This window comes from Callorhinus ursinus, unplaced genomic scaffold, assembly GCF_003265705.2.
Source record: "Callorhinus ursinus isolate GAN/ISIS: 27379988/994484 unplaced genomic scaffold, GSC_fseal_2.0 scaffold33, whole genome shotgun sequence".
NCBI lineage: Eukaryota > Metazoa > Chordata > Mammalia > Carnivora > Otariidae > Callorhinus > Callorhinus ursinus.
Genome location: NW_027397095.1, coordinates 13,128,825 through 13,200,913, shown reverse-complemented (window position 1 = coordinate 13,200,913; position 72,089 = coordinate 13,128,825). Strand labels below are relative to the sequence as shown.

The 72,089-nt window shown below is 43.1% G+C and overlaps 1 long non-coding RNA gene and 1 pseudogene across 1 annotated transcript; both read right to left on the bottom strand.

Moving 5' to 3' along the window:
- Positions 1–35,499: 35,499 nt before the first annotated feature.
- LOC112809269 (axin interactor, dorsalization-associated protein pseudogene) lies at positions 35,500–36,774 on the bottom strand (annotated as a pseudogene).
- Positions 36,775–39,854: 3,080 nt separating this feature from the next.
- On the bottom strand, positions 39,855–43,265 carry LOC141370364 (uncharacterized). Its single transcript, XR_012374345.1, has 2 exons — positions 43,027–43,265; positions 39,855–40,222 (listed from the first exon to the last, which is right to left on the bottom strand). It is a non-coding gene; the product is annotated as an uncharacterized lncRNA (long non-coding RNA).
- Between the last annotated feature and the right edge of the window lie 28,824 nt (positions 43,266–72,089).

The window sequence follows — 72,089 nt, the reverse complement described above, 5'->3', positions numbered from 1 at the left end:
TCAGTGCATGTGGTGAATGCTGTAATGTGCCACCCAGATCGCCTTTCAGCAAGGAGGACATTATTCCTCCAGCTGCTGGGAGCACATCTAGATGGCCTTCAGGTGTGATCCCTCTTTATGAGATGCCTCAGCTAAAGAAAACTGCTTCACCTAAGATCATGCCTCCTTCCAAGGGAAGCCCACATCCAATGACTAATAAGTTCAGGGGTATAAAGGCCCAGCCCTTTTAACCCAGTTTGGGGCAACTAGATATTCTAGTTGTAGAGCCTACCATGGAGTTGGCTGAGGCCTTTGTTGGAACTGTATCATAGCTTCATTTCTCCCTCTGCCCAGTGCTTTTCCTCCACCTCTTTTCCACAAGTTTTGATCCCAAAGGCACTCCCTAATAAACATCCTGTGCACCAGTCTCCATCTCGAGGTCTGTTTCATGGGGAAGCCAGACCCTGTGACATTTGGTGCCAGGAGTGTGTGCGGTGATGGGACTTTGGACCTGGCCCACTCATTACCTGGCTGCCATTGAGAACCCCATACCGGTGGTAGGTGGAGCATGGATATTCCCTGACACAAGGCAGCAGTGCAGTTAAAACCTTCATTGGTGGGAGGAAATAAATTGGCTACTGGGATACATCAAACATTTGAGAAATAAGGGGAGAATAGTAATCTTTAAGAGAATGGGACTTGGTGGCTATTCCTAAGTTTGATGGGCACTCTGGAAAAAGATGACAAAAAGCTGAAAGTGATTATCTGGCAATTTAAAGTTCAGTGGGTAAGTCACAGAACCTCCCTGGTAGCATCTGCAGAGGCTCACCTCCTGCAGCAGGATGATAAAGAAAGTGGATGACTGGGCCCAGGACTTGAATCATAAGAGTAGTCAGTCTCCAAGGGCGGTTAAAATCCCAACTAAGGCAGGTCTGCTATGCCAAGGTCAGGACTCTGGCTGGGAAGGAATGGGACTCTGACATGAGAGAGGGACTTCTAGGCCTTAAAAACCTTGAATTCCTCTCTGAGAAGTGGCTGGCCCATTCCTCCCTATTAAGAGCTAGCACACCCTGTTTGTTTGCACACAGTACAGAGGCCTCTCCCTTGCAAGGCAACATGTGCCTATCCCCTCTCCTACTGCTCTCAGACAGTAGGCCAATAACTAGGGTTAAATCACAGTGTCACCCAATGGGGGATGTGCTCGGCCTGCAAAGAGAGGAAAGGGACAATACCCTGATAAAACTGCAGCGTCTAGTAAAAATGTCACAGCAGGAGCTGAGATAGTAGGTATGGGCAAGAATTTTGCTGAATCAAGGGAAGTAGAACACAAATTTGGAGAAAAGGTCATTTGTAAATATAGGAGTAGTCTCCCGGGGTACATAGGATTTAACAGGCTGGCAGAGAACCGGAAAGATGGTGCAGACACACTGCTAGGATGGATCCTAGAAGCATGGAAAACAGGTTGGCTAAGTTGGATTGAAATTACCTGAATTTTCATGGCGGACCGTGGATTAGAAGGGTTAGGGTGGAGTCTGCTGAGTGGATCTGTTATGTGAGGCCAGAAGATGTATTGGAGGATCATCTTGCACAGAGGTGCTCCGGGAACACACCGTTCACCAAGGCCGTGAGGTTTGTGCTGGTGGGAGAGGCAGCAGCATGATTAAGAAGTTCATGTGCAGGGGCGCCTGGGTGGCTCAGTCGTTAAGCGTCTGCCTTCGGCTCAGGTCATGATCCCCGGGTCCTGGGATCGAGCCCCGCATCGGGCTCCCTGCTCGGCGGGAAGCCTGCTTCTCCCTCTCCCGCTCCCCCTGCTTGCGTTCCCTCTCTAGCTGTGTCTCTCTCTGTCAAATAAATAAATAAAATCTTTAAAAAAAAAAAAGTTCATGTGCAGGCCACATGCAGGCCAGAGTGGACAGTAGGTGAAGCAATCACGGAGCTGAGCTCATCACTAGCAATGGGGATGACGGGGAAACTGAAGGAACAGAGGCCAGGTGGCTATGGTCAACTGCCAGACGCTAGGTGGATGCAAGAATCATAATCAGGAGCTGGGTCAGAGCGGCAGCCAAGGGGGCCTGATCGAGAGGGAGTTATGAAGGTTAATAGGATATAGCATCCCTAGGGGCAAGATAGATGGGCAGATGACAGGGACGCTGCTCAGGCTGCAAAATCAAAAGCAATCAAAGTTTGATCAGGAGTCTGAAGGTAGTTGCTTCAATTCCAAGTCATGGCCTCTTGCTGAGTTGTCGGACATAAGCCAGTTTTCAGTCTTGGAACCCATGGACTAAACGGGGTCCAAGTCCCCCAGGAGGGAGGACCCTGCAGTAGCACTGTGAGTATGTGTAGTCATGATTTCTTCAGTCCTTGCCCAGAGGGACTCACGGCCATTTACTTGGGTAACTGTGCACTGGAGAAAGGAACTCAAACATTTTGAGAACCATCTGACTGATGGACATGAGGGTACAAAAGGTTATTTCCTCAAGTTGGTGGGGGGAAGGTAATACTCCATAGTGCAGTTTATACTCCAGAGGATCTTCATGGGATCAGACTGAGCCTAGTCTCCAGCTAAGACCAAATTCTTGCCTACCTTTTCCCCCTGGCCCTATCCTGCTTGACTTAACTCCCTTCTCCTGAGAGCACCTCCCCAGTAAATCATGTGCACAGGAATCATTGTCTCAGGCTTCATTCTGGCAAATCCAACCTGAGACAAACTGTGTCCGTTCATACATGAAACATTCATAACAGTGTACAGTATGATTTTGTCCTGGTACCTTTAACCATTCTCCGAGTGATGGACATTTGGGATTTATCTAGTCTTTTTCTATTACAAACAATGCTTCAGTGAATGTCCTTGCATCTGACTCTTTATGTCCCATATGTCCTCTAACCTCTTTATATAACTTGCCATCAGAAAAATTCATCTGGGGTTCCAGGTAGTCCCAAGAGGGCTATGAATATTAGTTTTGTGGGCTGTGGCTATATCCAAGGAAACTAATTACCTGAGGTAAATCATGAAAGAGTCCATGACTTCTGGGGCTACACAGAGGTATTTGTGAAAGGGTCACAAATTAGGGAAATGGAAAGGATGAAGGATGGTTGGAGAAATAAGTTGAGATAGAATAGTCCAGATAAGCTTTGAGGAAGTGGTTAAAGTAGCATTTAGGACTCTTTTCACTAGAGGGAAATTCGAATTTGAGGTGAGGTAGGATTAAATGGTAAACCCGGGGTCGAATATTCTGGTTAATTAGGAGACTGACGAGATAAGGCAAGGGACTAAAGTGAGGATCTTAAAGTACAGTATTGGAAATTACAGTCAAAATGGCTAAAGTCAACAGGTGTACCTAGGAATGAACTAGTAATGAATATTAATGCCTAAGAATCATTTTTCTTGAACTCATTGCTTGTAGTGCTTTTCTGAAAGAACACCGTGATCCTTCCGAAGCTTATTTTCTCTGTTTTGATCATCATTCCCCCCTCACTTCCTGTCTTCGTTGCCAAAATCCAGGAGGCAAAGATAGGCAACAGAGCAGGTCATGGACTGTAAGTGGACAAGCTGTGTGACTCAAGAGGCCAAACAAAGGATGGGGCATGGCAACCTTGCTTTGGCTATGTTCCTATACAAAGGGGGCACCCGGCCTATTTTTTGTTAAGTGTATCCATTAATATGACAAGGTGCATTTTGTGATTGTTCCATTCCATGTGTTCCAATGGCATGCTGCTTTTTAAAAAAATGTTTTATTATGTTCAATTAGCAAACATATAGTACATCATTAGTTTTTGATGTAGTGTTCAATGATTCATTAGTTGCGTGTAACACCCAGTGCTCATCGCGCACACATTATACCACTGTTTTCATTCTGACTTGCATTATTGTTCAACTATTTACTATTCTGAGCTCACAGAGTGGTGGCTTATGGGACACCTCCGGCCCATACATGTGCTTCATTAAGCTAACACATGTTCACATTTAAGAAAAATAGTTGCCAGTATTTCAAAAATAGGAGGGTTCATACAAAAATATGGATTCCTGACTTCTGAAAAAACAGAATCTGGCATACAGGGCCTCCATTTCCTCATGACAATAGAAACTGAGCAGTGGCTACTCTTTTTTTTTTTTTTAAGATTTTATTTATTTGTTAGAGAGCACGCACAAACAGGGGAAGGGCAGGCAGAGCAGGCAGAGGGAGAAGCAGGCTCCCCACTGAGCAGGGAGCCCGATGCGGGACTCGATCCCAGGATACTGGGATCACAACCTGAGCCAAAGGCAGACACTTAACCGACTGAGCCACCCATGTGCCCTATGACTATGAAGGCTTTTATTAAAATTCTTTATTTGAGAAAGAGAGTGAACATGAGCAGGGGGAAGGGGCAGAGGTAGAGGGAGCCAGACGTGGGACTCAATCCCAGGACCCTGAGATCATGACCTGAGCCAAAGGCAGATGCTTAACCAACTGAGCCACCCAGGCATCCTGAGCAGTGGCTATTCTTGTTATTAACTTGACATTGAATCTGAAAGTCTGCTACCGTTTTTCATGGACCAGGCATTGTTGTTCTTACAGTGACATTCAGAAGAAAGTGAAACGTTTTTCTATATCCAGTTTATATAAAATCTGGGAAAATGGGGTGCCTGGGTAGCTCAGTGGGTTAAGTGTCTGCCTTTGGCTCAGGTGGTCATGATCTCGGGGTCCTGGGATCGAGCCCTGAGTTGGGCTCCCTGCTTAGCGGGGGGCCTACTTCTCCCTCTCCTTCTGCTGCTCCCCCTTCTTGTGCTCTCTCTCTCTGTCAAATAAATAAATAAAATCTTAAAAAAAAAAAAAACAACCCTGGGAAAACCATAGCTAGGCTGAGAGGGGAGAAGACTATTGTGATTTAAGAATTAAAGGATGGAGGGGGGCCTGGGTGGCTCAGTCGTTTAAGCGTCCAACTTGGTTTCGGCTCAGATCCTGATCTCAGGGTCATGAGATCGAGCCCTGTGTCTGGCTCCAGGATCCGCGCAGAGTCTGCTGGAGAGTCTTTCCCTCTCCCGCTCTGCTCTCCCTTGCCCCCCCCCCCTGCAATGTGCATGTACTCGTTCTCTCTCTCTCTCTCAAATAAATAAATAAAATCTTTAAAAAAAAAAGGATGGAGGTGGGGTGAAGACTGTTAGGCTAGCTTGGACAAAACTGCTGAGATGGCAGAGGGAGAAGGTAGAGGAGCTAGCTGAGGCACTTCTCTTACCAGGCTTTTCATGGGGGAAACCACACGTAGGACATATTGTACTGTTTCTCTGCCTTCCACTGCAATTTTCATTGTCTACACTGTGCCAGTCGCTGGGGATACGGAGATGAGCATAGGAGACGTAGCCCCCGCTCTCCTAGAGCTCACGGCTGAGTAGGGCAGCCAGACACTAATAAATACTATGAGGGAAGATAAGAGGACGTGAAGGAAACAAACACTGGAGAAATGCTTTTCTAATCTAGGGGATCAGGGCAGGCTTCCCTGGGGAAGTGACACTTAAATTGGGGCCTGACAAATAAATGGGAGTTAGTCAGGCAAAGAGGCAGGGATAGAGCTTTACAGACAGAGGGCAGAGCATGTGCAAATACCACAGACAGGCAGGAGTTTGGCACCACTGAAGACCTGACAGGAAGTCCGGTAGCTGCAGTTAGACAGGAGAGTGGCTGCGAATGAGGCTGGATCTTCTCTTCGGAGTGGCAAGAGTCACCAACAGGTTTTAAGCAAAATGCACCACGATGCGAATTTTAATTCTTACTTAGGCTACCCAGTAGCTAACATATGAGAGAGGAACTTCATTACTCCTTTAAAGGCCCTATCTCTAAATACAGATACATTCTGTTATATCGGGGGTTTGGGCTTCAATATATGAACGGGGGGGGCGGTGCATAATTCAGCCCATAACAATGAACCATGTGAACTAGAAGCATCTCTGGTGCTGTAAAGAATGCGCCTGGGTGGCTCAGTCGTTAAGCGTCTGCCTTCGGCTCAGGTCATGATCCCGGGGTCCTGGGATCGAGCCCCACATCGGGCTCCCTGCTCCATGGGGGCCTGCTTCTCCCTCTCGCTGTCTCTCTCTGGCAAATAAATAAATAAAATCTTTAAAAAAAAATCTTGTGCTTCATCCCAGATCCACTGATTCAGAATCTACCTGTCATGAGTCTGAGGATACGTGGGTTGTCCAACTCCAGAAGCCCTCGAATTGGCAGGACTTCACACTCTCCTCCTCACCAAGAGTATAGACGTCTGAAGGGAAATCATGTTTCCCCCTTTTTTCCTGTCAATTCCAGGAGGGAAGAATTCCACTCCTTCGTTGTGCTCCTCTTAACCTCTTGGCACATGAGGCCCTGGTATGCGCATTACCTCTGCCTTGTCACCCTGGAAAGAACCCCCCGCCCAACTTCTGCAAGATCACAAGGCATGTACTATTGTCTACTCTGTTTCAATTGCTTTAAATAGACCTCACATTGTTACATATGTAGGAATATCAACAATAATAGTAATAGTAATAGAAATACTGTCCAACATATACTGAATGATACTATGTTTCAGGAATTATGTTAAACGTTTTATATTATCTCATTTAATCCTTACAACAAAGCTATGGAGTTATAGTCATTTCCATTTTACAGAAGAGAAACAGGATCAGAGAGGTTGTTACTTAATGAAGGTAGCACAGCTAATAAATGGCAGACTCTGGACTCTAACCTAGGTCTATATATCTCTAAGTACATGTTTTTCCACCGTTTTCCACCGTGATGGGGATCTTGCCCCTAGGTTCATGAGAAATGCTGGTCTGTAATTTTCTTTTCTTATACTATTTTAGTCTGGTTTTGCTATCAGGGTAATGCTGGCCTCATGAAACAATGTTTGCCCCTCTACTGTTTTCTGATAGAGATTGTATAGAATTGATGTTATTTCTTTTTTAGATGTTTAGTGGTGAAACAGTCTGGGCCTAGATATTTCTTTTTCTGGAAGGTTTTTAAAATATGATTTCGGGGCACCTGGGTGGCTCAGTCATTAAGTGTCAGCGTTCGGCTCAGGTCATGATCCCGGGGTCTGGGATCAAGCCCCGCATTGGGCTCCCTGCTCGGCGGGAAGCCTGCTTCTCCCTCTCCCACTCCCCTTGCTTGTGTTCCCTCTCTTGCTGTGTCTCTCTCTGTCAAATAAATAAATAAAATCTTAAAAAATAAAATAAAATAAAATAAAATATGATTTCAATGTCTTTAATAGTTACAGCAATATGTAGGTTCTCTGTTTCATCTTGGATGAGTTTTCATAGTTTGTGGTTTTCAAGGAATTAGTCCTTTACATGTAAGTTTTCAAATTTCAAATAGAGTTGTATGTAGCATTCCCTTATTTTCCTTTTAATGTCGAAGGCATTTCTGCTGATAGCCTCTCTTTCATTTCTGGTATTGGCAATTTGTATTATCTTCCTTCTTTTATAAGTCTTTGTCAGGTTTATTAATTTGATTGATTTTTTCAAATCATTAGTTTTTATTTTCATTTATCTTCTCTATTGTTTTCAGTTTTATTAGTTTTTCCTCTTTATGATTTCCTTTCTTCTGCTTGCTTTGGGTTTATTTCATTCTTTTTTCCTAGTTTCGTGAGGTGGCAGCTTAGATTATTGACTTGAGACTTCCCTCTTTTCTAATATAAGCATTTAATGCTATAAAATTCCCTCTAAGGATTGCTTTCACTGCTTCCTATAATTTTGATGTTTTACTTTCATTTTCAGTTTTATGATCTAATAACCCTTATTAATTTCTCTTTTTTCCCTCTGTATATAGTTTTGAATAAAATCTATTGCTATTTCTTCAAATATACTCATTTTTTCTTCTGCAATTATTTGCCTCTAATCCATCAAGTGTACTTTTGAGATGTAATTTTTCACCTCTAGAAGCTCCATTTGCATTTTTTTATATCTTCCATTTCTCATCTCATCATGCTCATGTTTTTCTCTGCCTTTCTGAACATGTAAAGCATATTTACAATAGCTTTTTTTAATGTTCCTGTCTTCTATTTCCATCATTTTGGTCATATCTTGTTCTCTTTTTATTGACTTTTTTCCTTATTAGGAGTCATATTTTTCTGCTTATTTGTGTGCCTACTAACTTTATATGGAATGTCAGACATTGTTAGGTTTTTGTTATTGGTTGCTGGATTTTACTATATTCCTTTAAGTACTGTTGGATTTATTTTTTCTTTTTATTTACTTTTTTTTTTAAGATTTTATTTATTTATTTGACAGAGAGAGACACAGCGAGAGAGGGAACACAAGCAGGGGGAGTGGGAGAGGGAGAAGCAGGCTTCCCGCCGAGCAGGGAGCCCGATGTGGGGCTCGATCCCAGGACCCTGGGACCATGATTTGAGCCGAAGGCAGATGCTTAATGACTGAGCCACCCAGGCGCCCCTACTTATTTATTTTTAATTTGAATTCAGGTTAGTTAACATATAGTATAGTATTGGTTTCAGGAGTAGAATTTAGTGATTCATCACTTACATACAACACCCAGTGCTCATCCCAGCAAGTGTCCTCTTTATCGCCCATCATCCATTTAGAGCATCCCCCCCGCTTCAGCAACCCTCAGTTTGTTCTCTATAGTTAAAAGTCTCTTATGGTTTGCCTCCCTCTCTGTTTTTATTTTCCTTTCCTTCCCCTATGTTCCTCTGTTTTGTTTCATAAATTCCACATATGAGTGAAATTGTATATTTGTCTTTCTATGATTGACTTATTTTGCTTAGCATAATACACTCTAGTTCCATCCGCGTTGTTGCACATGGCAAGATTTCATTCTTTTTGATGGCTGAGTAATATTCCATTGTGTATATATACCACAATTTCTTTATCCATTCATCAGTCGATAGACATTTGGGCTCTTTCTGTAATTTGGCTACTGTTGATAGTGCTGCTATAAACATTGGGGTGCATGTGCCCCTTTGAATCAGCACTTTTGTATCCTTTAGATAAATACCTAGTAGTGCAATTGCTGGGTTGTAGGGTAGTTTTATTCTTAAAATTCTGAGGAAACTTCATACTATTCTCCAGAGTGGCTGACCAGTTTGCATTCCCACCAACAGTGCAAGAGGGTTCTCCTTTCTCTACATCCTTGCCAACACCTGTTGTTTCTTGTGTTGTTAATTTTAGCCATCCTTAGAAGTGTGAGGTGGTATCTCATTGTGGTTTTGATTTGTATTTCCCTGATGATGAGTGATGTTGAGAATTTTTTCACGTGTCTGTTACCCATTTGTATATCTTCTTTGGAGAAATGTCTGTTCATGTCTTCTGCCTATTTCTTTCTTTTTTTTTTTTTTAAGATTTTATTTATTTGAGAGAGAGAATGAGCTAGAGCATGAGAGGGGGGAGGGTCAGAGGGAAAAGCAGGGAGCCCGATGCAGGACTTGATCCTGGGAATCCAGGATCATGACCTGAGCCGAAGGCAGTCACTTAACCAACTGAGCCACCCAGGCACCCGACTTCTGCCCATTTCTTAAATGGGTTATTTATTTTTGGCATATTGATTTTGATGAGTTCTTTTATAGATTCTGGATACTAGCCCTTTATCCAATATGTCATTTGTGAATATCTTCTCCCATTCCATTGTTTGCCTTTTAGTTTTGTTGATTCCTTTTTCTTTGCTTTGCAGAATCTTTTTATCTTGATGAATTCCCAGTAGTTCATTTTTGCTTTTGTTTCCCTTGCCTCCGATGTGTCTGGTAAGAAGTTGCCGTGGCTGAGATCAAAGAGGTTGGTGCCTGTGTTCTCTTCTAGGATTTTGATGGTTTCCTGTCTCACATTTAGGTCTTTCATCCATTTTTTTAAAAAGATTTTATTTATTTATTTGACAGAGAGAGAGAGAGAGCACAGATAGTCAAAGTGGCAGGCAGAGGAAGAGGGAGAAACAGGCTCTCCGCTGAGCAGTGAGCCCGATGTGGGGCTTGATCCCAGGGCCCTGGGATCATGACCTGAGCTGAAGGCAGACGCCCAACTGACTGAGCCACTCAGGTGCCCCTTTCATCCATTTTGAATTTATTTTTGTGTATGGTGTAAGAAAGTGGTCCAGTTTCATTCTTCTGCATGTCACTGTCCAGTTTTCCCAACACCATTTGTTGAGGAGACTGTCTTTTTTCCATTGGACATTCTTTCCTGCTTTGTCAAAGATTGGTTGACCATAGAGTTGAGGGTCCATTTCTGGGTTCTCTATTCTGTTCTATTGATCTCTGTGTCTGTTTCTGTGCCAGTACCATACTGTCTTGATGATTACAGCTTAGTCATATAGCTTGAAGTCGGGATTGTGATGCCCCCCACTTTGCCTTTCTTTTTCAACATTACTTTGGCTATTCGGGGTCTTTTCTGGTTCCACACAAATTTTAGAATTCTTTGTTCTAGTTCTGTGAAAAATGCTCGTGTTATTTTGATCAGGATTGCATTGACTCTTTAGGTAGCTTTGGGTAGTATAGACATTTTAACAATATTTGTTCTTCCAATCCATGAGCATGGAATGTTTTTCCATTTCTTTGTATCTTCTTCAATTTCTTTCATAAGTGTTCTATAGTTTTCAGCACACAGATCTTTTACCTCTTTGGTTAGGTTTATTCCTAGGTATCTTATGATTTTTGTGCAATTGTAGATGGGATCGATTCCTTGATTTCTCTTTCTACTGCTTCATTATTGGTATATAAAAATGCAGCGGATTTCTGTACATTGATTTTACATCCTGTGACTTTGCTGAATTCCTGTATCAGTTCCAGCAATTTTTTGGTGGAGTCTTTTGGGTTTTCTACATGGAGTATCATGTTGTCTGCGAAGAGTGAAAGTTTGACTTCTTCCTTGCTGATTTGGATACCTTTTATTTCTTTTTGTCATCTGATTAATGAGGTTAGGACTTCCAGTATTATGTTGAACAACAGTGGTGAGAGTGGACATCCGTGTTATGTTCCTGATATTAGGGGAAAAACTCTCAGTTTTTCACCACTGAGGATATTAGCAGTGGGTCTTTCGTATATGGCTTTTATGATGTTGAGGTATGTTCCTTCTGTCCCTACTTTCTTGAGGGTTTTTATCAAGAAAGGATGTTATATTTTTTCAAATGCCTTTTCTGCATCTATTGAGAGGATCACATGGTTCTTATCCTTTCTTTTATTAATGTGGTGTATCACATTGATTGATGTGTGGATGCTGAACCACCTCTGCAGCTCAGGAATAAATCTCACTTGATCATGGTGAATAATCCTTTTAATGTACTGTTGTATTCAATTAGCTAGTATCTTGTTGAGAATTTTTACATCCATGTTCATCAGGGATATTGGTCTGTAATTCTCCTTTTTAGTGGGGTCTTTGATTTTGGAATCAAGGTAATGCTGGCCTCATAGAATGAGTTTGAAAGTTTCCCTTCCATTTCTATTTTTTGGAACAGCTACAGAAGAATAGGAATTAAGTCTTTAAATGTTTGGTAGAATTCCCCTGGGAAGCCATCTGGCCCTGGACTCTTGTTTGTTGGGAGATTTTTGATTACTGATTCAATTTCTTTGCTGGTTATGGGTCTGTTCAAATTCTCTATTTCTTCCTGTTTCAGTTTTGGTAGTTCATATGTTTCTAGGAATTTATCCATTTCTTTCAGATTGCCCAATTTTTTGGCATATAATTGCTCATAATATTCTCTTATAATTGTTTGTATTTCTGTGGTGTTGGTTGTGATCTCTCCTCTTTCATTCATGATTTTATTTATTTGGGTCCTTTCTCTTTTCTTTTTGATAAGTCTGGCTAGAGATTTATCAATTTTGTTAATTTCAAAGAACCAGCTCCTAGTTTAGTTGATCTGTTCTACTGTTTTTTTTTCTATATCATTTATTTCTGCTCTAATCCTAATTATTTCCCTTCTGCTGGTTTTAGGCTTTATTTGCTGTTCTTTTTCCATCTCCTTTAGGTATAAAGTTAGGTTGTGTATTTTAGACTTTTCTTGCTTCTTGGGAAAGACCTGTATTGCTCTGGTCCTCTTAGGACCTCCTTTGCTGTGTTCCCAAAAGTTTTGGACTGTTGTGTTTTCATTTTCATTTGCTTCCATGTATTTTTTTTTTAATTTCTTCTTTAATTTCCTGGTTAACCCATTCATTCTTTAGTAGAATGTTCTTTAACCTCCATGTATTTGTGGTCTTTCCAAATTTTTTCTTGTGGTTGACTTCAAGTTTCATAGCGTTGTGGTCTGAAAATATGCATGGTATGCTCTCAGTCTTTTTGTACTGCTTGAGGACTGATTTGTGATCCAGTATGTGATCTATTCTGGAGAATGTTCCATGTGTACTCGAAAAGAATGTGTATTCTACTGCTTTAGGGTGGAATGCTCTGAATATATCTGTTAAGTCTATCTGGTCCAGTGTGTCATTCAAAGCCATTGTTCCTTGTTTATCTTCTGCTTAGATGATCTGTCCATTGCTGTGAGTGGGGTGTTAAAGTCCTCTGCTATTATTTCATTGTTATCTATGAGTTTCTTTAAGTTTGTTATTAACTGATTTATATATTTGGGTGCTCCCAAGTTGGGGGCATAAATATTTACAATTGTTAGATCCTCTTGTTAGATAGACCCTTTTATTATGGTACAGTGCCCTTCTTCATCTCTTATTACACTTTTTGGTTTAAAATCTAGTTTGTCTGATATAAATATGGCTACTCCAGCTTTCTTTTGATGTCCATTAGCATGATAGTTGGTTTTTCGCCCCCCTCACTTTCAATCTGCAGGTATCTTTGGGTCCAAAATGAGTCTCTTGGGGTGCCTGGGTGGCTTAGTTGGTTAAACGTCCAACTCTTGATTTTGGTTCAGGTAATGATCTCAAGGTGAGATCAAGCCCCATGTCAGGCTCTGTGTCGGTGGGGAGTTTGTTTGAGATTCTTTCCCTCTGCCCCTCCCCCTGCTCTCTCTCTCTCTCTCAAATAAATGAATCTTGAAATGAGTTTCTTGTAAGCAGCATATAGATGGGTCTTATTTTTTTTTAATCCATTCTGATACCCTGTGTCTTTTGATTGGAGCATTGAGTCCATTTACATTCAGAGTAATTATTGATAGATATGAATTTAGTGCCATTGTATTACATGTAAAGTTGCTGTTCTTTGCAGATTGTCTCTGTTCCTTTCTAGTCTTTGTTGCTTTTGGTCTCTCTTTTCCCCTCAAAGGGCCCCCTTTAATATTTCTTGCAGAGCTGGTTTAGTGTTCATGAACTCCTTTGGTTTTTGCTTGTCTTGGAAAGTCTTTATCTCTCCTTCTATTCTGAATGACAGCCCTGCTGGATAAAGTATTCTTGGCTGCATATTTTTCCCATTTAGCATGTTGAATATATCATGCCACATCTTTCTGGCCTGCCAAGTTTCTGTGGAGAAGTCTGCTGCTAACCTTAAGTGTCTACCCTAGTAGGTTAAGGACTTTTTTCCAACTAGCTTCTTTCAGAATTTTCTCTTTATCTTTGTATTTTGCAGGTTTCACTATGATACATCTTGGTGTTGACCTGTTTTTGTTGATTCTGAGGGGGGTTCTCTGTGCCTCTTGGACTTGAATGCCTGTTTCCTTCCCCAGATTAGGGAAGTGCACAGCTTTAATTGGTTCAAATAAATCTTCTGCCCCCTTTTTCCCACTCTTCTTCTTCTGGGACTCCTATGATACAGATATTATTGTGCTTTGTGGAATCGCTGAGTTCCCTAAGTCTATATTCATCAATTGAATAGTTTTCATTCCCTCTTTAGCTTCATTATTGTCCATAATTGTATCTTCTATATCACCTATTCGATCCTCTGCTTCTTCCATCCTTGTTGTGATTACATCCAGTCAGTTTTGCATCTCAGTTATAGCATTTTTTATTTCAGCCTGACTAGTTTTTAGGTCTTTTATCTCTGTAGCCAGGGTTTCTCTGGTATCTTCTATGCTTCTTTCAAGCCCAGCTAGTATTCTTATGACTGTTGTTCTACATTCTTGTTCTGATATATTGCTTATATCTGTTTTGAGCAAATCCCTGGCTGTGATTTTTTCTTGATCTTTCTTTTGGGGAGAATTCCTCCATCTCATCATTATGTCTAGGTTTCTGTCTTTTGTGTATTATGAAAGCTTGTTATGTTTTCTGCTCCTGAGAGTAATAGTGTATTAAGGAGGGGTCATACACTGTCTATGACCTGGTGCTTCAGGAGGTGTTTCTGGTGTATGCTGTGTGCACTCTGCTATTGTGTTTTGGCTGCTCTTTCCCACAGGTCAGTCCTCTGCAGAGTTCTTCTTTGCTTGCAGTGGGGGGTGTTTGGACCTTCAACTAGGTGTGCTTTGATTTGTTTGTTAAGATAAGCCTGATTTTGGAAAAAAAAAAAAGCCTGATCCAAGAAAAGAGAAAAGGAAAAGGAACAAAAAAGCAGACAGAAAAACAAAAAACTGTAAGCCTGATTTCAAAGAAAAAGGAAGAGAGAAGGAAAAAAGAAAAGAAAAAGGAAAAAAAAGAAGCCTGATTCAAAAAACAAGAAAAGGAAGCAAACAAGCCAACAAATGAACAAAAAACTATAAGCCTGATACCAGAAAAAAAGAAAAAGAAAATTTAAAAAATTAAAAATTAAAAAAATTAAAGATAAATAAATAATTGGGGCACCTGGGTGGCTCAGTTGGTTGGGCATCTGCCTCTTGATTTTGGCTAGGTCATGGTCTCGGGGTTGTGGGATTGAGCCACATGTTGGGGTCTGTGCTTGGGGGGGAGTCTGCTTGGGATTCTCTTTCTTCCCCTCCCTCTGCCCTCTCCCCACCCTCTGCCCTCTCCCCACCCCCTGCTCTTTCTCTAAAATGAATGAATAAATCTTTTTAAAAAAAATAAATAAGAAGAAAGCCTGCTCCTGTTTCTACCAGAACTGAAGGTGATGCTTTCGAACACTCTGTAATCAATAGACTTGGTATATGCCGGGAGCTTGTGTTCGTCTTCTGAGAGGTCCGCTTTGCTTGCTCACAGTCAGACGTGTCTTTGCAAAAATGCCCCTGCTGGGTGCAGGGGGTTAGGGTTTGCTGTAATCAACTCCAGCCTCCACTGGAGACTGTGTTTCTCTCTGAAGTCTGACAGTGTTGGTGGGCAGGAATGGATGATGGTGTCACATTGCCCTCTTGTCCCCGAGGAGGGGAACTCATGGCACCCACTGTTCAGGAGGCCCTCACAGTAAAGCAAACAATATCCCCTCTTGTGTCCCAGGTTTTCGCCAGATCCCTGCCCTCAACCTGTCTGTGCCTGGGCCATCGTCACACCTGGTGCCACAGCTCTTCTGTGTTTTATCTCTGGCCTGTGGCTGGGATTCAAAACTCCAAATCTTAAAGGACCCATCAAGTGTGGACTTGTTTCTCTTCCCCCGGAGGAGAGCCTTGCAGCGCACCTGGCACTGTTCTTTCCCAGAAAAGCAGTCACACAGTGTGTGCACAGTGGCTGAAGTCTATGGTGAAGCACTAACCAGGTTATCTGTCTTCTATGCAAGTGTCTGTCCCCTGCTGTTGAATGGCCGTTCAACAGCTCCCGGCAAGCCTTTTGTCCTTGGAGAAGCAAAATACCCTTTTCCGAATGTAATCCAGGAAGGAGAACGTTCTCTCCCAGTGTGACGTAGGGGATTCCCCACCCTACTGCGTTCTGTGCGAACCCTACCTGCTGCTGTCTCTCCCCTCTCTCCCTCTCTCCCTGACTTCCCTTCCACAAAAAGGGCTCACTCCCCTGCGAGGCACTGTGGCTTTTCTCTCCCCCAATTCACATCTCCAAACCTCACACCTGCCATGTTCTTCCCCTCCAGGTGTGCAGATTGTTTTCTTAATCCTCAGATTGATTTCCAAGTTGTTTGAAATGATTTGATGTTGATCTAGCTGTGTTTGAGGGATGAGGCAAGCTCAGGGTCTCCCTACTACTCCGCCATCTTAAGTCCTCCCTTGGATTTATTTTTCTGATATGCAGTTAGACTTAGTTAAGACTTAGTTTGATCCTTTCAAGACTTGCTTTTAAACTTTGTTGGGACAAGTTCAGAGCAACCTTTATTCTAGGGTTAATTTTGTTCCCCTATATCTTCTGAGGATGCCGCTGGATGATCTGTGTATTAGGATATTTTTCTACTGTGGCTGGTGAGGACATGAAGTATTACCAGCCTTATGTGAACTCCAAGTATTATTCTAGCTTCTTGCTTTTGTCTTTTTCTTTCTTTCTTTCTTTCTTTCTTTCTTTCTTTCTTTCTTTCTTTCTTTCTTTCTTTCTTTCTTTTTTTTTTGAGTTTTTTTCCCTGGCTTTGGGTGTTTTCCTTTCACATCTGTGCATATCAGTGCTTAGCCAAAGACTTAAGAGGACCCTTCTGCATATCTCTGGAACTCTTTCTCTGTGTAGCTTCCTCCTCTCTGGTAGTCTGCCCCACAAATCATAACTGCTTTGGCCTCCCTGAACACCAGTCTCTGTCCCCTCAACTCAGTGAGTGCTCTTTTTGGGTTCCTTTTCCTTGAGCCTTATCCTGGAAACTGCCTCAAGGCAGTAACCTGGTACAATTTTAGGGCTTTCTTTGTTTATATATGTTTGAGGTTATAGGTCTTCCCTGCCCAACGTCTGAAAAATATTCCTTCATAAGTTTTGTACTGTTCTATGGTTTCTAAGGTGGAGGGATAAATCTAGTCCCTCTTACTCAATCTTGGCTGGAAGCAGTTCAATTAACTGAACTTTTACATTTAAATTTTAGCTTTGTTGGGCGCCTGGGTGGCTCAGTTGGTTAAGCGACTGCCTTCGGCTCAGGTCATGATCCTGGAGTCCCGGGATCGAGTCCCGCATTGGGCTTCCTGCTCAGCAGGGAGTCTGCTTCTCCCTCTGACCCTCTTCCCTCTCATGCTTTCTATCTCTCATTCTCTCTCTCTCTCTCAAATAAATAAATAAAATCTTTAAAAAAATAAATTTTAGCTTTGTTTTTCTTATCTTGCTATGCTTAGCTTTTAGTAGAAGGAGGCAAACAACACAAAACCAAGGCTGTGTCAGGGATTTATTTTAAAAAATCAATTTGTAGAGCATGTCCCAGGCTCAATCCACACTCAGCCAATCTGAGAACTATATGCCTTAGATGTCTAATTTTTTGTAATTGATAATAATGACCCTTAGACTCTTAACCAGTAGAAAAATACTGTCTCACTTAGAGTCTGCTCACTAAGAAAGGATGAACTCAAATTTTATAAAATGGCTTTGCAAGGGTGGTGTGTGGTTGTGGGGAGTAATCCAAAGGGGTTTCTGCTTAACACTTAACTTGCTAGAGTGTTCTATTGCCTAAGAGAATTGCTCCCAACTTTCCAGGTAGTACGTGTTTTTCCTGTACTTGATATTTATTACCTAGTTTATCACCTCTACATATAGTTGCTTCTTACCCTCTTCTGTTCTTCCTCACCATCAGTGCTTCTTCCCCACCATCAGTGCTTCTTCCCCATCGACGCCATTTTCTTCCTGGCCCCTGCAGTGTGTCAGAAGCTGAGCTATGTCCCAACTCCTATGAGGCTTGATAGAACTCTAGCTGTACTTTCCACTGCACTCTGCCATGGTGCCTCTACAGGCTGGCTTCCTCACTGACTTTTGACTATGTTGTACTCATTTGGAATTTTAAGTTCATGCTCATGCTGTTACCACTGCCCGCAATGTCCCTTGCCACCACAAATCTTGGGCATCGTTCAAGGGTCAACACAAGTTGCATGCAGGGGTAAATGCTCAGAGTCTGAGAGTGCAAACAAACACTCCACTTCTGGCTCGGGGCTTAGTGGGTAGGGCAATCAAAACTTATGTGGAATAGAAGTAGGAAAGGGAATCAGAAATTGACCTCTGCAGGTGGAGAGCCAGGGAAGGAGGTAAGGACATGAACAGGAGCATTTTACATCGCTGAACTCACTTGGGAAACTGTGAGAGACCATTTTCAACTATGCTTGAAGAAGGAAGGCCAGATGGCTAATGGGCAATTCTGCAGGAAGGAGAAGGGGCAAACCTGGCTGGGAGGGGGCAGCAGCCAGTTCCTTTTTTAGCAGGGGGAGAAAACCAGAGGACCAGGTGTGGCTAGTGACCCTACAGTGACAGTATGAGTCTTTGCAGCTTAGAAATCACCTGTGTGCCCCCACCCGCTCCTCCTTCTGCTCATTGACTCTTGGTGTGGGTGCCAGTCTCTGGCCTGAGGAGATGGACAGCTCTGTGGCCTGGAGTCCTGGCCCTTCTTTTGTGTCTCTGGCATGGCTGGCAAGGTAGCCTCTGTCTGGGACTCCTGGCTCTTGGGAGGGGGTGGGGGGACCTTTCCTTCCTGGTCGGCTGCTCAGTACTGCTGGCCTGACCTCACTCTCCTTTGGTGAGTGAGGCTAGAGACACAACATCTTCAACCTCTTTCTGGTTTCTCTTGAAGGCAGAGCCTCTATTTGAAGGGCTCCAATAAGGGAATTACTTCTCTTCCTTCTTCTCCTCCTCCTTTCCTACCTCCCTTCCCTTCTCCTTCCCCTTTTTCTTCTCTTTCTTCCCCTTTCTTCTTCTGAGTCTCTCAGGGACTCTTTTGTGGACTCAAGAATGAAAGATTCTGGCTCAGTGGCACCTCTGGTGGCCTGGGCTGTCTCATCTGTCTTATTCAGGGTGAGGAGACCCCCCCCCCCCCTTTGCCTACAGATGTTAAATCTTTACTGCTTTTCAAGTGGCCATTCTCCTGTCCTTTGTCCTTGGCGGTGGGGTGGAGGACATGTTCACCTTGCCCGAGGATGCCTAAGAGCTCTGGATGCTCATCCTGAGGGTTTGTTGGAGGATACTCACAGTCTCCCCAGACCCACACCCCTGGTGGGAGTCTGGTGCTTAGCGGAGTGGATTACTGAAGGAGTAGAGTGTCAGGGGAGGAGCTGTGCCAGAATTTCTCATTTAATTCTTACAACAATGCTATGAGATAGATAACTATTGTTATCCCTTATACGAGGTTCATAAAACCAAGTCTCAGAGGAGTTTAGTAACAAGTTTAGTAACTTGTCCAAGGTCACACAGCTAGTAAGTGACTTAAATTAAAACCCATGTGCATTTCTAGAGCCTGTGTTCTTAACCAGGATAGGTTAGGCTACTTTGACGGCAAATCAGTAAACTGTGTGAATGCTGGTACTGGCAAATATGACTTTTCTTGCTGTTGACTGTGGGTGTAAGAAGATGTATTCTCTTCCCCTCTGAATTGTGTGCCTTTGTGGACAGAGGCTGGCCCCACCTACGGTTCAGATGTTTGGCAGATGTGACTGGGACCTCTGAAGGGAATTGGAGTAGGTGTCAATTAGATGACCAAGTTCAAGTCACCATGTCCTGGTCAATAGAGCCATGGGAAGTGCTGAAGGAGGCACAACCATTAGTTGTGCTCATGGAGGAGAAATCCGCATTGAAGCAGAATTCTCCTCACTTGCCAGGTTTCTTACCAAAGGGTATCCTGATGAAACTCATTTGGACTTTGTTTTCTTGGGTGAGTCAGGTGGTTAGAATGCGGGCCTGCCAGCAGGGCCTGCAGCCCCCTATTGGAAGGTACTAGCTAGAGCGCTCCTGTGAGTGCCGTAATTACTGAGCCATTACTGACATGGGCTTTGGAAGAAAACTTGTTTAAAGGGTTTTATATCCTGGGAATTTTTACTCCTCCAATGTTATTAAAACCCAGTTGCTGTTTTCTCGGTTAGGCAAATGTTAGAGGAAATGAAATATAAACAGATGAATTTCTTCCCTCTGACGTTTGATTTGCATTCCTTTTAAAAGCTCTGTTCTACAGCCTTAATGTATGTATTTTTTTTCTTTTGAGATTGACAGTGGACTTTAAAACTCATGTTTCTAAAAAAACAGAGCTTTGATGTGACCTGCGTTTCTTTGCTGTATCCAAATGGTGTATTCTGGAATGTGTCTTTTTGGGCAGAAAATAGCCATCAAGTAGATCCCTCCACTCAGAGCTAGGCATAGTGTGAAGGAGGATGCAAAAGCTTCCATGGGTGGCTCCCCACTGCCTCAGCCATCTTTCTTCACCATCCCCTTTCTGCCTCCAGCCGACTTGCACCAGAGACTGCTCACTCTGCCCTCCCACCCACTGTAGTGTGCCCCCCCTTTTCCCTCTCTGTTTCAAGAACTTCACTCCCATCAAAATGTTCTCCCCCACGACCTGTACCCTGCCCCCGGCTTTGCCTTACCATCCATTCTCTTTCTTCCATCCAAGACTGGGAACTGACTCCTCCTTACTCTTTCTCCTGGTCTGACTCCTACCTGACTCTGGTTTCAGCCTTGCTATACTCCATGCTATGCCAGAGGCAACAATAAGTATTTGTTGAATGAATGAATAGGTAAGTGAACGAACTTAAGCAATTCTGATAATTTTTTAAAGATTTTATTTATTTGAGAGAAAGAGAGAGCATGAACAGGGGAAGGGGCAGAAGGAGAGGGAGAAGCAGACTCCGCCCTGAGCGGGACCCTGAGATCATGACCTGAGCCGAAGGCAGACACTTAACCGACTGAGCCACCCAGGTGCCCCAGTAATTCTGATAATTAAACAGCATGTCAGATCCTTTATTATTTCTAAATCGCTTCAGTATGAACAATTTCAAATATACAGAGAAGTAAAGGAGTAGTATAAAGAACCTGATGTGCTTGTCACCCAACTTCTATAGTTATCAACATGTAGCCACTCTGTTTTCATTTTTACCCCATCTACCTCTTGTCAGGCCCTTTAACTGAGTGCAGTTCAGGCAAGCAAGTGCATGCTGGGAACGCTTAAAAGGCCACTACAGTATCTGTCCTTAATCATCCAAATTCATTTAGATCTCCTGCTTGCTCCTCTGTTACTCTGTGTTTGGAACTTTCCTGGATTATTGTTTTGGCTTCTGTTTTTCACTTCTGTCAGGGGTTCTTAATCCAGGTACACAAATTCCCAAAGAGTCCATGGATAAATCCGTCAATTATATCTCAATTTAAAAAAATCAAGGGGTCAGGGCACCTGGGTGGCTCAGTCAGTTGAGCGTCCGACTCTTGATTTTAGCTCAGGTCATAATCTGGGGTCCTGGGATCAAGCCCTGCGTTGGGCTCTGCGCTCAGCAGGGAGTCTGCTTCTCTGCCTTTCTCTCCCTCTGCCCACCCCCTCCCTGTGCACATGCTTGTGTGCGTGCGTGCTCTCTCTCTCAAATGAATAAATTAATCTTTAAAAAAAATCACGGGGTCAATAAATTTGTATGGGGAAAACACAGCTTTGTTTTCACTGGCCTCTAACTGAAATTTAACGTTTTCTTCTATCATGAGTATAAGCAACAAACCACAGTAGTATTCACAATACCTGCAACTTTGAAGCCAGTAGAAACGTTTTTAAAGATTTTATTTATTTGACAGAGAGAGCACAAGCAGAGGGAGAGAGAGGGAGAAGCAGGTTCCCTGCTGAGCAAGGAGCCCAATGTGGGACTCCATCCCAGGACCCTGGGATCATGACCTGGGCCGAAGTCAGCCGCTTAACCAACTGAGCCACCCAGGCGTCCCTAGTAGAAATGTTTTTAAATCAAATGACAGAAGTTGTAGAGATTTCAGAATACCTCTTATGCTCATCACTGCTTTGAAATTATGGTAGCTATTATATCCAGTACTAGATCTTATTATTTAATGTGTTAATAAAATAACACATATATTACTATATCATATAAAATATTATATAATTGTATAGCATTATATTTGGTTTCCTTTTTAATCCATTGTGTTTTATTTTATACATGTAAAAATATTACTCTCAAAAGAAATCCATAGGTTTCACCAAACTGTTAAAGGGGTCTGTGGCTCAAAAATGATCAGGAACCCCAGGTCTAGACACTTGGCTTGATAACATATTTGAACTCCCTATTCTAACTTTGATTTGCTCCCTCCCACCACCATTCCCCCACCCCTCTCCACCACACTGTTTATTGCTTGTTTTCTGCCTGATACACAGGAAGGAAGCACCTCTCTTTTAAATCCTGCCTGCAGGGCTGATTGCCCAGGGCCTGCTCCTTTTACTTTCTGCCAAAAGAAGATCCTGAGCAACCTTGGCTGGCAACCCCAGAAAACGGATTCAGCCAATTATCATTTACTAGCAATAGGAGGGCCTGATGGATGACTTTAATATATTTTAGTTTTCTCCTGCTCAAGTAATTCTCATAATTCATCTGGTTTCACATTATAATCTATTTTAGACCCTGACTGTTGGGTAAATATTTAATCCCTGACTCTTCCATGGTTTTGGCAGGCACCCCAGCCCTTAGAATTGTAAAAGAAGCAGGTTGGGTTGGGTGCCCCTCCACACTTTCTTTTACCAAGGCTTTCCTCACCTTTTCTATTCCTTCTTGGCCTCCTTCCTTTTCACACTCCAAGACAGTTTCATTTCTTCTGGGCCCAGATCTCTACTAGGTGGGCCACAGGCAAATCTAGTGGGCCTCACAGTCTGATGGCCCCTGCACTGACTTTATAGGCCTGAATTGTAGGAGCACAGCTCAGGTTGAAAAGGGTGGCCATCCCAGCCTCTCTGCAGGGAGGCTTTGTCTCATTCTTTGCCTCAAGTCCACCCCGCTGTCCCCATTTTCTCTACCTGCTATCACTCTCAGCCTTTAGGACAGTGACCAGACCTGGACAGCTACCACATGGGCTTGGTGCCTCTGGAGGCGGGGCTTCCAGAGCAGGTACTAACACCCCAGGAGCATCTATTTCCTGTAGTTTTTGATTTCCAATATCTACTATCCAGTTGTCGGGTAATAGATAATTACTGTCTCTTCCATTTCTGAAGTCCTTGTGCCTACAAGAAATTGTCCTCTAAGTTCTTTTTATTATGTCTGAGGGATGCTGCTATTGCTATAGATCATTTGCAGAGGAGAGAAGATTGACATGCCCTGATTCTTCCCTTCTTCTACTAACAGCTCCTGTCAATTTCCCAGGTAACTTTTCTCCTTAAAAGGGAATGTTCTTAAAAGAATCTAATACTGGTTTATAATGTCAAAACACCTTAAACTTACTGTTCTTTTCAGACCTTTAAATGCAAAATCAGGCATGAGAATCCTATAAAAATCTGAGGCAGACAGCTCAGGATTAATTCAGGCTCATCCTAATTCCCTTCATGTGTTAGCTAGCTTCCCTGCATCTCTCCAGTTTTTACTTTCATACGTTGGTTTTACATTTCTGCTAACCCCTCAGACTTGGGGAATCTATGTTTTGGGCTCTATACCAACTTGCGTCTTGGCGTCCTCAGGACTCTGCATTTGGAATGTGCTCCTTGGCTCCATCCATTGTAACCCTGGGCAACAAACACATTGGCTACACCCACCGTCCTTGGAACATCCTCTCCTCCTGCCTAACACAAATGCTGAGCTCATTCACTTTCCAGGGCCTCCAGAGATCTCTTGTATAGAGTCATGGATCACGCATCCCACCTTGCAGCTCAGCAAAACAGCATCTGATGAGAATGAGGCAAAAGTTGAACCAGCACATTGAATTACCACCATCCTTGTGCGGAAACAAGATAGGAGTTGCTGGCACCGTTCTCTTGGGCCTTCTGTTAAGATGCCCTTGAGCTGCTTCTGCTTCTGTTGTGGCTTCTTACTTCAAATATGAGCATTAACACAAATAAAGCAATTGCTTTTTTCTATTGTGCTAAAATACATATGATGTAAACTTGGCCATTTTAACCACGTTAAGTGTACAATTCACTGGCATCAATTATATTCACCATGTGGTGCAACCATCACCACCCTCCATTTCTGAAATTTACATCACCCCAAACGGAAACTCTGTATCCATGAAGCAGTAACTCCCCATTCTTCCCTCCTTCCCATCCCCAGTTCCCTGGTAACCTCTAATTTATTTTCTGTCTCTATGAATTTGCCTACTCAGGCTGTTTCGTATAAGTGGAATCCTATAACATTTGTTCTTTGTGCCCGGCTTATTTCGCTCAGCATCATATTTTCCAGGGCCATGCTGCTATAGCATCTGTCAGTATTTCATTCCTTTTTAAGGCAGAATAATATTCTCTTGTGTGGATGTACCGCATGTTTTTATCCATTCGTCTGTTGATGGACACCTGAGTTGTTTCTACATTTTGGCTATTGTGAATAATGCTGCTATGAACTTTGGTGTACAAATACCTGTTGGAGTCCTTACTTTCAGTTCTTTTGGGTGTATACCCAGCAGTAGAATTGCTGGATCATGTAGTAACCCTATTTTTGACTTTTTGGGGGAACTTCCAAACTGTTTTTCACAGTGACTGCATCATCTTAACATCCCCATCAGCAATGCATGAGGTTCCAGGTACACATCCTCACCAACACTTGTTATTTTCTGATTTTTAAAATATTATAGCCATTTTAGAAGTGAAGTGGTATATCTTTTTTTTTTTTAAGTTTTTATTTTATTTAAGTAATCTCTGTACCCAACGTGGGATTCAAACTCACAATCCCAAGATCAAGGGTCGCATGCTCTTCCCACTGAGCCAGCCAGGTGCCACAAAGTGGCATATCTTTGTGCTTTTGCTTCATACTTCCCTAATGTCTAATGATGTGAAGTATCTTTTCACGTGCTTTTTGACCATTTGCATGTCTTCTTTGGTGAAATGTCTTTGCCCCCTTTTAAACTGAGTTGTTTGTCCTTTTGTTGTTGAGTTGTAGGAGTTCTTTATATATTTTGGATATTAAACCCTTATCAGATGTGTGATTTGCAAGTATTTTCTCCTATTTTATGGATTGTCTTTTTACTCTCTGAATAATGTCTCTCGATGCACACAATTTAAAAAATTTCAATGAAAAAACTTCAATTAAGTTTTTTCTTTTGTTGCCTGTGTTTGGTGTGATAATTAGGAAACCATGCCCAAATCCAAGGTCACGAAGATTCGCCCCTGTGTTTTCTTCTATGAGTTTTTATAGTTTTAGTTCTTAAATTTAGGTCTTTGATCCATTTTGAGTTAATTTTTGTATATGGCATAAATTCCAATTTACTGCTTTTGACAGTCTCGATTCCTAACTTCTGGCTCTTTCTCCAAATTTGGCTTCATACCATTGTTCTTACTATTTTTATTATTATCTTTTTTTAAAGATTTTATTTATTTATTTATCAGAGGGAGAGAGCGAGCACAAGCAGGGGGAGTGGCAGGCAGAGGGAGAAGCAGGCTCCCCGCTGAACAAGGAGCCCAATGTGGGGCTCGATCCCAGGACCCTGGGATCATGACCTGAGCCGAAGGCAGATGTTTAGCTGATTGAGCCACCCAGGTGTCCCAATTTTTATTATTATTTCTTAAATCTGCACCCTTGGACTGGCTATGCAGTTGGGATCTTGGGCTCATCAAGTCCCTGCAACCATGAGTTTGTGTCACTCTACCAGTATGTCAGGGAAAGATACCAGGCATAAACATAGAGTACGAGGCAGCTGGTCACCGATTCTAAGAGAAGGAGATTTTCTTACATTAGTATGCAGGAGAAACATGTGCCTACCACACACCTAATTGGAACCAGTATAGAAGGATATTGTAATAGAGAATTCAGAAGGGTTGAGGAATCATAGATTGTCCTCAAAAGAGCTATGAGAGCTGAGATCTCTCGCCACGTTAGTCATATGACACAGTCTCTGCTGCACGTTAATCCTTGATAGTAGAAAAATATCCTGACTCTTTAAAGAGTGAAGGCCCTGCCGAGAAGATAAGGCAAACGTGACAGGCCGCTTTGGGGAGTCACCTTGGACAGGAAGGAAGCACTCTTTTGTGCTGCTACGTGTTCACCACAACACGGTGCTGGCTCTTGACTGTGACAACATGGAAGGCCGAGGCCGTGTGGAGGGAGTAATGAATTTGCATCTAATGCGAGAGAAAGTGACCCTGGAATGAAAACCTTGCTGTGTCCCCACTCGTGCTGTAGAGGACAGCATCTCTCTCAGCTCCTCTACTGCCTAGGGTTGTGGCATCTGCCAAGAAAGGTTAAGAATCTCTTCTTCCTTCTCTTCCTGTGCAATTCAGTGAAATTTCACGGAGCAGTCTACTCTGGGCCAGGCCCTGCACTAGACTGGGGATTGATTGAAAGGTGGAAAAGACTTGGTTCTTATTCTTGGGAGAATTTCCCCCCAGTCTTATCTCATTGCTGCCTTACCCTATTACTTTGTGGAAACGTGAGTGCTTCAGTCTGTATTGGTTTCTGGGGATATTTGAAGGAGCATACTCAGGATTTTATGCTCAGGTTTCCATAGAGGAAATGAGCTTTGAGGGTGCACGTAAGAAAGGTATAGATTTGACTAAGGGAAATAGGGCATGCTCCTAGAAGAAAATCTTTCCTCTGCCAACCACTGTATAGTTGTATCTTCTTAGGTTGTTGGGCTTTGATAATGTATTAATAATAATAATAATAATGATAAAAACAGTTAACAGTGGGCACTTACTTTTGGCAAGCACTGTACTTAGCATTTTATATGTATGAATTCATTAAATCTTTGCCTTAATCTTATGAAGTGGGTGCTTTTATCATCCCTATTTTACAGATGAGGAAACAGAGGCACAGACTGATATGCTGGTTTTGCTGTCTGTAGATTTATATAAATAAAGCAGCATCCCCTGGAGATAGATGTTTCCCTTTTGGGTGGTGCCAGTCTAGTCAAGCTCTGCCTGAATTGAGGTTACACTTATTGCCTAAGAATGTCAGGCTACCATGTTGATCCTGTTGGCATGGATGGTATCCTGAAGGCTGTCTGAATCCTCTTAGGAAATCATGCTGCTTCTGCCTTTATCAGGAACTGCCGCTGCTTCTGCCTTTATCAGGAACTGCCTCTGCTTCTGGGGCAGTGTGACCAGACTGGTGAGGCTAATGTCAAGTCTTGGGAGAACCACTTGTTATAATTGACTTAACTTCATTTGAGAGATCTATGACATTAGCATTTTAAAGCCATGGGTACTAACTCTGTAAACCCTGATTAACCAAGCCAATTTCCCCCTAATTGTGCTTTGGAACTTTTTACCTGTCAGATTTCTCTGGCTAGTGATTTTGTTAACTGTTAATGTTGAGTGTTTTTTTATGTAACCATTGGCCAAAGGATATCTTTTGAAAGCTTTTTTTTTTTTTGGTTGGAGGGGGCTGAGTAACAAATCAAAACATTCCTGAAATAGAACATTCCCTATCTTCCTCCTTTCTATTCTCTCTCTTCTTTTTTCTTTCATACAAAAGCCCTCAGTCCCGTGCTTTCACCAAAATACACAATCTGCCTTTTAAGTGGATAGAAAGAAACTGTTTAGATAGCCCCCAGTCCCCTCTTCAGTTGTGATGAACAGTGAGCTAGTTTTGCAAATCATGCCATATATATATATATATATATATATATAAATCAGGTGAACTACTTTTAAAGAGGAACAGAAAAAATTTTATCAAATCCCTGCTGCTGGAAATATAGTAATGGTCAGTAAGTATGTATATTTCTCTCATTTGCAGAGCTGTCTGTGAATTGCTAGCCTGTAGGAGATAAAAGAAGAATAAGACACAGTTTCTGCCTCCCACCAGAGGCTTAACCTCAGTCTCCCCTATTCTTCACAAAATCTCTTGAATTGCCTGTTCTGCTTCATTCTCACTGCCAAGGTGGTAGTGTGGGCTGCTGTACCACCAGAGCTGCTTTGCCGCCAACAGTCTCCCAGCCCACTTCCATCTCATTTCAGCCTCTCTTGTACACCATTGCCAGATTGATCTTCCTAAAGTCGTGTTTCCCAGATTGTGCTTTGGGGAACGTTAGCCCTGATACATGCTTCCTGTGCAAGAGAGGATTTTGTGCCAATGCAAGTTGAGGAACCAGGGAACATTCAGATCCCTCCTAAAGATTCACAGGGTACCTAGTTAGTATGTTAAAGGACCTGAGAAGTCCTGCAATAAAGAAACATCTTTTTAACTTTCTTTAAGCCAACTTAATTGACCACAGGACTTCTTTGTCATGTAATATCAATTAATATTACATACACACTTTTGTCAGAAATGCTGCCTAAAGCATCATTTTAATCATGTCACTTTCCCAGTTTTAAAATCTCCAGTGCTTCCCCACTTTCCCATGGGAGAGGGCTATCCACCTTGTCAGTCTTATGTCTCAAGGACTTTTACAACGTGATCTTAGTTTAATCCAACTCAATTTCATCTCTTGCTGCTTCCCTACTTGGACCATTTTTTCCCCAATTAGACTGCTCTGCTCATCATTCTCTGCCGATCAACTCTTAATGTCCAGATGAGGAGTTAGGCCAAGAATGACTGGGGACAGAGATCTGAGGCTTTCAGCAGCAGTCATTTGTGAGTAGGTTATACTTGGAAGGCCGGGCAGCAGGAAGCTGGGAGTGGGACAATCTGAGTAAGAGGAAGTGGAGGTAGAGTCCAGGATGAGTAGGTGTGGGAATCCCCATAGCCGAAAATGGCTTATAACTTAAGATATAATCATGAGCATGCAGTGCAAGGGCAGATAGCCAGAGAAATGAACATCAGGACAGGGCAGATTTCAAAAGTAAGTGCCAAAAAAATGAAAAGAAGCAGTGGTGGGATCAAGTCAACTATTTTTCATGTGTAGAAACAGCTATGGTGCCTGCCAGGATGGGATCAAAAATGAAAGCATCCCGGGGGCCTGGGTGGCTCAGTCCATTAAGCGTCTGCCTTCGGCTCAGGTCGTGATCTCAGGGTCCTGGGATCGGCACCCCACCCCTCCCCGGGCTCTCTGTTCTGCGGGAAGCCTGCTTCTCCCTCTCCCTCTGCCCCCCCCATTTGTGCACGCTCTCTCTCAAATAAATAAAATCTTTTTATAAAAATGAAAGCATCCCTAAAGACAGGGATGTGTGTGTGCGCGCGTGTGTACGTGCACCTTTGTTTAAGGCAGTGATGGTTGATATTCTTTGAGAACCTGATGGACATTATGAGGCTTCTCTTCAGAAAGATGCACATACACAGAGAATTTTGCATAAAATTTTAGGGATAGGCTCTGAAATCCATGGGCCCAAGTTTAAGAAAACCTTTTTATTTAGTGTTTAAGGGAGAGAGAAGGTGAGAGAGTGAGAGAGAAAGAGAGAGAGAAAGGGAGAGGAAACTTCCCAAACAGAGATGCTAGCAGGCCAATCTCTTAGGTATATTTTTCTCCGTTCTGTCTCCAAAGCAGCCCCAATTATAAAAGCTAGCAGCATGACATTAACCGAATTGTACTTCATTTCTGCTTATTGATTTACTCTGCTACCACTTCTAGAATTGATTCCGTGACCTGTTCTCTGTGACGCTTTTCCATGTCCCTGAGAAACCCATACTCTGTGACCTTTCGATCTGTGAAACACACACGTACGCACATGCACATTCACACTCGCACAGAGTTGCTTAGATACCTTCATGTCTACAGCAGCCCGGAGAGAAGGAAACACATGAAAGAAAACAAGGTGGTCTATGAATCAGGTCCCCAGGGGACTTTAAGGAGAGGGAGTGTTCTGTGTGGATAAGGACAGGGCAGGGTGTGAATGAACTTGCTGTGCTAGGTGAGTGATTAGGGTGGTGAAACTTGCTTCAAGGAACAAGTGTATTTGAGTGGTGCTCACATTAAAGTGTGAGGCTTGAATTTCTTTTTCTTTTTAAGATTTTTTTAATTTATTATTTGAGAGAGTGAGAATGAGATAGAGAGAGCATGAGAGGGGGGAGGGTCAGAGGGAGAAGCGGACTCCCTGCTGAGCAGGGAGCCCGATGCGAGACTCGATCCCGGGACTCCAGGATCATGACCTGAGCCGAAGGCAGTCGTGCAACCAACTGAGCCACCCAGGCGCCCGAGGCTTGAATTTCTTATCACTCTTCTCCCAAAGCAATGGTTGTCAACCCTGGCTATGTATTAGAATCACTTGAAAAGCTTTAAAAATATGCCCATGCCCCGGCCCAAACCCCAAGGATTCTAATTTAATTGTTCTGAGGTGTAGTCTGAGCATAATTATATCTTATAAACCATAAAACATTTAACTTAAAAACGCTACTCTACATATATTAAAAATAGCTCGTACAAACACATGTAATGTATTCTGTAGCTACTGGTTTCCTTTGCTTAAAAATATTTTATCTATTATCTATCTATCTAATCATCTAAGGAAACTATAAGTCTTACCTATGGAAAAGCCTGTATTCTATCACAAACGTGTATGGCCAGATTCCTCAGACTTCCCCCCCCACTCCCTTTTTGGTAGATGTATTTTAGATTTTTATTATGATATAAAAGTAGACAGAACAGTATGAAGAACCCTTTTGTTCCCATCACTCAGTTTAAGTAATTACTAACCCTTGGCCAATCTTGTTATATCTGTATCCTTACTACTCCCTGTGCACTTGTGTCTTAGTCTGTTTGGGCTGCTATAACAAAAATCCCATAGAGTGGGTGGCTTAAACAGCAAACATTTGTTCTTTACAATTCTGGAGGCTGGGTAAGCCTGAGGTCAGGGTACTGGTAGGTTCTGTGTCTGGTGAGAGCCCCCTGGTTCATGGATGGCTGTCTTCTCCTTGTGGCTTCACATGACAGAAGGGACAAGGGAACTCTCTGTGGTCTCTCTTAGAAGAGAGGGCTCCGCCTTCATGACCTCATTACCTCCCAGAGGCCCTACCTTCACATACCATCACATTGGAGATTCAGTTTCAAGATGTGAATTATGAATTTTGGGGGAGACACATTCAGTCTATAGCAACATATATATATGTATGTATATATATATTCCTTCAGTTCTGTTCTTTTTAAAAAAGATTTATTTATTTTTATTTTAGAGAGCAAGGGAGAGAGAGAGGGAGAGAGACAGAGGAGGGGCAGAGGGAGACAGAATCCTCAGGCAGACTCCCCGCTGAGTGTGGAGCCCGACGCGGGGCTTGATCCCAGGACCCTGAGATTATGACCTGAGCCAAAATCAAGAGTCAGGTGCTTAACCGACTGAGCCACCCAGGTGCCCTTCAGTTCTATTCTTTTTAAAATAGGTTTATTGAGATATAATTTACCTTCTTTTACTGTAAGCATCTATTAAGTTTTGAAAAGCTAATACAGTTGTATAACCATCACTGTGATCAAGATATAGAACATTTGCATCACCCCAAAATGTTCCCTTATGCCCCCTTTTAGTAAGCAGTCACATGGTATGGGTGTACCACAGTTTGTCCATTCATCCACTGAAGGACTTTGGGGTTATTATCAAATTTGACTATTATGAATAAAGCTGATATGAACATTTGTGTATAGGTTTTTGTGGAAACATAAATTTTAATTTCTTTTTGGTAAATATCTAGAAGTGGGGGGCCCCCTGGCTGGCTCAGTTGGTAGAGCATGCAATTCTTGACATTGGGGTTGTGAGTTCATGCCCCACGTTGGGCATAGAGCTTACTTAAAAAAAAAAATCTAAAAGTGGAATTTCTGGGTCACATGGAAGGTATTTAACTTTAAAAGAAATTGTTGTCCTTATAAGTACTTGATATTGTCAGAGTTTATTATTATTTTTATTGTAGCCATTCTAATAGGCATGTGGTTTTAATTTGTATTTCTTTAATAACTAATTATTTTGAGCATCTTTTTTTAAAAAGATTGATTGATTGATTGATTGATTGATTTGTCAGAGAGAAAGAGCCAGAGTGAGAGAGCACAAGCAGGGGGAGCGGCAGGCTGAGGGAGAAGCAGGCTACCGTCTGAGCAAGGAGCCCGGTATGGGGCTTGATCCCAGGACCCTGGGATCATAACCTGAGCTGAGGGCAGACGCTTAACCGACCGAGTCACCCAGGCGCCCCTGTTGAACATCTTTGATGTGCTTATTTGCCATCTGTACTGGGTTGAATAGTGTCCCCTCTGAATTCTTGTTCACCTGGAACCTGTGAATGTGACCTTACTTGGAAATAGGGTCTTTGCAGATGTAATCAAGTCAGGATAAGGTCATGCTGGATTAGGGTAGGCCCTTATCTAATGACTGATGCCTTTATAAGAAGGGAGAAATTTGGACACATACAGTAGTCTGCCCTTACCTGTGGGGGATATGTTCCAAGACCCCTGGGGATGCCCGAGACCATGGATAGTACAAAACCCTCATATATGCTATATTTTTCCTATACGTACATACCTATGATAAAGTTTAATTTATAAATTAGGCACAGTAATTATTAGTATTATTGTTGTTGTTAATCAACAACAACAATAATAAAATAGAGCAATTATAACAGTATACTGTAAAAAAAAGTTATGTGAATGTGTTATCTCTCTCAAAATACCTTACTGTCCTGTACTCACCCTTCTTCTTTTGAGGATGTGAGATGATAAAATGCCTATGTGATGAGACGAAGTGAGGGGAATGATGTAGGCTTGTGACATAGCGTTAGGTTACTACTGACTTTTTGGCACTGTGTCAGAAGGAGGATCATCTGCTTCTGGATTGTGGTTGACCAGGGGTAACTGAAACCGTGGAAAGCAAAACCTCGGATAAGGGGGGACTATTGTACATACACAGAGGGAAGACAATCATGTAAAGATGGAGGCAGAGATTGGAGTTATGCTGCCACAAGCCAAGGTGAGCCAAGGACTGCTGGCAACCACCAGAAGCTCGGAAGAGGCAAGGAAGGATCCTTCCCTAGAGCCTTCTGAGAGAGCATGGACTGGCAGACATCTTGATTTTTGGACTCCTAGCCTCAAAAATTATGAGAGAATAAATTTCTGTTATTTAAGCCACCAAGTTTGTGTTGCTTTGTTATGGCACCTCTGGAAAAGTAATAAACCATCTGTATATTCTCTGGTGAAATGTCTGTTCATGTCTTTTGGCCATTTAAAAATTGGATTGTTTGTTTTCTTATTGTTCATAGTTTTGTTCAACACTCTACTTTTGGATAGCAGGGAAACCTATATATCTAAATTAGTCTTTAATATAATCAAATATTCATTCACGTATAAATTTCCAGTTATCTCATAAATGTCATATTTTTTTTCTGTTAGTTTGTTTGAATGCAAATAAGGTCCATACATGGTAATTTTTGATATGTCTCTTGTATTCTTTTAATTTATAGGTTCCTCTCATATCTTTTTTTAAAAAAGATTTTATTTATTTATTTGTCAGAGAGAGAGAGAGAGACAGAGCACAAGCAGGGGAAGCGGCAGGCAGGGGGAGAAGCAGGCTCCCCGCCAAGCAAGGAGCCCGATGCGGGACTCAATCCCAGGACCCTGAGATCATGACCTGAGCCAAAGGCAGATGCTTAACCGACTGAGCCACCCAGCCATCCCCCCGCTTTTTTTAAAGGTTTTATTTATTTGTCAGAGAGAGAGAGACAGACAGACAGACCTTTCATATCTTTTTATTCTTTGCAATTTATCTGTTGAAGAAACTGGGTTCTTTGTCCAGTAGAGTTTTCCACAGCCCAGATTCTGCTGAAAGCTTTCCCATGGTATTGTTTAACATGCTCCTCTGTCTTCTGTATTTCCTGTAAATTCATAGTTGGATCTAGATGCTAACTCAGGTGCAGGTTCATATATTTTTTAGCAACCTCAATTATGAAATACTCGTATCAAGCCATAAGCAATATAATTGCAAAACAGCCCTCTACACATTTCACATCTCATCAATTCTAGTATTGTAATTGCAACCCAACAACTCATGAATGTACAGAAACAGGCATCACGAGGAGCAAGAACTATCACCCATTGATTTTGTAGATGAGCAGTGTGCAACTCTTGAATGACAGTGCTCACTTCACTGAATCTGTGCACTTTTCATTCATCTTGCGTGAACGATGGGGTGACTTAAACTCAAATGCAGCATATAAACATTTTCTGGCCAAAAAAGCACAAGTTAAAAACAAAATATTTACATCATTTACTATTTAACACCATAAAAAATGGCCTTAACTAAGCTCTTTCTCACTATATTGAGCAGACTAATAGGGCATCTTAGGGCATGATAGAGACTCTCCTATCACAGATGACTCTCAGGTTAAACTCTTTAAATAAGACCACCACATATGCTTCACCAGCTTTCTGAAGTACACTATGGCTGCCCTCAGGAAGCTCAAATCTATTTTGAAATCCTGGATAATTTCCCTTACCAGATTCTGAAAAGAAAGCTTTTGGATTGGAAGCTCTATTGACTTCCAGCCTGTACAACAAGACTTTTAAGTCTCTGTCTGTCTTAGTGACCAGCTATTTTCATGGGGGTTTTCCACTCAGTGGATTTGTGAGCACAGTGCTTTGTGTCACCCATTTCCTTTAACCTAATACCAAAGTCTGTCTCTGCTGCTATGCCATTCATGTGCTCTAGTAACCAAGCTAAGAAAAAAAAAAAGTTGCTTTTCAACCAATACCTAACCTTTCCACTCTCAGAATCATTGTCTTTTTAAAAAGTTTTTTATGTATTTATATGGGTATACACACATAAGTAGTGTGTGTGTATAAGTGTGTGCATATGTATGCACACAGATACATATGTAATTTAAATAACTTTTTAAAAACGAATAAGGAAGGACTTTTAAAATATAACTACAATGACGTTATCACTTCTAACAAAATGAACAATAATGTATTAATATGATCTAATACCCAGCCCATATTCAAATTTCCCTGGTTTTCTCAAAAATTGGTTATTTTGAGTCAAGTTCCAAACAAGAGCCACACAATTCATTTTATGGCCATGTTTCTTAAGTGTTTTTTATTCTACAACAATGTCCCCTCTTCCTTTTCTTCCCATGTATAATGGCCTGAATGTTTGTGTCCCCCCCACAAAATTCATATGTTGAAATCCTAGCCCCCCGTGTGATGCTATGAGGAGGTGGGGCCTTTGGGAGGTGAGTAGGTCATGAGGTTGGAGCCCTAATGAATGGGATTAGTACCCTTATAAAAGGGACGTCAAAGAGCTCTCTCGCCCTTCCACTATGTGAGGACACTGCAAGAAGTTGGCTGCAAGAAGTTGGCTGTCTGCAACTAGGGGGCAGACCTTCACCAAGAACCCAATCGTGCTGATCCCTTGATCTTGGACTTCCAGCCTCTAGAGCTATGACAAATAAGTTCCTGTTGTTTATAAGCCACCCATTCTATTATATTCTGTTAGAGCAGCCTGAACTGAGTAAGACACCATGCTATTGGAGAAATTGGGCCATTTGTTTCTCAAAGTGCCCCACTTTCTGTGTTTGGCTGATTACCTCCTTCTGGTACCATTTAACTTGTTCCCCTATCTCTTTTATTTCCTATACAGGTGTTTAGATCTAGACTAGAAGATTTATTTGTTTCAGGTTCACTGCTTTTGGCAAAAATGCTTTGTTAAGTGGTGCTGTGTGCATTCCATTGCATCAATCAGAAGGCGCATCATATCTGGTTGTCTCACTTTTAGTGATGAGATTTATTTTGCGGTGAGATGGGCTTGGCCTGTTCCTTGTTAAACTTTTAGCTAATAGGTTTAGCATTCATTGATGCTTTTTTTTTGTAAACTCTAGCACATTCTTATTGCTGTATTAATTTTGAAGACGAGCACATCCTACCCACAGCAGTGTTGTTCCAGGAAGCAGGGCAGGAATAGTGGTAAGTTAGAAAAGAGACTATGAATTGCACAAATACTATAAAAGTAAAAACATGTTTCAAAACTACAATAAGCCCGTATCCAAAGGAGTCGTCTAGGTCAGTGGCGTGCTGGGCTGTGAATCCCGCGGGCTCGCTCTGGCCTGCCGGCGCCCGTGAGGCCTGCCACCTGCCTGGCAGAGGGGGGATGCGCTACACAGAGCCGGGAGGGTTGCTACTGGGTGGGAGAATTCACAGACGTTCCAGGTGACTCATGTCAGGATCATTCCTTGTGCAAAGTCTGATGTAGATGAAGATAAAGTGGTTTCTTGGTCAATAACTGCAATTTCTTTCTTTTAAAGTCAGTGGGTTTCTTGTATAGTCTTATTACAATCGGCCCGGCTTTAATTTCATCCATCTCCATGAAAGCAAAGCACTTGGTGCTGGTGAACCTTTTTTTAGGCTTGCAGTGTTCGAATTCAAAGAAGATAGCTGCAGCTTTGGTTAATTTTTCAACATCCTTCTGGAGCTCAATGTCCACGTTAAAATGAACATATGTATCTTCTTTTCTTGAAGCCACAGGAGTATCTTGCACAGGAGTTAAATCTATGCCATTCAGATCCTTTACGCTAACTGTGATATAGGGATCGATGCACTGCCCCGCATCCTTCAGATCGATTTTCTCAATTCTGATGGTGAGTGGTGTCATTCCTGGCTCTGACGGCAGCCTGGGTAGTAAAGTGCCGTGAACTCTAGCAGGAAAGGAATCAGGAGACCCTGCTCCAGCACCACCCTCTTCTTCATCTTCTTCAAATTCCAAATTCTCTTCTTCACCAGGTGCTAAAATTCTTCTTAAGGGGACAGGCTGAACGTCAAATGGGAATTCCTTATTATACGTAAGAATATTCTTTAGGATTGGTTCTAGCTTCTTCAGGTCCTCCAGTTTAAATTCTTCTTGAGACTGTGTGGACTGTAAAGCTGCACTTCGTAATTCCAAACATGTTGCAATTTTGCCTATGGTTTTCTTTCATTCTTCTGTGAATTCAGAATTATTGTGTTGAGCTTGGGCCTCTTTTTGTAGATGTCTTGCTAATATCTGATACTCGTCTATCGCCTCCACCAGCTGGCCCCAAGAGTCGAAGTCGGCGCCTCTCCTAAAACTGGCGCCCCAGCGCTGCAGCAGACTCCGGGTCACCTCCGACATGGCCGGTGCCCACCCCGTCCCCTCCCGCCCCTACCCCAGTGAGGCCGGGCTCTAGGGCGCCATCCTCCCCGGGCCTGGCCCCGACATTAACAGGGCCAGGAGGAACCGCTACGGCCACCACCGCCACCCACCGAGGACTCATTGATGCTTTTTGCCTAAATCCATTCGTTCATTAGGAGTTGCAAAGTGGTGACTTTATAATCCTCTCGTTCCTTTTGCATCGATTAGTGGAATTCTCTGTAATGAAGAACTTTTCTTATCAACCTTTTTAGTGACCCTGAAGTACTGTTTGACCAGGAAATGAAGAATCAGTGCTTAATTCTTTACCTTTGTTTATTTTTAATGTAACGAGTTGTTGCTCTAGAAACTTCCAGTGATGATCAATGAGTTTTTTTCTTGAGAGTCCTAATGAACTTACAGAATTTTATATATTTGATGTGTTTCAGTCAACCACAATCATTTTTTAAATGCTCAATTTGATAACCTTTGGCCAGGAGAAGCCCCTTTACGTCAGCTCCTGGGTCTTGCTGTATCCTCAGTAGTCTTTGATAGTGTCCTTGCTTTTTGGTATGACAACATGCCTGAGGCTCATCTTGAATTCCCTACCCTACACCTGGAATCAGCCATTTCTCCAGGGAGCCATGGATCCTTTTAATGGGAAATGCAATGAACATAAGCAATTTTGTTTGTTTTTGAAATAGACTTTATTTGTTAGAGCAATTTGGGGTTTCCAGAAAAATTGAGCCAAAAGTATAGGGAATTCCCATATATCTCTTCTTCCCCTCTTCCACAGTTTCCCTGATTAACATATTGCATTAGTTGGGTACATTTGTAACAACTGAGAAACCAATATTGATACATATTATTACTAAAGTCCATAGTTTACATTAGGGCTTACTCTGTGTTGTATAGCTCTATGCATTTTGAAAAATGTATATTTCATGTGTACACCATTATAGTATCATACAGAATATTTTCACTGCCTTAAAAATGCCCTGTGCTCCACCTGTTCATCCCTTACCCCCCTCCCAGAACTCCTGGTAAGCATTGATGCTTTCACTACTGCCATAGTTTTGTCCACAAATATTTTCAAAAAGTTCTATCAGATGAAGGAAGTTCTTAAAAGACCAAAAGTGAGGATGAAATGTTACCCAGAGGAGACAACTGAAAGACCCAAGTCCCTGCAGAGGCAAGAGCAGATGGAGTCTAGAAGGGATTAGCTCTGACAGAAGCAGCTACAGGCAGAAAGAATGTGGATAAGAGTTAAGATCAGAGGACAACTGAGCCTGGGGGCTACTACTACCACCTCCAGGTGTTGAGTGGGGCACAGATCCCAGATATTCTCAGAACCTGCCTCTTGCACCTTTGTGTACCCAGGCTCAGGGGACCTAGTCCTTCTCTCTTTTTCCCTCAGAGTCCTCTCCTTTCCACCGCTCTTGGAGTCCCCGACTCTTAGACAGTCCAGTTCTACTACTTATCTCAAGGATAGCTGTGAAGCCTAAGTGAGATAATACGGATAACGTGCTTTACACACAGCAAACAATAATAATCAGTTGTCCTTGTTGTTATTACTGAATTAAGGCCCCAGAACTTTCAGATCTTGAGGTCCTTCACCCTTTTATCTGCTCTCAGGTTTAATTAGTACCAGGACTTGTAGGATTTTAATCAGCATCAATCTGTGTGATCAGGCCTCACCCAGCTCCCTTACTTATATTTATCTCTGTACAGTAGCCCATATTTGAGGACCCTTTCACTTAGGGCCCAGGACAAACGACCACTGCCTTCCTCCTACCCTCCAGGTTTTGCAAAGGACCTTCAGAGTCCCGAATGCCTTGTCTATGGTGAGAGTGTAGGTGAAACTTCTCTTTTACAGGACGTAGGTCAATGAGGCAGCCAGGCTGGCCATGTCAGCTATAAAGCAGCCTCACAATTGGCTGAGTTGTATTTGAAAGGCTGTCCTTTGGGTATACATATGGACAAAGTTATGAGTATTCTTAAACCCACTGGAACTTCTCCATTCTAAATATATACTCCATCTCTCAAGATCATACAGCAGGCTGAAGATAAGGAAGTGTGGATACTTGTCCCTTCACCATCACTTATTTAGGCCTTGAGCAGTAGGGTAAAACTGGGGCAAAACTAGAATTTTCTGGGATTTTTTTCAGTCTCTGAGAAAGAGTAACTTGCTTTGAGGAGATCCAGGCCGATGGTACAATTTTAGCCCCTTGGGAAATGATGGCTGAACATCCAGTCTTGAGAGTTTACCCAAGAGGGAAGACATGGAAATATCAGACATCATGAGTCCAGATAGGGTTGGCTGTGCTGCTGCTGTTGCTACAGGCCACAGGCTGTGTGGACAGAAGTCAGCCAAGATGAAACCTACTGCTCTTCAGAGCTCCAGGTGCAGACCTAGAGCCAGACCTTTAGCAGGTACCAATATTGGAAATAAAGGATAGCTGTTCTGCCTGTTTCCCTACCTGGGTGCCTTAGATTTTCAAAGGCAAGGTCTAGGTCACTTGAGTCCCTGCCAGCAGTGAGGAGATACTCCTATGGAAGTACTGTGTGCAGACAATACCTCTGGGGCTGTTTCTGGAAGGGTGGGGCTTTGTGTCTGCAGGGCCAAATTTTGCCAACCACTTAATAGGCTGATGCCATCAGCCAGAAGGTGGTAGCTTCCTCCCTGAGCTCCTATGATAACTAGGATTGGGAATGACAGAGTTGCTGTGAACTCCTCCAGGAGGTGCCTCTAGCACAAGTAGCTCATGGAATGATGTCTAGGTCTGGCCAGTGAAAGCTTGGGCAAGCTGGGTAGAAGGGCCATTTTGGAGGGAAGCATCTGAGTACAAGCATATTGAACTCGAGGTCAAGCTGGATGGGTAATGCCCAAAGTGTTAGTGAGGTGGCGATCCAAAGTTAGGACTCCATTACTGGCCTCAGTGTGATGAGCTTCTAGGTCTGTAAGCTCTCCAGATTAGAGACTTTGCTTTGCCCCAAACTAGAGAGGAGTTAGAGCTGAAGGCTGAGGGACAAGGCTACCAAGATTTAGAAATCTGCAGGGGAGGAAGCCAGGTAGGCTTGAACCTAGTCTCTTTGGGCATTCTTCCAAGAAGCATTTAAATGGCCCAACTGGCATCCTGAAATCTAGACCCCCTTCTGTTACCACCCCTCCTCCCTTCTCTGGGCAACGAGTTATTTAATAATTAACAATGGGTTAATTGCTTGGAAATGTTTATTTGAGCCAAGATTTAAACTTGTTTCCAGGTAAGTATCGGGAGGGTCAGAAGCCTACAAGGGGTAGTTGGTTGCAAAATGGGAATTAGATGGAGAAGGGATCCATCTTGATGATGATGATGATGATGATGATGGTGATGATGATTTTAGTAATTTCTACACCCAACATAGGGCTTGAACTCATGACCCCAGGATCAAGCGTCTCATGCTCCTCCAACTGAGCCAGTCAGATGCCCCAGGATCCATCTCTATTAATCTCCAATTAGGTAGACTTGTGAAGAGAGCTAAGAACTTCATTGTTCAGTGCCATCAGGAAGTCACTAATTTTATTCTCTCTTCGGTGGTTACCTATTAATTAAGTGGAAATAAAGAGGAGAATATTTGGAGATGGATTTGCTCAGACTGTCTTGTGCCTTGTAGAGTCAATATTCTTAGCTATTAATGAGATCTTGGATAAAAGGAAGTAGGTGCAAAGGGAGGCAACCAGCTAGAGGTATTGCCTGGCTAAGAGCAATACGATGGGCTAGATGGACTCAGAGTATTCTGCCTCTTCTCCTAACTTTTTCAGTGATCCTTTGCTCTGGGTTCTGCAACAGGAGTCTCAACCCTGGGGTTATTCCACCACTATAGACAGAACCCCATGATTTCATATATGATGATTAAGAGTATGGGTTTGGTGTCAGATCTGAGCTAGAATCCCAGCATGGCCATTTACCAGCTGTGTGACCTTGAACAAGTTACATAATCTCTCTGTTTCCTCAGCTGCAAAATGGTAGTAATAACAATACTTACCCCTTGATTGTTCAGAGAAATAGATGAATTTAATGCACATAAAGCACTTAGTGTAATGCCTGACAAATAAAAGGTACTTAACAATGAATACTTGTTTCTTTTCATGCTTTCTCATACCAGGAATCTACTGTGGTGGAAAATCCCAATTGCTCTGATGTTGGGTTTTTTTTTTTTTTTACGCATATTTCTTCTGATAAGGCTGCTACCAGTGGAGGCTTGATGAAGCCCTGGGCCCTACTTAGGGCGGTGGCCTGGCAGCCCCTCTGTCTTTGACAAGCTCACCTCTACTTTTTCCAATATGGTATAATAGTTTTGAGTATGGACTCTGGAGTTAGATCTGGTCTGGAATCCCAGCTCAACTATTTCCTGGCTGTATAACTTTGGGCAAATCATTTAACCCTTCTATGTCTCAATTTCCTCATCTAAAAAAAAATAATAATATTAAGTTACCTCATAGGGATTGTTGGGGAGGACTCAATGAGCTGATGCATGTAAAGCACTCTGAACAATGTCTGGCACTGGACGCCTGGGTGGCTCAGTCGGTGAAGCATCTGCCCTCGGCTCAGGTCACGTTCCCCGGGTCCTGGGATCGAGTCCCACATCGGGCTCCTTGCTCAGCAGGGAGCCTGCTTCTCCCTCTGCCTGCCGCTCCCCCTGCTTGTGCTCACTCACTCTCTCGGACAAATAAATAAATAAAATCTTTAAAAAAAATGTCTGGCACATGGTGAGTGCTCAAAAAGTGGTAGCTGTATTGTTGTCTATATTATTATTATTTTTTTAAAGAAAGATGATTTTTAAAAAGATTTTATTTATTTGACAGAGAGAGAGAGATTACAAGTAGGCAGACAGGCAGGCAGAGGCAGAGGAAGAAGCAGGCTCCCTGCTTAGCAGGGAGCCTGATGCGGGGCTTGATCCCAGGACCCCAGGATCCTGACCTGAGCCGAAGGCAGACACTTAACAGACTGAGCCACCCAGGCGCCCCTGTATTATTTTCTTTATCCTCACTCCCATTCTCTCAGCGACCTGAGGGGTGTCGAGAATTCATCTGGCAAAATCATATAAGCAGACACTCAATGGTTTAAGTGCCCCCTCTTCCACTACCATGAAACCAAAGTCACCATTAATTAGTGACAGGTTATAAGTTCTGAGCTATGCCATTTTATTTTTATTTATTTCTAAAAGGATTTTATTTATTTATTTGAGATAGAGAGTGTGAGCAGGAGGAGCGGCAGAGGGAGAGGGATATAAGCAGACTCCCCGCTGAGCGGCAAGCCCGACATGGGGCTCAATCCCAGGACACTGAGATCATGACCTGAGCCAAAGGCAGACACTTAACTGACTGAGCCACCCAGGTGCCCCTAAGCTCTGCCATTTTAAAACATGGCTCTCACATTTTTGATACATCTCCCATTGAGAGGTGATGTCTTGAATCTGGGTTCTGTGAATGCTTGGCTAATAGAATATGACAGAAGTAGCCCTGTGCCAGTTTCTGGGCCTATGCCTCAAGACACTGGCAGCTTCTTCTTCCTGTCCCTAGGGGTGTTTATTCTTGGAATCCAGTCACTTGCTGTGAGGAGGCTAAACAGCCCATGGAGAGGCTCCTGTGGAGAGGAACTGGGGCTCCTGGCCCTCAGCTCTGGCTAAGCTCTCAGTTAACAGCCAGCACCAACTTGCCAGTCAATGTGAGTGAGCCATCTTGGACATAGATCCTCCAGCTCCCAGCTGAGCTACCCTAGCTGATACCACATGAAGCAAAGATCAGCCCACCTTGCCAAAGCTTGCCCATTGTTGTGACCAGTATGAATGTTGTTGTATTAAGCCACCAAGGTTGGGGTGGTTTGTTATATAGCAATAGATAATCAGAACACAGATTATGGGCAGCTGACCAATAGGTGGGAGAGATCTTTTGGGGCAGGCTGTTCCATGTATTGTGAGCTCTATCTTGCAAGTGGTAACTGGTTCTATCTATGTGTAGGGCTGGCCTTTGACTGAGTTATGGAATGGAATTGTCATGGATGTGGTTATTAAATTTAATGCTTCAGTCTTAAAGAATAAACAAACATAAAATGTTTTTACCAAAATTGTTGGACAGCATTGCACTAAATATTGACCTTCTCCCTGCCAAATCTATTCCTCCCCCATACTCCGTATCTCAGACATGATATCATGTCCCATCCAGTTACTCAAGTAAAACACATAGGGGTCATCCATGAATCCTCTCTTTCCCTGACCCCTCAATCCAGTTCATTAGAGAGTGCTGTTAGTTCTATCCCCAAAATGTATCCTAAATCTGTTACTTTTCTCCATCCCCACCATCACAACTCTAGGCCAAATTATCCTTTTGTCTTACTTGGACTAACCTGTATAGGACACAAACTGCTGGTGCATCTTCTCAGATTCTTTTCCAAGGTTCTGCCCACTTTCCAAATTGTACTGCGGCCATTCCATGTTTTGGCATCCCTCCTGAGCTTTCAGAGCTACAGGGTAGTCTAAATTGAAGCCCTGCACCTGCTTGACTCTCATGTCCTATACACTGAACCTGTGAGTGCCAAGGTATCAAATCATCTATGGGGATGGGGTCAGGCTTTGTGAGAAGCTGCCAAGGGACCAAATGATGAAACTCGGGAGGGGGAGTCAGCACCTTGCAGTGTGAAACTTGACTAGTGGAAATGAGGAGGCATGAGGGTTCCCAGCAGATAAATGTCTCCGATTTCTCCCTTTCTGTCCCAACTCTGAAACATGTGCGCACCTTTTCTTTTCAACCATCTGGAGCAAACATACCCGGCAAGTGACCTGCAGTTGGTGACGCAATGTCCAGTGAGGTCATGCATTGCATCACATTGTTGTTCTACATCGTTCCTTGCCTTACTTACCCTTTCCCCTTGCTTTAGGCTTGCACAACTCCCCAGTGGTTAGGGCTTGAATTCCTGGCTCAGGCTCCATTTTAGAAAAACCAGGCTAAGACATTTGGTGTTAGAAGTGGTTCTAGGAATCACAGACCTGTACCTCTGAAACAAATAATACATTATATGTTAAAAAAAAAAAAAAGAAGAAGATAGCAGGAAGGGAAGAATGAAGGGGGGAAATCGGAGGGGGAGACGAACCATGAGAGACTATGGACTCTGAGAAACAAACTGAGGGTTTTAGAGGGGAGGGGGGTGGGGGGATGGGTTAGCCCAGTGATGGGTATTAAAGAGGGCACGTATTGCATGGAGCACTGGGTGTTATATGCAAACAATGAATCATGGAACACTACATCAAAAACTAATGATGTAATGTATGGTGATTAACATAACATAATAAAAAAAAGTGGTTCTAGGAAACAGACTATCAGGATGGGGTTTTGGAGTTGGATTGTTGACCCGTCTAAAAGCAAGAGGGACCCTGTGGGTGGTGTTAAGTGTATGGAAATAGCCCCTGACGCGAAGTGCCATTGCAATTACTCGAGCTTTCACCTGTGGTGTGTGGTATTTTATTGGTATAATGTGGAGGTGCAGGGCAAGATATGGGAGGTCAAGTGGCTGTGGCACTTAATCGATATACAATGTTATTTATAAGGATCTTGGAGTAGAATGGCTGCTTTTGACGGCAGTAGAAACTCTTGCCTCTATGCAACTTTAATGGAGATCCTTATGTCCCACAGCTGCAGGACAGATTGGACTGAAAATCAGGCTCAGGATCTGATAGTAAGGGTGGCAGAGATGCAAAAAAGACAAAATATGCAACCTTGTAGGGTCTGTTTTTTCAAAATCAGATAGGGAATGAGTTGAACCTAGAGATCCAGGATGGTTATTTGGGTGGGTGAATCCAAGTATTAATGAGCCCTTCAGTTTCCCCCTGGACTTCTCTTGGTGGCAGAAGCATCCCCCTTTTCCCTTGCCAGAGGAGAGTAACTTCCCTTTTCATGGAAGCCATGTCAGGATTTCACCTGAAGCAGTTGCCTTGTGAGATGACATTTTTTTCCAAGATGTGCCCCACCACCCTCATTACTTCCAGGTCATTAACCAGAATCATATCTCGGGACAGCTTGGATAGAGTACACATCCTGCTCTGGAAATTTTTTATGCTCATTAATAGGGAGAATCAAAAGCAGTTCACAACCTCAAAAACATTATTTGCATGCAAGAAGCCAGATATACACAAAAATACAGACTGCATGGTTCTTTTTAAATGCCTTCCAAGAACAGACAATACAAATCTATGGAGAAAGAAATCAGAAAGTGGTTGCTTCTGGTTGGGCATCAGGGGATTAACTGAAAAGTAAAGGAGGAAACTTTCTGGGGTGATGGAAATGTTGCATATCTTGTTTTGAGTGGTGGATACATGGGTATGAACAACTGTCAAAACTAAGATCTCGGGGCACCTGGGTGGCTCAGTCGGTTAAACATCAACTCTTGATTCTGGCTCAGGTGGTGATCTCAGGGTTGTGAGATGGAGCCCTGCGTCGGGTTATGTGCTCAGCATGGAGCCTGCTTAAGATCCTCCCTCTCTCCCTCTGCCCCTACCCTGCTCCCTCTCTGAAAAACACCCAACAACTAAGGTCTCTATTTTTTTGTATGTAAATTACGTCAATAAAAAATTAGTTTACCCTTATATGGCAAGGACACGCTCACTTGGGGCTATTTTAACTCTCATGCTTTTTTTTTTTAATGAAGATTTTGTTTATTTGTCAGAGAGAGAGCGAGCACAAGCAGGGGGAGTGGCAGGGAAAAGGAGAAGCAGGCTCCCCGCTGAGCAAGGAGCCCAATGTGGGACTTGGTCCCATGGTGCTGGGATCATGACCTGAGCCGAAGGCAGCCGCTTAACGACTGAGCCACCTAGGTGCCCCAACTCTCATGCTCTCTCTAATAATATTGCATATAGGCAACTTAAACATCCTCACACTCTGCAGAATATCACACTAGCCCACTTCATTGAAGAATATGTTTGCATCATGAATTTCTTTAGATTTGGGGGTCTGGGGCAGAATATCCTCTCTAAGATAAAGGACAAAATACTGTACTTTGCACTCCCTACCACTAAGAAGGTGGCACAGCACTAGTAGATCTTTGGGGATTTGGGATATAACACATGGGAACAGTGCTGTGACCCATTGTCGGATAACCTAGAAGGCTGCCAGTTTTAGGTGAGGTCCAGGATAAGAGAGGGCTCTGCAGCAGGTCTAGTCCACATTATAAGCTGATCTGCCTCCTGGGTGATGTGATTTCTCAGATCCAATGGTGCTAGATTAGTAAGTGTCTGGCCAACCCTTAGGAAAGTCACATTGTAGATCTGTTTTGTTCTAGAGCAAGGCCATGGCCTTGGTGGCAGAGAACTGTTCTTTTAAAACCACCTCCCATCATCAGAGTATGAGCAATCAGGTTTACCCAGTTCCCCCATAAGCAGTTGATTAAGGAAACTTTCTCTGGAGAAATTGAACAGCTCAGTGATGTTAACACTTAAGGGAACCTACCAAAACATGCCAGAAGGCCACATGTTTGTTCTAACATGCAGCCCACCATTTGGCAAACTCTGCCTACACACAGAGATTCCATTCAGCATTTAGAAGTTCAATTTATTTTTTTAAAGTTTTTATGTAAATTGCAGTTAGCATACAGTGTAATATTAGTTTCAGGTGTAAAATATGGTGATTCAACACTTCAATTTAAAATTAAATGAGCACCTGAGAAGCAAATAAAAAGAACAAGAGATAGTTCAAAAATGTAAGAAAGCTTCAAGGGACTTTGGAACTCATTCTGGAACACAATTTTGGTTTTTGTCTTCTAGTCATATGCACTGTGGTGGAAGGTAAGAGTGCAAAGTTGTGAACCTAAGTACCATACCGAAAAGAGGGGACGTGAGTGGCCAAAATGTGGACTGAATATTATATGAAAATACATTCCTATATTTTCTCATATTATAAACAATCCATGTTGTTTCATTTTCTTTAAATTGTGTAAGAAAGAGTATAAATTTTCAGTCAGACATAGAGCTTAGGGCCTTCTCAGCTGTCTTTCTGAACGTGCACCCAGTCCTGAGCATGAGTGTGGCCTAGAGTCCCAGGAGTACGTGGAAGCTTTTCAAAGCCCTTATCCTCCAAAGCATCTCATGGCCCAGCCTTTCCTGGGTTGGTCTGTTTTTTGCCCCAACTGTTATCCCTTGACCCAGGTGGTAGCAAATAATTTGTTTGTTCAGATGTTTTTGAGAATCACCCCCTAGGTCGTCTTAGTCTCAGCCCTGGGAGAGTTCTGAGTTAGGCTAAATAAAGGCAAACTTTCCAGGGCAGGGAGTCAGCAGGCAAGTCCAACAAACACACAATTCTTTGAGAATAGGTCTGTTCTGCTCCCTCCAGGACTGGGTACTGGCTACTGGTACCAGGAATGTGGGCTGTTGTCTTCAAGGTCGCTGCTGAGCTGGGGAGCAGGGTATAGGTCCTGGGTAAGTTAAAATGCCACAGAGCCCTCTTACCAAGATCCAGCAGCTTTTTCTTGATTGAGCATACCCCTGTTTCTGCAAGCTTTTGATTAGTATCCAGAGTTCTGAAAAAGTTCTTTTTTTCTTTTTAAAGATTTTATTTTTAAGTCATCTCTACATCCAACATGGGGCTCAAACCCACAACTCCAAAATCAAGAGTTGCTGCGTGATCCACCGACTGAGTCAGCCAGGTGCCCCTGAAAAAGTGAATTCTGATTTTTTTTTTTTTTGGCCAGTTTATTTGTTGCTTTTGTGGAGGGAGGGACTTTTGGCATTCCTTACTCCACCATTTGCACAGATGTCACATGGAATATCTCCTTGTCTTTGATGGCCTTGACGGTTTTGGGGAATATTGGTCAAGTATTTTTTAGAGTGCCCCTCCATTAATATTGGCTCGTTTTCTCATAATTATACTGGGACTGTGGGACTTGGGAGGAACACCATAGAAGTAAAGTGCCATTCTCACCACCACATTATATCATAGGTATATACTCTCGACATGACTTGTTACGGTTAAGAAGAACAGAATTAAAGTGTAGTGGTTTAGGGGTTTGGGCTCTCAAGTCAAACACAATAGAATTCAAATCCTGGCTCCTCCAGTTGCTTGAATAAGTGATGGGACTTTTCTAAGCCTCAGTTTTGTCATATGTGAAACAGGAATAATAATAGTAGTTACTGCATAAGGTTACTGTGGAGAGTCAAATGAGAAAATGCATGTAATTAACATAATGTCTGGCACATAGTAAGTGCTCAATATATGTGAACTAGCGGGGTAAGAGGATGTGTGTATATATGGGTATACACAAGAAAAAAATTAAACATAGTATCAAGAGAATCTGAAGTGGTTTTTATGATATAAAAATGTGCCATAATTTCTCAGAAAGATTTGATGGGAAACCCACCGTTCTGTGGAATTAGGTATGTTTGGATAAAACGGGAAATTTCATTCATGGGGCATTATTCCTAAGGGCAGGCCAGTTGACTACCTTGGCTGCAGCTCCTGGGTAGCCAGAAGCTATTGTAAAAAACCTGGCAGTTGTGGTCAGGGAGGGACCCTAGAAAGAAAGGAAGGGGTGAACACTATGTAGTAGTTAAAAGCACCTCTATTGGAATCATACAAACCAGGGATCAAATCCTGACATTCCTTTCACAGGCTCTGTGATGTTGGGTACAGTGACTTAATTTCTGTCAGCTGAAGTTTCCTCATCTGTAAAATGGGCATGATAAATTGAGGATTAAAAGAAATAACCCATGTAAACAGCCAAGAACATTCCCTGTCACATAGTTAGTGCTCAGTCTTAGCTGGGTCTTTACTACCTAACAATGGTGACTTGGTCAGGTCAGGGGATACACCATAGTAGTCTTAAGTTTTTAAGTCAGGGAAGGCGTTCTGTGCCAAGAGGTGGCTTTAGGAAGCTTCGCCTTTCAATATGGAGGACGTTTTGGGCTCCTCCCCTTTCTAATGGTCTCAGTCTCTTGCTCAGGCCTGTTGCAAGCTGCCCCTAGGGGCAGGGTGCTTTTATGATATTTGTGGTGGCTAAAAATCTTAAAAAACAAAAGACTTTCCATGTACAATCAGAAAGAAAATGGAAACCATATGGAAAATTTAGGCCATTCCAATGTGTTCTTAGTCTCCCATTCTACATCCTGCTAGGCCCTCTTCTGCAGATGATGGCTGAGACTATCCTCTTTAGGGTAATAAATCACAGGAACATTAAATGCATCCTTGCAGCTGCACCACGGCTAGTTAGAGGCCTATTCAAGAAAAGGGCTTATGTAGAGGGGTTTTTTCCCTCCTCCTTTTAAAAAGCCACCTGTACCATTTTTGTCTTGGTTTTTAAGTGGAAATGATTTTAAGATGTAATTTTCTTCCTCTACTTGTGTTTATGATGTACAAATAGTTCTTTGTTAATAGGAAAAGAAAAAAAAAACCCAAATCCAAATGCCAAACCTAATTAAGGCTCTTTAGAGAAAGTGTGCCTCTTTAACTTTCCAACTTCCTTTCTGAGTTAGTAATTTAGGGACTGGACAAGATGCAGGTGGAAGGAATTGCTTCCTTGACAGCTGGCCCTGAATCTTTCAAATTCCTGGAAGTGTACCAGTTCAGGGGTACAGAGCTATCTGGGAGAACTAGGGCTAGTCTGGAAAGAACACATACTGTAATCTAAATCCTTTTCCTGTTGATTGGCAAAATCCCAAAAGTTCTTTGAGGCTAGGAGAGATAGCTTTGAGGAGAAAATTGGGACCAGATAATCTAATCCAGATGTCAAAAACCAGGCCTTGAGGGGGAAAAAACCTTTTTATTATAAACTAGGCCTTGAGGAAAAAAAAAAAATCTCTTCTTTATAAACTAGACCTTGAGGAGGGAAAATCCTTTCATTATAATCATATCAATTCTAGTTAGATTCACATAATGAGGTTAGCCATGCAATTTGGTGAAGATGATGATCAGCCATGTAGAATGATTTAAAAGAGTTCCAGAAGGGCTCCTTCTGCACAATATAATCATCCTTACTCAGGTTCATAGTGCTTGATATTTCTTCATCAGTCGTTCTTAACCCTTTTTTGGTCAAGGACTTATTTCAGAATCTGGTGAAAGTTACTTACCTTTCCTCCAGAAAAATGAACATGTGTATTTACACACCAGTGTGCATTTTTATGGGGTTCACAGACTCCCGTGAACTGCCTCAGGGGAGGTTGGGTTGGATGGCCAGTGTTTTTCATAGTTGATTTTTAAGAGCTATGTAATGAACGCCCTGCCCACACATGGACCCTCATTGAGGTAAACTGAAAAGAAGCTCTACCACATTTTTATCACCATTACATTAAAATATTTAAAATATTATATTTAATAATAACTTCATATCAGGGAGAAGGATGGTATTTAGGGGCAATAGTTCACCAAGGTATATGTCTACTTTGGTGATGCACAGCTTAATCACAGATCAGCTTCCATTTTGAGTTGGTTTCTTTCCTATTTCTAGTAACTTTTAAAAAATATCCAAACTTTAAAATACTTCAAAATACCCTGGGATGGAGGGGCCTGGCTGGTTCAGTCAGTAGAGCATGTGACTCTTGATCTTGCGGTCATGAGTTCAAGCCCCACGCTGGGCACAGGGCTTACACAAATGAATAAGTATGTAAGTAAGTAAGTAAGTAAATAAATAAATAACTCTAGGATAGATAAAATAAGAATGACAAAATTTGATAATTATTTGTCTTAGATCCGCCCCCCAGGCAGCGTCTGAAGCAAGGACTTGGGTGTAGTTAGTTATGTTTGGGGTGTTGCCCCAGGAAGCAGGAGTGAGGTAATAGGGAGAAGTAGACAAAGAGGAAAAGTCAATGCAAGGGTACAGCATGAGGTTGCTACATTGGGCAACAAAGGCTTGATTCTGGTCAGACTTCCTGAGAAGGATACAGAACATCTCCCAGAACTGTTCCCCTGATGGATGAGAGGCTCTCATCCACTGGTCCCTGTCTCCCACTGGTTGAAGGCTATCCCCAAAAGTATTACCATTCCCACACATCCCAGGCTGTGCTTTCATGTGGACTGGTTTGGGAGAAGGCCCTGGGGCAGAAGCAGAAGGAGAGAAGCTTGATCTCGAAGTAGTAGGTTGTCAGTGTGATGTGAGTCTGAGCTTGCATGGAACTGTCCATCAGAGCTCTGGCTGAAATCTGAGGTGGACTGTTGGGCTGTGAGGTAGGGCACCAGAGGCATTTGCTACACTACTGAATCTGAGTAGTGGGTACATGGAGGTTCATTATCGTGTCCACTCTACTTTTGAGTATGTGTGAAAAATTTTCATAACAAAAAGTTAAAATTCCTAACTCAGAATTATAAGTCACTGGGAACTGTCTCAAGTATTTAGTGGCTTTATTATGTAGTTTTGGGTGTTTGGAGCAAATTACAATGACAGTTCCCTGATGACACTTTGAAGCACTCTATCAGATGCCAAAGTCCTTGAGCAAATCACATTCAAAGGCTGGAAGGTTGAATAGTTCAACTTGGGAAGTAGATGGATGAGGATCCCTAATCACCTCTTTAGTTGCATTCAATTCTAGAAAGCATGGTGGCACCTTCTACTGAAAGACTGGGATGTGATGTTTTAAATATATTCAATAATACGTAGTCCATTTCTTTTTGTGAGAAGTGAAGAAATCTCCACATTGTTGGGGAAGAATCAAATTCTTAGTGATAAAGCTGCATCATAGTTTGGTCTTTTTAAAGAAACTCTGATTATTTTAACATTAAATACAGTGATTTTACCACTGAAGTTATTACTTGTAGCCTCTTCAAGACTCTGAATATATGGCTATGAAACACCTCTTGAGCAACATATTTAAAATCTGAGAAATGATCTTTAGTATCATTATCATTGTCATAAAGTCTTTGTTTCCCATCCCTTGTTTTGGTAACTTATGGGAAAGTGGTTCCTCTCAACACTCCTGCTTAGAGTGGAAAAGTGGAGTTTGGTATTTGCTGCTTGTTTCTTTGTACAGCATACTGTGAACACATACCCTTAGGGGCCACAATTTCATTACATTCACAATTTTTCGTTTTCTTCAATACTGAATTGCGATCAGCAAACATATTGCTGATTGTTGTTATCAGTGACTCAAGCAGCAAGTGGCTTGTCATTTGGGTGCAACCTCTATTATTTGCATAGCAGCCTATTTCTGGGCTGCGCTCATGGGTAATTCTCCTCAGAATTGATCCCAGTGCTCCCTTTGCGATCTACTTTGTGATTCACAAAAAAACATGTTAAAAAAATTAAAAACCGGGCGCCTGGGTGGCTCGGTTGGTTGAGCGACTGCCTTCGGCTCAGGTCATGATCCTGGAGTCCCAGGATCGAGTCCCACATCAGGCTCCCTACTCGGCGGGGAGTCTGCTTCTCCCTCTGACCCTCTTCCCTCTCGTGCTCTCTATCTCTCATTCTCTCTCAAATAAATAAATAAAATCTTAAAAAAAAAAATTAAAAACCTTTCCTCTTATGGGGAGTAACTGGATCACTCCTACCTTGCTGGTGAAAATGTAGAATGGCATAACCATTCTGGAAAATAGATGGACTTTTTTTTTTTTTAAAGATTTATTTATTTTCGAGGGAGGGGGAGAGAGAGTCTTAAGCAGACTCTGCACTAAGTGCAGAGGCTGATGTGGGGTTTGATCCAATGACCCAGAGATCAGGACCTGAGCCAAAACGAAGAGTCAGGCGCCCAACAGACTGTGCCACCCAGGTGCCCCAATAGTTGGACTTTTTAAAAATTGAAGTATAAAATAAATAAATAAAAATTGAAGTATAGTTGACATGCAATATTATATTAGTTTCAGGTATACAATGTAGTAACTTGACATTTAGGTACATTATGAAATGTTTACCATGATAAGTATAGTTACTCTCTGTCACCATATGAAGTTATATTCCTTATGCTGTACTTTACATCCCTGTGACTTATTTATTTTACTGGAAGTTTGTACCTCTTAACCCCTTCACCTACCTATTTTGCCCATCCCCACCCCTTCCCCTCTGGCAACCACCAGTTTGTTCTCTATATCTGTCTGTTTCTGTTTTGTTTTGTTTGTACATTTGTTTTGTTTTTTAGGTTCCACATCTAAATGAAATCATACACTGTCTTTGATTTATTTCACTTGGCATAATACCCTCTAGGTCCATCCACGATGTTGCAAATGGCAAGATCTCATTCTTTTTTATGGCTATTTAATATTCCTCGGTGTGTGTGTGTGTGTGTGTGTGTGTGTGTGCGCGCGCGTGTGCGTGCTCTCCACATTTTCCTTATCCATTTCTACTGATGGACGCTTAGGTTGCTTCCATATCTTGGCTATTATTAATAATGCTGCAATAAACATAAGGGTACATAATCTTCGAATTAGTGTTTTTGTTTTCTTCAGTTAAGTACCCAGAAGAGGAATTACTGGACTGTATGGTAGTTCTACTTTTAATTTTTTGAGGAACCTCCATAGAGTTGGGCAGTTTCTTATAAAACTAAACATGCAACTGCTATACAACCATCAGCTGCAGTCATGGGCATTTATCCCACTGAAATGAAAACTTACGGTTACACAAAAACCTCTGCACAAATGTTCCCAGCAGCTTTATTCATGATAGCCCCAAACTGGAAACAATTCAGATGTCCATCAACAGGTGAATGGTTAAATAAATTGTGATGCATACATATCATGGAATACTATTCAGCAATATAAAGAAACAAATTGACGTATAGTTGATACACACAACATCTTAGGTAAACCTATAAAGAATCTATAAAGAATTATACTGAGTCAAAAAAAAATAATGCCCGGGCACCTGGGTGGCTCAGTTGGTTAAGCGACTGCCTTCGGCTCAGGTCATGATCCTGGAGTCCCAGCATCGAGTCCCGCCTCGGGCTCCCTGCTCAGCAGGGAGTCGGCTTCTCCCTCTGACCCTACCCCCTCTCCTGTGCTCTCTCTCTCTCTCATTCTCTCTCTCAAATAAATAAATAAAATCTTTTAAAAAAAATGCCCAAAGGCTACATACTGTATGATTCCAAACATATAACGTTCTTGAAATGACAAAATTATGGAAATGGAGAACGATTAGTAGGTGTCAGGATTAGGGAGGGGGTGGAAGTGGGAGTGGTAGAGGTGTCTATAGGAGGACAACGTGAGGGATTTTTAAAAATTTAATTTCAAGTTAGTTAGCATCCAGTGTAGCACTGGTTTCAGGAGCAGAATCCAATAATTCATCCCCCACATACACCACCCAGTGCTCATTCCCAACAACTGCCTTCCTTAATGCCCATCACCCATTTAACTCACCTCCCCTCTCTGCAGCCCCCCTCCCCTCCAACAACCCTCAGTTTGTTCTCTGTAGTTAAGAGTCTCTTATGGTTTGCCTTCCTCTCTGTTTTTATCTTATTTTATTTTTCCTTCCCTTCCCTTATGTTCATCTATTTTGTTTCTTAAATTCCACATATGAGTGAGATCATATGATATTTGTCTTTCTCTGACTGACTTATTTCGCTTAGCATTATACCCTCTGGTTCCATCCACGTTGTTGCAAATGGCAAGATTTCATTCTTTTTGATGGCCCAGTAATATTCCATTGTATATACATACCACATCTTTTTTCTCCATTCATCAGTTGATGGGCATTTTGGCTATTGTTGATAGTGCTGCTATAAACATTGGGGTGCAAGGACAACATGAGGGATTCTTGTGGTGATGGAAATGTTCTGCATCTTGACTGTATCAGTGTTAATATCCTGGTTGTGATATTGTACTATAGTTTCACAAGACACTATGACTGGGGAAACCGGGCAAATGGCACATGGTTTCTGTCTGTATTATTTCTTACAAGTACATGTAATTCCACAGTTATCTCAAAATTACAAGTTTAATTAAAAAAAAAAAAAGCCCTTTCCTTGCGGCACCTGTTTGGTTCAGTCAGTTATGTGTCTGACTCTTGATCTCAGGTTAGGTGTCGATCACATGGTTGTGAGTTCAAGCCCTGCATTGGGCTCCATGCTGGGTGTGGAGACTACTTAAACAAACAAACAAACAAACAAACAAAACCCCTTTTCCTCTTATGGCATGGGATTTCAGGGCCAAAAATGCAAAAAAGCTGTGGAGCACTTCTCCCTTGTACATATAACACGCTTATGCCAAGATTTTGCGTATCAGTGGTTCTTTCTGACTCTAAAGTAAAATATCCGCTAGTGTCCACATGTGTTAGTAATTGTCCTTCTGCACTGTATGCTGTAGATTTTATGGATGACCAATGATGTTGTTTGTTATAGGAATTCTGCCAATAGCTTGTTCTGCTTTTTCTAAGTCATTTGTCATTAGTGTTGTGCTTGGTTTTACAAGCTTCTTGGCAATAAAGTGGCCTGTACCTGTTTTGCCAAGAGGTCTAACAACTTTGAAGACTTACTCCTATAGCTTTAGTATCTTTTCTCACAATATTCATCAATTTCACACAGCAAAGGATTACTTTATGCTTGTTCTTGAAAAATCCCATTGGTTTACCACAGAGTTCACTGTACTTTGTTTAATAATTATGTTAAAACTTTGATGACTTCATGCTACAATTTTCAATATGTCTTATTACAGATAGCATGCTGGAGACTTGTGGCAAATGGATGGCAGGTCTAATAAAGTCAGATTTTCATATATTTACCTTCTTACTTCATATTTGCATTTTTGGCTGCTTGTGTGATTTGTCACATGCACAAATTTATTTGTCCCAGCACATACAGATTCACATTCTGTATTTATACTGGAGTCCTGTTCACTATTTATGTACATGGTGTTGTAGCATTTAATTTACTATTTTTACTACTACTTTAATATTCAGTGAACCATTTTTGAATGGCTGATTTGGTTGGGGGATATAATGGTACACAACAGTCATAACACAAAATACAAATTTAATAAGTATAAGCAATAACATGCAAAAGGCACAAATATATGTTAACAGAGATTAATTGTACCCTGATATGTGAGTGTTGACAGAGACAAACACAGTTCTTATTCATTCCCAGCCTTTGAGAATGTAAGGATTGATGGGGCACCTTGGTGGCTCAGTTGGTTAAGCGACTGCCTTCGGCTCAGGTCATGATCCTGGAGTCCCGGGATCGAGTCCCACATCGGGCTCCCTGCTCAGCAGGGAGTCTGCTTCTCCCTCTGACCCTCTTCCCTCTCGTGCTCTCTATCTCTCATTCTCTCTCTCTCAAATAAATAAATAAAATCTTAAAAAAAAAAAGAGAATGTAAGGATTGTTAAGAAGGTAATGCGATTGCTGTGGAAAATAATAATTAGCCCATTTCAAATAGGTGGAAAGCATGTGAAGAAATAATCTCATTACTTTTTCCTCTGCCACTTGCTAGGTTTCTAGGGGACAGTTGGTGGCCCTGGACCACCCAGGGTCCATGCATCACACTTTGAGAAATAATGCCTAAGGGAAAGGTCTATGCTGCACATTAAATATATTTATTCATACGTTAACTTTTGATTCTCTTTAGGTTTGTTGAACTTGATTAATTTGATTGTCAAGTTTCCACTCTGGGTAGGACATTGTGACAGAACATATGCTTTTTCCTGATAGGAAAGAGGTATGGCATCTTTCATAATAATAGAATTGTACCTGGGATGAGGCTGTCCTCCTGGGTACTACATTTCTCAGCCTCATTTGTGGTCAGGTGTGGCTAACGGCATGTGAGCGGAAGTGATGTGTGCTCATTCTAGGCCCAACCCTTTAAACTTCGCACATGTGCTCCTCTATGCTTTCTTTCTCTTTCTGCGTACAGAAATACAGATGGTCCTGAAACACAGCTTCAGTTGGGCAGATGAGACTGTCACCCTAGCACAGAGTGGGGAAACATGATGGGATGGAATGAACCCAAGTCCGCTAATGACTGAATGGAGCCAGAAGGCCCACCTGTTCACCCTGGACTGTCAGATGGACAGAAACTTTTTTGTTCTAGACCCACTGTATTGTTGGGTCTTTATATTATAGTAGCTTGGCCCTTTAATTCTGATAAAGAAGGGGAAATCATGGAGGTCTGAAAGCCCTGGTTGGTAGGTTGTTGGAAGTGCGGTTCTTGGTAGCACAGTGCAGGTGGGAGGGAAAAGGGAATCAGGACTTGGCACAAGACTACCCACTATGGTAGGGGAGTATGGCAGGTGAGTGCCCACCTGATTTTGAATGCTGATTCTGATAGTACTGCCAGGCAGGGGAGACAAGAAACAAGGGATAAGCTTGGTTGTAAGTTGTGCAGAAATGTAGCAGAAAAGAATGACTGACTTATGGGAACTAGTGACACTCAGAGTCACCCTGTTTAGGATTAGAAAGCAATAACACCAAGGGAGGCACATCAGGCCAGGTCATCCCTGGCCATCTGTTGCTAGATCCAGTAGAGTGACAGTTCTAAGCTCCCTGAAGGGTGACTGGGAATCTTGATTTACTTTAGCCATGGTTGGTATAAGAACTGCTGTGGAACTGGGTCTACAGGTTGTGGTTTCATGGGTGGCTTCAGCTATAAAGATTTGGGGCTAGGAGCAATCAGAACAAAATCTCTTTTACCTTACAATTTGATCTACAGCTGATCTAATGCCTCAGCCACTGCTAGGGCACCTTTGAATAAACTAGAAAAAGTGCCCCTTTTTCTGGGCACATGGCCTAGGCAACACAGAATATATTAAATTAGGAAAAGAAAGCATGGCTTGCTGAGTGCCGTGCATTTAGGATTTTACATTTGGATTTTGCATCTGACTCCCATGACTGAGCATCTTTGTGCAGTAAACGACATGAACAACTGTACGTGGTGGCCTTGCCGGCCACCAGAAGTACAGTGAGAGTGGAGAGTGAAATTGCAGAGTGAAGGACCAATCCAAATGTGACTCCCTGCCCAGGAAAGGTAGTTTTGGAGATATAAAAAGTGAAGGGTGATTTTAAAAGCTTTAAACTGGGGGCACCTGGGTGGCTTAGTCGTTAGGCGTCTGCCTTTGGCTCAGGTCATGATCCCAGGGTCCTGGGATCGAGCCCTACATCGGGCTCCCTGCTCCGCGGGAAGCCTGCTTCTCCCTCTCCCACTCCACCTGCTTGTGTTCCCTCTGTCGCTGTGTCTCTGTCTGTCAAATAAATAAATAAATAAATAAATAAATAAATGTTTAAAAATCTTAAAAAAAAAAAAAGCTTTAAACTGCTTTGCAAAGGGCTATCCCCAAATACACAATATATTTTCTTGTACCAATACCTTTGCTCATGCTGTTTTCCATCTGAAGCATCCTCTCTGGTTATAAAATCCTTACACATGCTTCAAGGCTCAGCTCTAGACTTAATTCTCCAAAAAGTCTTCCATGACCTCTGTAGCCCACAGAGATCCCTCCCTCCCTCTTTCCGCTAGACCCTGCCCATCACACTTATTTCTGCCTCATATTTCCTGCTTAGGCTGGCCTGCTTTCCTTTTTGGCTGATGACCTCCTGTCTGAAGCCTTTCATGCCTTCTCTTGTGCCTCCTCTATACCTACAGGAGTTTATTACACTTATTTGTTTGCATGTCCATCTCTCCTTAGTGGATCCTAAGCTCTCTAAGGACAGGGACTGTGGTTTATTATCTCTGTCCCCACCTAGTACAGGGCTCAACAAATGTTTGCTGAATCAACAAATGGGTAATCTGTGCTCAGAAAATGTCTGTTTGAGTGACAGAGTCTGGAAGACTTCTTCTCTGGTCCCAAACAATGTTTATTTCTACTCGGGGAACCTCCAATGAGCTCTCCACAGCAAGGCACGGGGACCACTTGTGACCAATCAACTTAAAATCTTTCCCCGGTTCAGACCCTACTTTAACAAATTATTGTAGTGGCTGGGCTCTGGGCTTATCGCCTGGTTCTAGGCCAGTATTGCTGTAAACTAGCCACGTGACTTTGAGCAAGTTGAATCAGCTCACTGGGCAGCCTTAGTTCCCTGCCCTGTAAAATGAAGAAATAGCTCTAATAGTCTACCATGTTGTAAAGCAACACAATAAACAATGTGGTAATTGAGCTGAACGGAGAAGATATATTAATATCTATGGTAATACCTAACTTCTAGCTCAGCCTGAAGCAGTTTTTCTTTGGTGGTAAAAGGCCACAAGATTTTTTTATGTCCGATGATGAACAAACAGCTGTAGGAAACTTGGGGAAAATATAACTCTCCTGCTCAGCCTGTGTAATTTTACTTGTTGTTATAATGGGTTACCACCACCTCATCTCTCTCCTGCAGTAAGTTTATTTGTTCCTTCATCCATTCTACTTAGGGTTGACAGATTTATCAAATAAAAATACAAGATTCTTTCTTTTTTTAAAATTTTTAAAAAGATTTTATTTACTTGAGAGAGAGTGAGAGAGAGAGAGCACAGAGGGAGAGGCAGACTCCCTGCTGAGCAGGAAGCCCGATGCGGGGCTCCGTCCCAGGAACCTGGGATCATGACCTGAGCCGAAGGCAGTCGCTTAACCCACTGAGCCACCCAGGCGCCCCACAAGATTCTTTCATATTTGTTCAGTACTTCACGGGTTATGGAGGGGCATGGCAATGGACTAGAATGCACTAAGGCAGGAATAGCCTTGCTATCTGAAGTGTGTCCCCCCAACTGGCAGCTTCAGGATTACCTGGGAACTTGTTAGAAATGCCAACTCTGGGCCCCACCCCAAACCTATTGAATTGGAATTTGCATTTTAACAAGGCCCCTAGGTGATAAATTGCACATTCCATTTAGCTTGGGGAGCCCTGGGCTATTTGCTAATCTCATCCACCATCTGCTCAACAGCTGTCCCCAAACTCTGGAGTGGGGAAAAGGGAGAAGGGTTGCCTAAAATACGAACTCTTCAGTTGGCCTCTGCATCACAGGGACTGTGTGGCAAATTCAGTGGTTTTGTAGGGCAGTGCCTACTAAATAGCAGGTAATGTTGAGTTTCCTGTCAGGGGGCCACGTGCTTAAAATGAAGTCAGAAACCACATTCCCAGGATGATGAGAGAGCCCTAGGCAGGGCTGGACCTGGCTCAAGCTGTAGTCTGCCTAGCCTGCTCTAGCTATGCCTGTGAGTACTCTTGAGCTCCCCCTTTTGGCTTCATTTTGTCACCTACAAAGCCCTGTCCCTTTTCCTCTCGGGTGCTTGGGTGTCCTCCCCAGCCAAAGTGAACACCGGGGAAGGGGGTGCTCTGGTGTAAAATTAAGCACATGTTTCTCCTCCCCGGGGCTCATTACATTCTCAGTTGGCTTCTTCTTTGCAAACCCCGTTTAAAATAAGGGACTTCAGTCCTCAGCTAGTATTGGAATAGGGTATTTGGGGAGGGGTGGGTCAGACACTCCTGAGAATAAGGACAGCTCTCCTTCTAGGCTCTCAGCCCCAGCCCTACCCATATTCCAGAATCTCTCCACTTGACTGGCCTCTCACGCAGTTGCCCCTCTTGCCTTCACAAGTCTCTCCCTCCTCCTGCCCCCTCCCAGTTTGGGCTTCGGTGGGCCATGGCTGAGGCTACACTGAGGATGGCTAGGCCCCAGAGACCAGGCAGGGACACAGAGACACTAAAGCAACTTGGGGATCCCCAGGAAACCAGAGTGTTTCAGTGCAAGAAGTTCAGTGAAGTAGGCATCATGTGGTACCAGTGGGCCTAATAGGAGGGAACTGGGGATTGGGATTCCCAGGCAAGAAAGGCTGCAGATTTCAGGACATTTAGGGAGTTGGCCTCAGCTCAGGGAACCTGACGTCTGACTAGGGATTCAGGGAACAGAGTCATGACTGGGCAACCAGTGATTAACAAGAAACCAGGGAGTGGACAGAGGTTCTGAGATCACAGAAAAGCCAGGGGTTGGGATGGATTTGGACCTATAAGTGGGGTTGGTGGCTCCAGGAGTGAAGAGTTGAGTCCTGTGCCAAAGCCCCACCATTAGCTTTACTTGTTTGAGTGACAGACCTGGGCATTACAGAGCCGGGATTAAGAAGGTGGGCTCTGGAGCCAGACGACTGGGGATTAATTCCTGGCTTCACCCCTTACCAGGGGTGTCCTTTGGGTAAGACACTTAATCTTTCTGTGCCTCCGTTGCCATCCTCTGAGGGAGGCTGTGAGGATCAAGCAAGACAATACATAGCAAACCCTTAGCACAGTCCTGGCCCACAGTACCTCCCAGATAAATGCTACGCATTATTATGATTAACCCTCAGACTTCATGCCGCTATCTGCTGCCCCTCAGGCTCACCTATGGTCATTGGTACGTGTTGCCTCTGCTTGGATGCCCTTTTCCATCAATTCCTTTTCATCCTTCAGGCCTTAGTTCAGGCATCATTTCGGTAGGAAAAATACACTGTTTTCCTCTATTCTCACACATATGGTACTTCAAACATCAGATGTGTGGGTTTTCCACACCAGGCAATTCTCCGACGTCAGCTGGCTGTCCTACAATTCAGTTCAATTCTAATGCTAACCAGAGTTATCACAGACCCCACAGGTTAAGGGCTCAGCCCCCACAGGACTGCCCGCGTCCACCCACCTCAGGTGCCAGTCAAAAGTCCAGTTTGTCATCTGTGCTTCTCACCAATCGTCTGTAAATAGGAGTTTCCCATGACCACCACCGCTCCCCCCGGGTTCTATCAGTTGCTGAAATAGCTCAAAGAACTCAGGGAAACACTTTACTGGTTGATTATATAATAAAGAATATGATCAAGGATACAGATGAATAGTCAGATGAAGACATATATAGGGTGAGGTCTGGGAGGGTCCTGAGCACAGGAGTTTCTGTCCCTGTGGAGCTGAGGTAAGCCACCCTCCTGGCATGCAGATATGTTCACCAACCCAAAAGCCCCCCAGACCACATTCTTTTGGGACTTCTGTGGAGGTTTCATCCTGTAGGCATGATTGATCATTACCTCAGTCTCCATCTCCTCTCTCCCCTCTCTAGAGGGTGGGGGCGGGGTGGGGCTGAAAGTTCCAAACTTCTAATCATGACTTGGTGTTTCTGGTCCCCAGCCCCCATCTGGAAGCTATCCAGGAGTCCACCAAGACTAACCTCATTAGAACAAAAGATACTCCTATCACCCAGGAAATCCCTAGGGATTTAGGAGCTCTCTGTCGGGAACCAGGGTCAAAGGCCAATATTAGAACAAAAGATGTTCCTAGTCCTCTTATCACTTAGGAAATTACAAAGGTTTTAAGAGCTCTGTGCCAGGAACCAGAGCAGAGACGAATATGTATATGTTTTCCGTTACCTCAGAGGGTCCCTTCCCAGACCCTCTTGGAAAGGGTGAGGTGCTCTCCTTCACGCTCCGACGGCACTTGCAGTTCCAACATCATGCATTGTAATTGCTCATTTCCTTGTCTGCATCTCCCAGGAGACCCTCAGCTCCATGAGTTTTTGGATTGCATCAGTTTTTCCATTGCTGTATCAGCAGTGCTGACACACAGTAGAGATTCATTAAATGTTTGTTGATCAAATGAAAAAATGGTGAGAGACGCCAGGCTTAGGTCCTTTGGGGAGCCATAACCAGACAGGATTTCTCCGTTAAAGCTTAATCTCAGGGCAGCTAACAATTGTAGAGCCACAACCCCAAGGCCTAACGTCCCTTTCAGATGAAGTCCCTTTTAGGAGGTGGCAGTGAAACCCACCTGGGTACCACCTTACCTGTCTGCCTCCTGTGTGCCATGTGGGCCACAGTAATGTTGGGCAGAGGAGCTTTCAGTTCGAGAGTGCCCTACACACCCTCCAAGCTACAATGGCAGCCACCATCTTTCCCAATCTTGTGTGCGTAGTGGCGCGTGAAGGCTAGCAAACAGAGAATAGTCCAATATCATTCAAAGCATTCTGGGAAGTACAGTAAGTATGCTCCTGCTTCTGGCACATGAATATGTCTTACTTCATCTGAGATGCTGCTTTTCTGAGTATTCATAAACTCTTGCTTTAAACTTAATTGTAATAGGCCTGTCAGTCTGTCTTTGTGAGCAAAACAATAGCCTCCATCAGCAGAACTACTAGAAGGCTGCAGGGGCCTGAAGAGACGGGCTTAGAAGTCACAGGGCAAAGGCTGGACAATAGGCCCCTTCTCCCTCTTCCTAAACTGTGTGATTCCCCCCAGGGAACAATCACAGAAGATTCTCAGGGCCTCTAAGTGACTGACCATCGCCCACTGTCTCGTCACTTGTGGAGACATTCTACACATTTCTCTAAAACTGGCAGGTGGTAAGGTGCACCTGGGAAGAGTTCATTTTGTGTGAGAAAAGGGAACAGGTATCCCAGAGCAAGTGAGAATTGGAGCCAGGGAAGTCACCAGTTGCTCTCAACACGAGAAAACTAGCCTTGTGTATTTATTGCAGGGTTGGGGCACTGGGGTTAGGTCTGGAGAGTTTGGCCCTCATTAGATAATTTGGAAAAAACACACAAAAACTTTGGAGACCCTGATTGATTTCATACCCCATTTTCAAAGGACAATGCAGAGTCATATTGCTGCTGTAGGATCCCTGCGTAGAGTTTGCTAAATCTTCCAAATTTGCCAGATTTAGCAAATAAAAATAAGGGATGCCCAGTTAAACTTGAATTTTAGAAAAATAACAGGTAACTTAAAAATATTTATATATTCGGGGCACCTGGGTGGTGCAGTCGGTTAAGCTTCTGACTCTTGATTTTGGCTCAGGTCATGATCTTAGGGTCATGAGATTGAGTCCCGCATCGGGCTCCATACTTGTCCCTCTCCCTCCGCTCCTCCCCCGGCTCGTGCTCTCTCTCTCTCTCAAATAAATAAATAAAATCTTTAAAAAATATTTATATATTCCAAATATTGCATCCTGTAATTTATCTGGTAACCCTGTTCTCAGGCCATTATCACTTGGGGCACCATGCTGTTGGTCCACTTCATAAGGCAAAATGCCTGAGAAGCCTCCTGCTACTGGGGTGCCCTTAGCAGCTAGAGTCAGTTCACCTCCCCCAGCACTGCTGGAAGCTCTGAGAGGCTAGCAGAGCCCCAAATGAGTTGAATTGTGTGTGTGTGTGTGTGTGTGTGTGTGTGTTGTCTTAATTAAGCCTCTGCTGCTGGCGTATATAAAGATGGGGTTGGATGGAACAGCTGGTCTTTCAACAGCCCTGTTCCCTACTTCTCCTCTTTTCTCCTTGGGGTATGCCTTGAAAACCCTACTACTTCATTCTACTCTAAACCCCTTTCCCCAGCAGCCAACCCAAATCAGTCAAGGCTCTTGAAACTTTCAGCCTGAAGTCGACTTATCCTAATAAACAGAAACCACAGGATTCGGAAGGAAGCTACCGCATGTGCAGTAGTCAATAGGAGAAAGAACAAAAAGGGCCCTTGCTGAGAGTCCCCAGGTCTGTTCACATGGAAACCATCCAAATGTAGGAACCTGAGAGGACTACCGGTGCCTCCCCTGGATATTGAAATAAGAGAAATGATGCAGATTCAAGTGAAAGACAAATCCCACTGGAAGTGTTAGGCAGCAGTGGCTTGGGGACCAGTGAGCTGCAGGGAGGAGCTGTTTGCTTCCCTGCAGATGACTTGCAGGCTCCTTTAAGAAAAGAACTTTCCCTGTGTGTTCTTTGGAGTTGGGCCCGGGAGGGTTTATTGCTAAGTGACCTGTCCTAGCCTGTTCCCAGCACTAAAGGGCAGTTTGCCCCCCTTAAGACTGAGGCCCCTGGTAAGACTCAACCTACCCTCCATGGCCCTTAAGTCTTCTTTCCAAGGTCTTGAGCTCAGGTTGCTGTTTGAGAGACACAGACTCCTGGGTGGTTTTATGGGCAGGTGAAAAGAAGGGTGTGGGGTAGGGTGGGGATAATTTCTGCCCTTCACTTCTCAGCGCAGCCTGGGGTGCAGTGATTCTGAGACGCTGTTAGGCTACCTGAGGTAGAGATAAGTTGTCTTCTCATCTCAGATGATGAGGGCTGGGTTGACAAAGAATGGTACATGTAAGGCGTAAGAAGAAAGGCCTGGTGGGGACTGAGCCAGACTGTCGGCCAGACTGGGGTTAAAGACTCATCAGCACTGTCAGACCAGGACACTCTGACATGTGGCTAACCATCTGCATTTAGGGCTGGAGGATGCCTAGCTGGCATTTGGGCAGCACTTTATAAAGTGATTTTCCACGCGCAGCTATCAAATCAGCCCTGGGGTCCGGGGCAAGCCCTGGATCAGCTCTCATGGAGGCACTTCGCCCTGGCTGCCTTGTTCTCCAGGGCAGGACAACTCCAGCCTTTGAGGTGGGTCGCCCTAAGTTTTCAAGACGGAAGCCTTGGCCAAATCTGGGATAATTTGAGGACTGAAATAATTAAGTACACTAATGAATTATAAACCACTGGAAAAAACTGGAATCCCTGAGCCCATACTGACAGTAAAGAGATGAATAAACAGGGAGGAAGGGAGGTCCCTTGGTTACAAAATTAAGCAGAATACTCAGGGCCCAGTGACATGTAAAAGAGTGCTCAAGTTGGAAAATCATCATTTTGCAGCCATCATAGTAAATACTGGATCAGGTAACAATTATCAATGGATGCTAACTCTAGGGGAAATATTTTATGAGGAGCAGGATATTTGCATGTTCTTAAAGTGCTTATTACTTACAAAGGAGAAAAACTAAGTAATCACACAGTGGAGAAATTGGACAACACCTTGGCTGGATAATCAAAATTAATACAACCAGTGAAGGACAGATGCACATCATGTGTCTCCAGATGTGATACTGTTGAGAAAAACATAGCACTGCCTATGCAGTTTTCCAGTTGGGAATGCACAGTCTGAATCTAATCAGGGGGAAACATCAGACAAATCCCCAATGAGGAATGTTCTATTTTTTTTTAAAAAGGGAAGGGACTGTATTTTTCAAAAATGCCAGTGTCCTAAAAGACAAAGAAAGGCTGCATCAACCAACAAATTTGAATACAGATGGTAGATTACATAAAATATCGTATCAATGTTGAACTTACTGAAGTTGATTATTATAGTTATATAAGAGAATATCCTTATTTTTAGGAATACACACTAAAGTATTTAGAGGGAAAGGGCTATGGTATATGTAACTTATTTTCAAATAGGTCAGAAAAAACTGTGTGTATGTGCGTACACACACACACACACACACACACACACACACACACACACACTGAGAATGATCACCTAATTAATATTAGGTGAATCTGGGTAAAGGCTAAAGAATATGTGAGTGTTCTTTGTTTTTTTTTTTATTCTTCCTACTTTTCTGTAAGTTTGAAATTATTTCCAAATAAAAAGTTAAAAGAAAGAAAGAGAAGATAGCAGGAGGGGAAGAATGAAGGGGGGGAAATTTGAGGGGGAGACAAACCATGAGAGATGATGGACTCTGAAAAACAAACAGGGTTCTAGAGCGGAGGGGGGTGGGGGGATGGGTTAGCTTGGTGATGGGTATTAAAGAGGGCACGTTCTGCGTGGAGCACTGGGTGTTATGCACAAACAATGACTCATGGAACACTACATCAAAAACTAATGATGTAATGTATGGTGATTAACATAACAATAAAAATTTTTTTAAAAAGGAAGTAAAAAAAAAAGTTAAAAGAAAGAGTGGAGCCTGGAAGGTAGGTGTTGATCCCCATAGAAGGATCCATGAGTCTGCCCCTCAGGCCTGTGATTCATGGCAGTGCTACCTCCTTGGGGCAGTTTGGAGGCTAGAGGAGAAGGCTGGTTCCCCAGGAATTTGGCTCCTCTCTCTCTGACACCCAACTTGTCCTAGGCCAGAGAAGGGGGCTTGTATGGGGCCCTGACAGTCTCTCCCTCTTCTCTTTCCCTATGTTCCTTTTGTACTATCCTTAGCAATAGTGGTTAAGGGAGCAGGCTCTAAAGTCAGACTGTCCAGGTTTGAATGCTGGCTCTGCCACGGTGTGACTCGGAACCTATTTCTTTCTTTTTTTTTTTTTAATTTTTTTATTGTTATGTTAATCACCATATATTACATCATTAGTTTTTGTCGGAACCTATTTCTTAACCTCTCTGACTTTTAGCTTCCTCACTTGTAAAATGGTATTTATAGGGCTGGCATAAGGTTTAAATGAGATAATACATATATAACACTTAGAAAAATAAGCGTTCGCTATACATAGCTATTGTTTCTTCCTCTTTCTTACAAAAGACCTCATGTAATGAGTTGGGGGAGGAAAGAAGGGTGAGGAGGAAAAGAGGATTTTTAGGGCATGAAACTGCTCTGTATGGTATGTAATGCCATCCATGTGAATACAATACATGTCATTATATATTCATCCAAATGCACAGGATGTCCGACACCAAGAGTGAACCCTAATGTAAACTATAGCTGTTGGGTGATGATGATGTGTCTGTGTAGATTCATCAGTTGTAACAAATGTACCACTCTGGTAGGGAACGTTGATAGTTGGGGAGGCTATGCACTCACTATAGGGGCAGGGGGTGTATGGAAAATCTCTGTATCTTCCCCTCAATATTGCTCTGAATCTAAAACTGCTTTTTTAAAAAGTCCATCAAAAACAAACAAGAAAAAAACAAAGGGAAATCCTGTATAACCTTATTATTACTGTCCATAATCCAAAGGAGCACCTAAAAATAGGAATTTCATGCTCATAGGTCAGCAGAGGAAATGCCTGGCAGTAGAAGAGTCTCATGGAAGCTCTTCACTTGCCAATGGATAGAGTCGTATCTCCTACTCAAAGCAGTGTGGCACAGTGGTGGAGAAAGTCAGGATTTGGAGGCTGACAGGTCAGGGCCAAAATCCTACTGCCACTTCCCAGTGGCCTGGTCACAAGCAAGCTACTTGACCTTGCTGATTCATACTCTTCATCTGTAAAAAGAGATGATGATAGTACTTATCTCATAAGTGTTAGGAAGATTAGATGAGATACTGTATATAGAAACCTTAGCTCAGAGCCTTGTAGGTGGTAAGCACTCAGTGAGTGTTAGAAATGAGTAACGTGGGCCCAGCACTATGCTAAGCACACCCGTGCCCACTCAACATCAGCCAGCTGGTAAGTGGTAGAGCTAGCACTGGAACCCAGGTCCGTCTGACTTCATAGATCAAGCTTGAAACCATGACCCCATCATTTCTCAGCCTTCAGTCTCTCAAATACCACCTTCAGGATTTTTGCCATATCATGCACTGTCTATACTGTTACTTCCTTGATAGTTTTGAGTCAACCTGCTTTTTTAAAGTTTGTTATTATTGGGCGCCTGGGTGGCTCAGTTGGTTAAGCAACTGCCTTCGGCTCAGGTCATGATCCTGGAGTTCCAGGATCGAGTCCCACATCGGGCTCCCTGCTCGGCGAGGAGCCTGCTTCTCCCTTTAACCCTCCCCCCTCTCATGTACTCTGTACTCTCTCTCTCTCTCTCTCTCATTCTCACTCTCTCAAAATAAATAAATAAATCTTTAAAAAAAAATAAAGTTTGTTATTATTATTATTTTTAAGTAGGCTGTATGCCCAGCGTGGGGCTCAAACTCATGACCCCGAAATCAAGAGTTGCATGCTGTTACTGACTGAGCCAGCCGGGTGCTCCAATATTTTATTATTATTTTCTAAAGTCATCCGGGGGCGCCTGGGTGGCTCAGTGGGTTAAGCGTCTGCCTTCGGCTCAAGTCATGATCCCGGGGTCCTGGGATCGAGCCCCGCGTCGGGCTCCCTGCTCGGCGGGGAGTCTGCTTCTCCCTCTCCCTCTGCCTGCCATTCCCTCTACTTGTGCTCTCTCTGTGTCAAATAAACGAATAAAATATTAAAAAAAAATCTGTACAGCCAACGTGGGGCTTGAACTTCCAACCCCAAGATCAAGAGTTACATGCTTTACCAATTGAGCCAGCCAGGCGCCCCTCGACTTGCTTTTTTTATATATAAATAAATTTTTGTTAAAAGGAAATGTTACTATCATAAAGTGAAATCCAGTATCAAGTGCCCTAAATAAAACTGTAATAATAGACCTGTAACTGTTAATTATAAAGGTTCATTTGGGTATGACTAACAATCGTCTCACATCTCACTGGTGGTTTGCCTAACATACTTTGGGCAACAGTATATTGTTCTAAATAATTTCTCCATCCTCAGGATTATAACACTCCTTGAGGGCCATTTACTGAACCTCCCTCCCCGATCCAGTCCTGAAATAGCCTACACAGTCTTTCGATTGATACTCTCCTGCCTCATCTTGAACGTCTCTTATGAGGAGATGGAAAACCTTTTGCTTCTGACCAGAAGCTGCCATCACACATTCTCCTGTGCCCTTTGAAGTTGACATAAGTATACAGCCTTTGAAGAACTCAGTACTAGTGGAAACCAGACATAAGGCCACGTGGGTGTCCCCACCTTTGCACTTCCTTCTTTCTCCCTTCCTTCTCTTTTAACTTAGCCCTTGCAGGGACAAGGAGAAAGGAGTTGCATAGGTGATGCTGGTGTATTGAGGAATGTGCACAGGATTGGAGTTGGATTTATGTGCTTCACTCCAAATGAAAAACCAGGTACAGTGAGCTGGACCTAATAAGAAATCCTTCAGGGCGCCTGGGTGGCTCAGTTGTTAAGCGTCTGCCTTAGGCTCAGGTCATGATCCCAGGGTCCTGGGATGGAGCTCCGCATTGGCGCCCCGCATCGAGCCCCGCATCACGGGAAGCCTGCTTCTCTCTCTGCCCCTCCTCCCGCTTGTGTTCCCTCTCTTGCCGTGTCTCTCTCTGTGTCAAATAAATAAATAAAATCTTAAAAAAAATAAGAAGTCCTTCGTCTTGGGAGGAAAGGGGACGTTCTGCATGCAGATGTGTCTCCTAGCCCAGCTGCCTTTCAAATTATTTCTGAATCTTTTGAGAAAAAGGAAATGGAGGAGAAGGGAGGAGTCGCTAAGGAGAACCCAACAAAACCTTAGTAGGACGTCAGCACATAAGCAAGCAAGCATGCTCGGTTTTCTGTAGCAAAGGGTATCACAAAGGGAAGAGGCATTCTCCTTCATCTACAGGACTCGGTTTTCTGTAGCAAAGGGTATCACAAAGGGAAGAGGCATTCTCCTTCATCTACAGGAACCCTCGGCATGGCGGCTTTGGCATTTCAAGGGCCCCTGGGCCTCCGCTGTAGCAGCAGATGGTCGGGCCCGGCAGACACAGAGGGCCTTCGCGCCCCAACCAAAGATCGAAGCAGCAGCGGGCCCTGGTAGGGAGTGGATAGCCCTGATGCGCTAATAATATTCAGGCTACGTTCTGCATGAGAGGTCAAGGCAAGAGCTTGTAACATTTGGGAGCTGACTGGTAGTGTGACTTTTTATACCCCCACAGGCTGCCAAGGCCCGGGGAAGCTCAGGTTCCATGCGGCTCAGAGGAAATCTCAGTGCCAAGGCAGACTAAGCCAGCTCCAGACCTCACAGAACAAGAGGTACATGCCCTTATAATGAAGGTCTCTTTTGAAACTCTCAGAAAGGCCTTGAAAATATAATACATGGAAGCAGAGCCTGCAACACAGACATGAGGTGTCCGGCGCCATCATTATTGTGAATTAGCCACTTGATCACCAACCATCGCTCGAACACAGTGCATGCTGCGAATGGGTCCGAGTAATTGGAGGCCGGCTATTTGTTCGCTGGGGAGACAGAACTATCAGAGTGATGTCTGGGTGAGGTATTGACAGGGAGGGATGCATTCATGGAACAAAATGGGTCCTCAACATAGTTTCTCGTGTGATGGCTCTGAAAGAAACCCGGGACTTGGGCCCTTTACTGGCCGAATTACCATCTGCTAATGTCTGTTGCATCGCGGCTGGAGTGGGGTCTGTCAGTGAGCTTCGTGTTGACACAGGTGCTGGGGAGAGGCTGGAGAGGAGGAAATAGGCTGGAAAGGCTGCTGTCAGGAGCGGCACCAGGGTGGGGAGGGGCTGGGGGGGCGCAGCTGCTTTGGGGTGGTAGAAGCGGGAGGAGGGGTGCAGAGGCTTGCTGTGTTCTGTGTGTCCGCATCGACAGCGTTCACCAGCCCAGCTGGGCCCTGCGGGCCCTGGATAAGTCAGCCCTGGGCAGCAGCTGGGGGGAGACAGCTTTCGCAAAGCACAGCAAGAAACCACTTTCTTTCCTCATCTTCATGGGGAGAAGGAGGGAGGAATAATAATGAAAATCCCTATTTGTTGACCTTTCCGTAAGCCAGGTAGTCACAACGATCTCGATAAGTAGGTATTAATGCTGGCCCTATTTTACAGATGAGGACAGCGAGGCTCATTTACCCCTGCTTATATTTTGCAGAACACCGATCACAATCTTGAATCCTCTTGTTTATTTGTACCCTTGTCTGCCCATCCCTGTAGAGCATATGTGCTGGGAGAGAGGACTTTTGTCTCTTTTGTTTTACTGCTGTATGTCCAATGCCTAAAAGTGTGTGTGGTACATCACAGCTTCTCAGGTCTTCTGTCAGGTCTGGGATTTGATTTTACCCTACTTACAAACTCATAATTTAGCCTGTTGCTGTTTCATGGGTGCTGGAAGAAAAGAGGAGACTCCTGGATCAGAGATAACAGACTGTATTGCTCGTAGCACAGCAAGTGGCATGGGCATTGGCCCATTTGTGACAGTTCTCCTTGTCACCAAATCCCACAGGGATAACACAGAGGGCCCCATATGCATGCTTTACACATAGTCGGTTTACATCACAGCTGCGGGGCACTGAGCTTAGGGAACCCAGCATTTTATAGCAAGCGGTAAGCCTGCCTCCTCTTTGTCTCCTTAACTCCTTCCACAAAATTGCCAACTGCAATACATAACCCTGAGAAATGTCCAGATAAAGAGTGGTCAGGGCCTTGCCTGTTTGGCATAGCCGGCGAGAAATACAGGAACACAACAGACCCATGGAGGAGTGTCTCCTAGCATCCTTTTCCTCCTTGGACTTCTGAACCACTTGTGGGCACTTGGCAGAACTACCTCGTATTCGCCTCTCTTTCACGCATAGGCCTCGTCCCCGTATCTGGTTCAGACTGTGAATGTACTGAGGACAGTCCCCCTGTGTACTTACCCTTTGTGGTCTTCAGAACTGCCTGCGTCATTTGCATACAGCAGCTCCTTAGGAAACAAGGACAATAACAGTAACAGCGTCAGGCCTTGGAGTCATAGACTCAGGTCTGACTGTCAACTCTGATTCACATTCATTTTGTGACCTTGGGCAATTTGCTCCACTCCTCTGAACCTGTTTCCTCATCTGTAAAGTGGATAAAAGTTACTTAAGTCGGAGGGTTCCTGTAACTTAAATGAATTTATCCAAATTTGGGGAATGGAAGAGTGCTTGGCATGTAGTAAGTATTTAATAAGTAGTAGTTATTTATTGTTGATATTATTATTGAGCCTCTATGTGCCAGGTGCTTTGATATTCAGGTTTTTAAAAGTATAATCCTTCTCATACTCAAGCACAAGAGGTGCTATCCCTTTTCTGTACACAAAGAAATGGGCTCGGAAAGATGAAAGGACGTCTTACACAGAGTGGAAGAATGGAGTTTTGAGTCCTCTACG